A 72,089-nucleotide genomic window follows, 5' to 3' on the forward strand; every position below is an offset into this window, starting at 1 on the left:
TCTCCAATTTTCTTCTCTCACTCATGGCCTTCACTAAAACTTACGGTTGTTAGTCCTGGTCTAGTGCATGACACATGAAGTAGAGAACCATATCTGTCACTCCCTCTTAATCAAAGAGGATCTAATCATTCTTGTACAAGGAATATTCTCAACCATCCTCTTATCCTAAGGAGATTTCTTTCATCTGTGCTCCTTCTCAATCTAGGGAGATTTCTTTCATTCAAGCTCCCTCTTAACCTAGGGAGATTTCATCCAGGTTCCCTCTTAACTTAGGGAGTTCTACTTCTTCTTTATGACATCAGAGAATCTTTCATGGCTTCCATCCTTCTCATTAGAGTTATCATTACCATCACCATTCACATCAAGTTTTCTTTACGAACATCTTCACTATCTTGAAGATCACGTACCTGCACAACTTAGATAGCAAGTACAACCAAATCTATAGAAGCATGAAGTTAACCATATCAAAATCATGGAAGCATTCAATTTTATATATATCAGATGCCCAAACTTACAAACAAGAGACACATATTCTTCAACATCTTGCTAGGGACTTTATTACAAACCCTAGACTATTTCATCATAACCATTTGCATTACATATAGGGATTCAATGTTTCTTCCAAAGGTATGACATACCCTACTACAACATATAGCAAACCCTAGAAACGATTCAAACAAATATAGATCTACAAAGTATCTAACAACTTTTAGAATTCATATGTTAGACTTCCCACTAGATTTCATACATAAAATTTAACAAATCAGAACCAATCACAGCTCAATCAACAACAAGACTAGCTTCCACTAGGGGTTTTTGCAAACCTTAGATTTTATCAAACAATCAAACATCCATCATAACTAAAACTCAGATTTCAACAATTTTAAACAAATCTCAAATTATCACATTGTCATCATTCATCAGAGATTTTCACTTCTACTAAGGTTTAACTCTAAAACCCTAGAATTCACAAATACTACCATCCTAGAGAAACAAACTTGAACTAGGGCTTAGTTCCAAACCTTAGGACTCATAACCACCGACAAACAGGTCAACTCATACATTTAGGACTTCATCATCATGCATAGGCATTTCATATCATTTGTTAGTCAAACCCAACTTCACAAACATCAATGAGAGTTAGACATATAACAAACTTGATTAGACTAGGGTTTGATCGGACAAACTCACACATCCCAAGGAAATCATTTCTAAGACATTATAAGGGTCTTTCTTACATATTCCACCAAACCCTAATGAGCTAGGGTTTCAATATAAGAACATAGCAAACCCTAAATTACCAAAACTTCAAAGGTTCGAGATTTTAGACATTAACATTCAACCATGACAAGTTAGGTTTTCCATAATCCCAAACAAGACATCATCAAAGCATCAGCCAGTTATTTATCAAACATTTTCTTTCAATAACCCTAAGCAGATTAGGGTTTCACACATTATCATTAGCATGCCCTTAAGTTAGGTTTTCCTAGAGAACCTTTCTAGGGTTCTATGAGAACAATTAAGGATGTGAGGACGATAGATTTATCTAATGATGAATCACCCAATCAAGAATCTTTAAGATTCAAGGAAGCTAGACAAAATATGTTAGTAATAAAATTTTAAAATAAGATGAGCGTACTTTTTATATTAAGAAAATTTTATAAGGTGTATGGTTTAAGACATACTTGGTAATGTTCCTAACAAACCTTGTAAGGATTCCTTGAAGTATTATATTTGTATTAAGCCATGATCTTTTATACCTGTAATACATACTTTCAAGCAAAACATGTGATACCAAGAACATGATTCGATTTCCATGGAGGATGGAATCCTATAATATTAGAACTCAAGTTATTCCTTCAATTAATATTAGGACGTTTACTTGACATCCTAGATTACTTGTGAATCCTAGAAGATAAGGATTAAGGTTCTAATATGAGACTTTTGTATGTTATCTAGGGATTACAATCTTTACCCGAGACTAGCTATAAACAAGGATTGTATGAACCATTTAAGATTAGATATATTGAAAATCTAAAAGCTTATGAGCATACGTACCTTGTGTTTACATACCTCTGATTTGATAGACAATACTTACTTAATTTCCTTGCACTAGTACCTCGAACTATCAATTCAGATCCTCAAGGCTTGAGTTCCTATAGGACAGAGTTCGATCCATTTTCTAGCTTCAACAATGTTGATCCCAGGCCTCTAACAGCATTGCTTTTGTTGTCACCCAATTCCAATGCATGAGAAGAAGGCTCCTTTGATACTGTATGAAGTTGTTTACTTTCTCCTGTCATGTGCCTTGATGGCTCCATTATCAATGATCCATCCATTATCATCACTAAGAGAACCTGTAAGAGCAACCAATAACCCTTGATTTTGACCTTGTTGAATAAGTAGTGGATGACCTTCTTGATCCAGCTTCCAGCAGTGTTGATACCCATTCCCATATAGTTTATCAAAGAGGGAGAATCCATGTCCATTCCTTTTGAACCAACAAAGTGATCTTCAACCTTTCCTGACCTTAGCTCTGATACCATGTTGATAAATCAATGCAAGTAGAATAGGGTTTGATTCCTCTTTCTTGATAATTACTTGTGAGTTTTGTTGGCTTATTTTAATTCTTTATTATCTTATCTTTCATCATGCAATTACCATATTATCTGTGTATGAAGATCACAAAAACACAAGACAAAAGATGTAGGCACTATGCCAAGGAAAAACCCCTCTCGAGGGGAAAACCCAATGAAAATTTATCTTCCTTCAATAGTTTTCTTTGAGACTCTTCAACCTAGACATATACCAAGCCTTCCCTCCACACTGAGTCAGCGCTTCCAAATCTTCGAACCCTTTGCAGTAGCACTTCCACCCGAGCAACTTCGACTATGCAGCTACTTACGGCATCAGGGAACAACACTTGGAAGACTTCGATATCCCAAACTAGGGCACGACAAAGAGAGAGAGTAGCACCAAAACTTCGATTTCTTCCTTCTCTTTGACCTTGACCCAACTCGCACTCCTTTTTGGCTTCCTTGATCCACTTCGCACTTTTTCTGGCTACTAGAGAGATATTGAACTAGCTTGAGATGAGATACTCCAAATTAATTCGATCTCTTTCCTCTTATAAGCTCCAGGTGAGGTCGAATAGGTGTCCTTTAGGCCAACTTTATCTCCATTAAGCCAACTTGGTGTGGAGGTTACATAAATCATATTTTACTCAATAATAAACCTTTTTGCATGATTCAAAAGCCCAAGAATACTCTCTTTAAAAGTACAATGACTCTATTAACTCAGAATAAATCATAGAAGTCCTCAATGGGGACTTTGACCTAAAAAATGATGAACCAAGCATGAAACCCATGCTTTATTAAGTCCTAATAATAATAATATTAATTATTTTCTTTATTCTTTTGACAAGTACATTACACAATGACTCAAATACATTTATGAAGACCGAACCTAGTTACATTCTTCAACGCATCATGCTGAAATGGAAGACTCTTTGGACAATCTTAAGGAGAAAATTCACTTACTTAACTCTCGAGTGGTTGCACTTGAAGTCTCCTCATCCATTGCTGCAAGAGCGATTCATGGAGGTATTGGTTCTAGGGCTCCTGTTGACCGCAAAAGGACTCCTCGTTCTAGAGGGCCTAAAGAGGGTGGTCACAGCACCAGGTGATTTTTGCTTTTGTCCTGGAGTTAATTTTGGTTATGTAGTCAGTCTCAGTTAACATTATATGTATGTTATGTTTTTTTTGTAAATCCATCTTCGTGCTTGGGTCTTTTCGCATTATTTTCTGTATGAATTGGTTGGCCATCCCAAGGGCTAGTAAACTATCAATTTACTATGATGAAGATTTGTTTCTTGTATCAGACACCAAATGTAAGTGTTATGGGCCCTCTACCAGATTTTATCAATATAGATATCACTACTCATTTCATTAAAAAAACAACCCTAATCACAATATTAAGAGCCATGCAGAAACCCTAACTGAAGCAACTTAGGTAGCAAAAGGTTCACACCATATCTGATACCATGTTGAGATCACAAACAAAATGAGGGGATCAAAGGAACCAAAATTCCAACCTATAAACCTACATTAAAAAGACAAAGCCATCATTAAAGATGTGTGATAGGGCTAGACCAAAAGTGTTGAGAAATCTAAGGCATTAGCATTAGGTGATTTCTCTTCTATTAGGGACTGCTTGTGAATGCTTTTTACTTCTTTAGATTAGGATCTTCTTCTTGTTAGATTATTAGTGTTCTTCTTCATCAAACAGTGACCAATGCATAAACATAAATAGACAAGAGACACAGCATGTAGGCTATGAGCCAGGGCCAAAACCTCTCACTCTTTGAGAGGAAAACCCGCACAAATTCTTCTTATAGAGATTCCAATTGACGAATACCAAGACCATGACCCTTGACCTATTAGCCACTCCAAGACCAAGACACATGTTCTCTAGTCAATCCTCTTCTTGACTCCTCTTCCACTGAGATCTTCATCATTGCCTTGATACCGAGATCTTCATCACTGCCTTGACAATACTGTTTCCTTCACGAGCCCTTATCATAGAGATAATACCTTATCACAATAGTATTACCAACAACGAATTGTTATGTCATCAATGATACCTTATTGCACTTGATGTAACACCGAGACAGAGGTACTGCAAGGTAGCATCTATACTGTGATTATATCCACTTCATAGATCTGAACTTCTTAACTGAGATTATTGCCACTGTGATCCGAGCTTTAGTCTTGCTACCTCTGTGATCCGAGCTTTAGAGGGATCTGATTTCCCTTCAACACTTTGCCATCCCAAACTGTCATCTCATATGTTACTGCCCATCCGAAATATAGAGACATCTGAACCGTCTCATGTGTGGAGATCCGAACTACCTTTCAGTCTCATCCATCGAAAATCTCAGAAGTATATGTGAATTCTGGACTGGATATCTGAACCTTCTTTCTGTTTTTCCCATCCGAAAACTTCAAAGAGAGATGACCGAAATTTCGTGTTTGGGGAATAGGCCAAGGTGCCTATTAATAGTGGTTTGTCTGTCATATTAAGCCGACCTATAATTATGAATAGGTGTCTCCATAGGGTGAGCCGACATGAGTTTGTCACCTTATCTTGAAGCCAACATGAAGAGAGGACTGTGTGCTTATCGTTGGAGGGCTACATAGACTTATATACAATTTACACATGCTCAAGAAGAGCTCTTCATACATGACATTAATTGTATGACTCTAATGATAAATCCTAAGGCTCTCAATGGGAGCCATCTAGATAAAATAAAATCTCTTGCTCATGAAACCCATGATGCAAGCATTACAATATTTTATTTTTCTTCTTTACATCTCTTTACATAAAATCACAATTACATGTCATTATGAAGACCGAACCTAGTTACACTTTTCAACACTCCCTCTTAACTAGGGAGGTATTCATAATGGTACTTGGTCATTCTCGGTCTGAAGAAGTTCTCATAAAAAGAATTGGATTGATAACCCATTTGTTTAGAATCATATCAACCAGCATTGTTACATAGCAATGCCTTGACTAACAACTCTATATCTCCACAAGATCTAAGCTCAATGCTGGCGAGACCAATGACTTATAGACACGCTCATCATTATCTCTCTCAGAACATACACTACTCGAGTACTCGGGGTGTGTTCCATGAAGACTATTCTTATCTTGGACTCCCCAACCCTCAAAGAATATCGGTCCTCCACGACTACTCTTCTCTCGGATGCCCTATCTCATCCTCAAAGAGTATCAGATGCCAAATGATTACCCAATCCCCTCATTTTGTCTTCCCAAGTGAAGACCAAAATGATGTGTCTATACCTAAGCTCCCTCTTGGCTTAGGAATTTCCAAGTTTCTTCCAAATAAAAAACTTTCCAAGCTCCCTCTCAAAATAGGGACCTTCAACAGCTCCTCGGGTGGAGATGATGGGACAACGATTTGCTTGAAGAACTCCTTTTTTCGATGTCATTAATTTCTTCTTTGTTGTGGAGTCTTCATCTTTTGGGACTTCTTCATAAGGCATAGACCATCCATCACTTTCATCCATCAGTCATGTCATCATTCCTTTCATCGGAAAGTGATCCATCAGTCTTCATCTGGCATTGCTTCATGTTATGCTACCTTCATCAAGCTTTCTTTTCCAGAAGGTTCTTGTATCCTTCTACATGGTTCTTCATGGAAGACATTCATAGGTCTTCCCTTCGGTAGCCCTGCATAAGCCCATCTAGTTTATAAATAAGAAATGAACACTTAAATCAAAATTACCTTTGTGATTGTCTTTCATCATGACATCTTCCTATAGGTATTAGCATCCTGCAAACATGTTGACATATCTCCCAAAGATATTCATTGTCAAGGGTCTCCATCTTTTTCAGACTTCCATTAGAGTTTTCATATCTTTCCGAGAAATTTCTTAGTCAAATCTTCATGGTCTTTTGAATGTTGATTGCCTTTACCATGGTTGCATATTTCACTTCCTTTCTTCACACTTTCATTTCATTCCCAGGAGGTTCCAATCGGAGTTCCTCAATTGTAGGCAACCACCTCATACTTCATATGAGGACCTATTATGTTGATTTCATCTAGTGTGACTCATGACTTCCGGCATTCTTTCATAGGAGGGGATTCCTTTCCTTTGAACATACTTCTTAAAATAGAGCAATGATCCAAGTTACCTACAACCATACAAAATGACTTTATAAAATTAAATACAATCATATATACCTCATTTACCTTTGGGTCATCTAGGCTTCTTTCAGCAGCTTCCTTGATTGAAAAGATCTCAAATCCCTTGATCTACTTCATCTCTTATGTCATCATACCATCATCCCATGAATTCCACAAGTTGGAGTTCCTAATGAAACACTTGCTTCCTCTCTAGATCAGTGAATCCTCCGATGAGGATTCCATTAGAGAATCTTGAGGATCTCGCATATCCTTATCCAGCAGATGTTTCCCTTTTGACTGATGTATGATGAGACTTGTCCTAGATGACTTCTTCCTTTAATCTTTCAATGAGGTCACCAAGAGCTATATCCTTCAAAGTTGATTATCAGACATCCTTCATGTTTCTTACGAGCTCTTGCTTCTAATGCTTTTCCTCTTCCTTGGACTTCCTTCTTTCAGCTTTCTCTGCTTCTTTGGTGAAATGGCCTTCTTTATTCTCCTTGTTATTGCCCTTGAACTTAGGACAATCTTTCCTATAGTGCTCATAGCATTGAATCTTAGCTATGTTATTATTTCCTTCCGACAAATGTTTGAATACTTTTGCCCTCAACATGTCTTCTTCTATCTTGCATAGAAGCCACAAGTTGTTGAATGGGATAGCCTTCTTATCCTCATAGACTTTGTTACCTTGTTCATCAGTTAGTGCATTTAGAACAATGAGGATTATCTCTCCCAGATCTTGCAATTGAGATCTTATGAAGATAACCATTTATCCTTTGATACCTTCACTTTGTGTAGAGCAAATCTAAGTAATGAGACCACCTTTATTGCATCTTTAGAGAATAGCTCTACCAACTTATCATATATATATCTTTGATGTCTCCAATACTGCTATATGAGGGGACCTTTCATAAGAATCCCTTTCCATGTATTCAGAGGAGACCTTTTCATTGATATGTTCAATGACTTCACTTTCTTTGAGGACTATGTCTATCCTCCTTTTCCATGCAAGGAATTTCGATGACCCAACCAGCTTATAGATCTCCTTGCAAAACAAAGTCATTTTACCAAATTTGTTTATAGAATGAAAGATACTTGACAAGTGAAGATGAAATCTTCAACTTGATCATTTTGATGGTGGTTGAAGAAGATGTACTAGTGTTATTTTTGGATGATCTTCTTCCAAAAGAAAATTCCTTCTTCAATAAAGAAGATTTCTCCTTTTATGACATCAACGCCTTTAGATCTAGCTCTCTTTGTTGATGAGGAAGTTTTGATGCTTCCTCGGATGATCTTCTTCAAGGATAAGGATGGGATTCTTGCTACAATGATGGGGAACTTGCCATATTGCTTTTGAAGATGATAATGCCTTCTCACCTTCAAGATACTTCGACTTCCTTGGTAGTGAATGAATGCAGATCAAAAATACTTCTAGGATCTCCAAGATGATGTACTCTTAGTCCTAGAAATGCTTCTCCATACTTTGGGCTGCCTTGCATTGTAGATTTCTTCAACTTGATCAAGGTTTTTGTGGTCTTGTAATGATGACTTAGAGGATCCAAAACTTTTGCTGGTGTTGACTGCTTCTTCGATCTAGGGTTTGATTCTTCAATGTAGATCTTAAACTTTCGCTTTGATACCCTTCGACTTTCTTTGATGCCTTTCTTAAAAATTTGATCCTTGAGTGTCTCTATGATTGCATGCCCTTTTCTTAGACACCTTCGCTCCGATACCATGTTGAGAAACCTAGGGCATTAGCATTAGGTGATTTCTCTTTTATTAGTGACTTCTTTTGATGATTTTTACTTCTTTAGATTAGGATCTTCTTCTTGTTAGATTATTAGTGTTCTTCTTCATCAAACAATAACCAATGCATAAACATAAATAGACAAGAGAAACGACGCGTAGGCTATGAGTCGGGGCCAAAACCTATCACTCTTTGAGAGGAAAAGCCCCACAAATTCTTCTTATAGAGATTGCAATTGACGAATACCAAGACCATGACCCTTGACCTATTAGCGACTCCAAGACCAAGACACGATCTCTAGCCAATCCTCTTCTTGACTCCTCTTCCTCTGAGATCTTCATCATTGCCTTTGAGATCTTCATCACTGCCTTGACAATATTGTTTCCTTCACGAGCCCTTATCACAAAGATAATACCTTATCACAATAATATTACCAAAACGAACTATTATGTCATCAATGATACCTTACTGCACTTGATGTAACACCAAGACAGAGGTATTGCAATGTAGCATCTATATTGTGATTATATCCACTTCATAGATCCGAACTTCTTAACTGAGATAACTGCCACTGTGATCTGAGATTTAGTCTTGATTCCTCTGTGATCCGAGCTTTAGAGGGATCTGATTTCCCTTCAACACATTGTCATCCCAAACTGTCATCTCATATGTTACTACCCATCTGAAATACAGAGAGACATCTGAACTATCTTCTATGTGGAGATCTGAACTTCCTTTCAAACTCATCCATCGAAAATCTCATAAGTATATGCAAATTCTGAATTGGAGATTCGAACCTTCTTTCTGTTTTTCCCATCTGAAAACTACAGAGAGAGATGACCGAAATCATGTGTTTGGGGAATAGACCGAGGTGCCTATTTATAGTGGTTTGTCCATCATATTAAGTCGGCCTATACTTATGAATAGCTTTGTCTCCATCGGGTGAGCTGACATGAGTTTGTCACCTTATCTTGAAGCCGACATGAAGAGAAGACTATGTGCTTGTCGTTGGAGGGCTACATAGACTTATATACAATTTACACATGCTCAAGAAGAGCTCTTCATACATGACATTAATTGTATGACTCTAAAGATAAATCCTAAGGATCTCAATGGGAGCCATCTAGATAAGATAAAATCTCTTGCTCATGAAATCCATGATGCAAGCATTACAATATTTTATTTTTCTTCTTTACATCTCCTTACATAAAATCACAATTACATGTCATTATGAAGACCGAACCTAGTTACACTTTTCAACAAAAAGTGCTCTAGAAAGACAAATATGTCCAATCATGAATGCACTACACATGAGATGCACAAATGCACATTAAAGAGAAAATATGACAACCATAACAGAACATCAAAGCCATAGTGTGAGCTTAGAACACTTGTATTGGAGAACCTTAGCTTAATGATTAAAAAAGGATTGACAAATGATGTTTGAGTTGTGTACTTATATATAATTCAAATAGAGCATCCTTCTCATAGGATTTATGGGCCCACGTAATTAGGAACAATGTTGCAAATATTGGCATTAGGATAAAATCGTGAAGGGTCTGGAAAAACAAAAAATCATAAAAATATCAATAAAAATCAGCAAAGAACGACAAAATTAAGATACCACCAAAATATCTGTAAAAATCAGAAAACATCAGCTGGGCAAAATAAATCACAAATTTTGCAATTTTTTCGCAATAAAATCAAGATCTTTGCAACACTGATTAGGACACACTCGCCAAACGGATTTATTGAGCCTACATATCAAAGTTCACTAGATTAGCCTTCACCATCACGTAGTAATACAATAAATAATCACACGAATGACCTAATATGAGTTGGTCATAGCTAAATGTGAGGATTATTACACCATTCTCAACAAAACATGATCATTACAAACACTATACACTACCACAATATCTAGCTTCAAGGCAAATGACTATAACTCATTCAGCCCAATATAATCACTGATCAGTTTTCTTGCATTGAATTTATTTCCAATACAATACTCTCCATGCCTGTTTGAGCTTTGGATAAAAACAATAAGTAGCACTGATGTAATGAAGTTAAAGGCTCCTTCAACATCATAAAAATGTAGATTCCAGTAACCAATTTACAGATATGACAACAAGACCCGCTCTTACCATTACCTTTGTATATACTGATTCAGCATGCAATAAATACACTTATCATACCATTACCTGTGTATATACTGGTTCAGCATGCAATAAATACACTTATCAAGGTAAAACCAAATATACCAACTAGATGTTACCAAAACATGACATGCATATATAATATTCTTCTTGACAAGGAGATGCGAGTTGACAAAGTCAGGCAGATTATGTGTGCATAATATCGTGAATAGTTTCTAATGCTAAGCCTGTAATTCTACTAATAACAAAATAAACACAACAAATACATGAAAATTTGACTACTCTTCAGACTGGAATTCATGCTGCATGGAAAATGAAACAAATAAAGATATGCAACAAAGTCAGATAATGAGAAATGAAGCCTAACAATTAGCATTCTCGAAATTACTCCGTTTTAACTCTCCTATCACTATATAACATATCCTAAACGAGCTTGTAAACAAGTTCACTTCGAGTGATCTGATAACACTATTTAATGTGCCTGACAAACCCATATGCAGCATGGTACATAGACTTATGTTACAGGAAATACAATAATTGTTTGAATTTAAAAACATTTATGAACGAATTACTGGTATTTAAAGGCACTTATGAACGAATTGCTGGAATTTAAAGAAATTGAAACACTGTCCATTCAATTCTTTCCATACATTATATACATCCCATTACCCAAATATCATGATTGGAACTGACCCTTGAAAAGGAACACCCAAAAAACAATTAGAAGCCCATTAACTCATTACAATCACAATACACACTTCCACCATTAGTCTTAGGCAAAAAGCTAGAACCTGTTCACAAAACTTTAATCAGTTTTCTTGCCATCCTCTGGTATTGATTTTCTTTCCAATACAGTTCTCTCTATGCTTGCTTTAGCTTTAGCTAAAAACATTGGGTCAGGCTGGTGTGACAAAGATGAAGTCTCCTTCAACGCCATAAAAACATAGAGTCCCATCACCAGAACTACAGATATAACAGCTAGAAAACCACTCAAAAGTGTATGCCAAGAGGATGACAAACTGCTAGTACCTGTGAATGGCCAGTTTGAAACACTGATTCAGCATGTAATAAATAATCTATCAAGGCAAACCAAAAATAGAAACTACAAGCTTCTAAAGATAACATGTGTATATACTATTCTCCTCACCATGGTAAAAGTGTTAATATGATTTTCTGATTATATTATATATATTGTGAATAACTCTAATGCTTGAACCTTAACAAGAACAATCTTCCACCAAGACCAAAATAAACAGTGGATGAAAAGCTGACTACTCTTCCAACTGCAACTCATGGTGTATGCAATTGAAGGAAAATGAATAGAGATACACAACAGAAGATAACGAGAAATGAAAAATGACAACTTTGCCAAAAACAACTCACTACGTTAGCTCCAATACCCACACCACTTTAAATACGCATACACATGCTTGTAAACAAGTTCACTAAGTGCCTTAAAACCACTATTTACTGTCTGACAAACCCATACGCTGCAGGCTGCTAAAACTTTTGTCACAGTAAATACAAAAAACTTTGTCGCAATAAATACAAAAAACCTTTGAACTAAAACAATCTAGAATTCAAAAGATTGGAAATAATATCCATTCAATGCTATTCCATAAATTATATACATCACATTACCCGGATATCATGATAGAAAGAGACCCTTAAAAGAAAAACACCCAAAACACAATTAGAAGTCCATTAATTCTTGAACAAAGTCGGTAACAAGTTGAAAGCAAGGATGGTATCTCATATGATCAGCATTAAGTTTTATTAGTGGGAATGTCTTTATTATAGTGCAACTCCATCACTATAGCATAATAGCTGACATTTGACAGGAAACAGAATGCTGTTGGGAATTTCTTCGCTAAATTTATTGCAAGGATAACTTTTGCAGATCATTCATATCAGTCATTTTTTATTTACACAACTTCATATGTTGTTACTTCCTTGTGAGAATATATAAACAGGCTTTTGACGAGGCCCAACACATCACTCATCACATTGTCCAGACTCCAAAAACAAGCAATGGTAATATATTATTTTTACACCCAGGAATCTGACACAAGTCTCCAAGTCGAGAATTCAACATGAAAGTCGAGCCCTTAACAAACCCATTGGACCTCACACAGACAATATCTAGTGAGAAGACAAGATGAATGCTTTAGGATCAAAAAGAACGAAGGAAGTTCCCAAGCACAGTTTGACTTAAACAAACACATCTATCAAAGGGCGTTATAATCAGCATTCAACTTCTTATGCCTACAGCATTTGATAGCCAGCCATACTTTTACATATGCTTTCTAGACCATACCTTTTTCACTCCTATTCTAGCAATGTTGACCCCACAATGAGATTAGTTTGCAAAAAACAGTATTTATAGGTATTTAACTAACAGTGTTTGAACCCAGTTACAATGAGGTTTTTAACATAGATATTCTTAAATTACAAAACCCATAACCACATTATTCTTCAGGCCAAGAACAGGGAGGAAAAGGTATGATCTTTAATGCTATTCTTTCAAAATGGAGTGTAATACAAAGAACCGTTACCCTGTCAAATTGTTCTTTTAGATCTACATTTTCATAAATGCAAAGGTTTGGTATGAATTGACTATGAATAAGTGATGGCCCTAATTGGTCAATAGTGTTGAGAAATCAAGAGGGCTACAATTGAAGTGATTTCTCTTAAACTTGATAACTGCTTGTGATGTTCTTTTACTTTTCTTTCTTATTAGCTTTTTTTTCTCTTATTATTATGTTTTTTTTATCATCAAACAGCTACCAAAACATGAACATCAACAGTACACAAAGACACAAGATGTAGGCTGCTAGCCAGGGCCAAAACCTCTCCTAGAGAGTAAAACCCACAAAAATCTCCTCTTCTTATAGATTCTTTATATGAAAAAATCCAAGACCTCTAGAGCAAGACCAAGACCCTTCCAAGACCAAGTCAAACCTTCTGGATGATGTGCTGCTTCTTACCAAGTCAAATCTCTTCCAATTGCAGAAATTCGACCCCCCAGCTTCAGATTTCGGCCCTCGCTGCAGGTCTGCATTTTTCAGCCCCCTGCAATAGCTGCAATTTTGGCATGTGTGGGAGAATTAGGACTTCTAAGGCTTCCTCCTTCCTTCACTTGGGCTTCTTCCTCTTCTAAGGCTTGTAGGTTACCAAATTGACTTTTCTTCTACCAATTTCGACCTTTCTCTTGCAACTTGAAATCTTCAGCCTTGATTCTGCATAAACCCTAGCCTTTCTTCACACGTGTGAGAGAGAGAGTGTGTAAAATCAGAAAAATCGACTTCCTTCTTCCTTCTAGTCCTTCGCTTGACTTCTTCCTTCTTGTTCTTGCTTCCTTGATGAGTGAGTGAGTGATCTTCCAAATGAGGTCAAATGGTCTTCTATATATAGCCTATAGCCTTTCCAGGAGGACGAATAGCCCTAATTAGGCCGACTTCTCCACTACCAGGTTGACTTTGTCTTGGAGGGGTAATTTGACACTTAAGAATATTTCTTTTGACATGTTACAAGATGCCTAATGGGGTCTTTTGCATATGACAATGACTCTGACATCTTGACTCAATGACAAAACCTAGAAGCACTCAACGGGTGCTTTAACCTAAAATAAATTGACCTTGAGCATGAAACCCATGCTATAAAAAATAACAATAATAATTTTTTTTTCTTTTTACAATATACAAAAATCAAGAGTACATTACATATTATGAAGACCGAACCTAGTTACATATTTCAACACTCCCTCTTAACTAGGGAGGTATTCATAATGGTACAAGGACATTCTCATACTAAAGAGATCTCATAAGAAGAGTCGGATTGGTAAGCCATCTCATAAGCTATCTTTTCAGCTTATATCAGTGCATCTCATCATATCTACCAGCATTGTCATATAGCAAGGCCTTGACTAACAGCTCTATCTCTCCACAAGATTAGAGCACAATGCTGGGGAGACAATGACTTATAGACACCATCATCATTGTCTCTCAAGGCACATACCCCATCTGGATGTTCACAAGGTATGTCCTTTTAGGACCATTCCTATCTTGGATTAACACATCCTCAAGGAATTTCCTCTTCGACTACTCTTACCTATTGGATGCCCTACCTCATCCTCAAAGAGTATCGGAATTCAGATGCTTACCCAATCCTCCATTCTTTCTTCATAATGTGAAGACAAGAATGATGTGTCTATCTCTCCCTCTCAACTAGGGAGGAGATATCAACCAGTCCAAGCTTGTTTCTCAAATACACAAGCTTCTTATTAGGAAGAGATTTTGTCAAAATATCAGCTACTTGCTCATCGATGGAGATATACTATAGCTACACCACCCCATCTTGCACCAATTTTCATATGTAATGATACTTGTTGTTTATGTGCTTCATCTTTGCATGGAATATGGGATCTTCAGACAACCTTATGCAACTTGTGTTGTCACAATGTATAACTGTAGGGTCTATCGTTTCTTCAAACAAATCGGATAACAGCTTCCTCAACCAGACAACTTCTCTACTAACTTCACATTTTGCAATGTATTCAGCTTCAACACTACTTAATGCAATCAATTCTTGCTTTCTACTCATCCATGAGATCATAGAGGATCCCAAGCTAAAACATCCTTTGATAGTGCTTCTTCCATCTAACTCACTGCCTCCCCAATCTGAATCAGTATATCCCATTAGTTGGATATTGTTCTTTCCATCATACTTCAGGCAGTAACGTATTGTCCCTCGCAGATATCTCAATATATGCTTGGCTGCTATCCAGTGGTCATGTCTAGGCTCCATCTGAAATTGACTGAGAATATTCACTGCAAAACAAATATTTGGACGTGTGTTCACAAGATACATCAGAGAGCCAACCAATTGTCTATAACTTGTAGGATCCACAGGGCTTGATTCTGAACTTCTCAACCTCTTCAAATTTGTGACCATGGGAGTTGTCATTAGTTTGCTATCCATCATGCCAAACTTTTGTAGCATCTTAATTACATACTTTCCTTGACCTAGATATACTTCACCAGGTTTTTGCCAAACTTCCAACCACAAGTAACAGTGCATAAGCCCTAGATTCTTCATATCAAATTATGCTGCCAATTGTTTCTTGCATTCTTGTATACGACTTTCCACACCTGTTATGAGAAGGTCATCCACATATAGAAGAATGATCATTAGTTCCCCCTTCACGACTTCGATATAAAGATTTGGATTTGTATAACTCTTTGAAAAACCCATCCTTTGTAGATATGTATTCATCAATTTCATCCTAGCACACCAAGCCCTTTGGGGCTTGCTTGAGGCCATAAAGTGCCTTCTTTAGCCTACAGACATGAGTTTCTCTATTATGTACTTCAAATCCCAAGGGTTGTTCAATATATACTTCTTCATCAATGGTGCCATTCAGGAAAGTTGTCTTCACATCCATTTGATGGATGTTCCATCCCATAGTTGCTGCCAAGGAGACCAACGATCTTATAGTTGTGTATCTTGTTGTAGGTGCAAATGTTTCTTCATAATCAATGCCTTCTTGTTGAGAGAAACCCCTAGCCACAAACCTTGCTTTGTACTTGTCAATGCTTCCATCTATTGCATGCTTAATCTTGTAGAGCCATTTGGAAGTTACAACAGATTTATCATTCGGCCTAGGAATGATTTCCCAAACTCCATTTTTCATTATAGACTGATATTCTTCTTTCATGGCATCTTTCCATTCAAGTTTGAAAGCTTCTTTAAAAGAGGATGGTTCTGCTTCAATCAATTTTGTTATATAGGTTGCATACCTTGAATATCTTTTAGGCTTTTTACTTTCCATGAATGTTCCTTTAGCTACAGCATGTCCTTTTGCTTCTTGAAGAGTTGATGTTAACCAAGTGGGTCTCTTACCAGTTTCAGGAATTATGACTTGTTGCACAGGTACACTGGGACCTTCTTCTTCATTATTAGATATAGCATTTTCTTCTTCCTTTGGACATGAACTTCTTCATCATTGAAATCAATAGGAAGATATTTAGACTTCTTGTAGGCAATGTTTTCATCAAAAAACACATCTCTACTTACTTCAATTTGGTGACCTTCCTTGGTGTAGATCATGTTGAAATAGGTAACTAGGTTTAGTCTTCATAAATATGAAATGTACTCTTGATTCTTGTATATTGTAAAAAGAAAGAAAAATTATTATTATTATTTTGTAGCATGAGTTTTATGCTCAAGGTCAATTTATTTGTAGGTCAAGCACCCATTAAGGGATTCTAGGGTTTGTCATGGAGTCAAGAAGTCAATTGAGTCATTGTCATGTATGAAAGACCCCATTGGGCATCTTGTATTATGTCAAGAAAATTTATTTGAGTCATAAAATGTGTTAATTCCTCCAAGACCAAGTCGACCTCATGAAAGGGTTGTTCAACCTCAAGTAGCCTATATGTAAGAGATACTCGACCTTATTTGAAGAGACATCCATCAAGTTCATCGAAGCATAAGGAAGACAAGAAGACCTAGCGAGGAAGGAGAGAAGATCTAAAGAAAGAGAAAACCGAATTTTGAAGTCAGTTTTGGGTCTCCATCTACTCACGTGTGAAATTAGGGTATCAATTATGTCGCATTGAGAACCAAATTGCAGTGATCTAAAGAAGCTGAGTTTTGTCTTCAAAAGGATCAAGTCTGCAAGTCGAAATCCTAAGGAGAAGAAAGCACTTTGAGCGAAGGAGAGAGATCAAAATTGCCCTAAAATCTGTCACACATGTGAAGTTGCAATAATTACAGGAGGCCAAAAAATTACAGGTTAGGGAGGTCGAAATTGCAGGTCTGAAATTTTGGTCGAAGAAGTTGCAGCTGCTATCAGGCAAGTTTGACTTGGGTTGACTTTGTGAGAAACAAGTTCATCAAGGAGAAGTTTGACTTGGTCTTGGAGAGGTCTTTGACAAGGGTCTCAGGTCTTGGAATTTGTCATTGAAGATTCTATAAGAAGAGAAGAATTTTCGTGGGTTTTCCTCTCAAGAGGAGAGGTTTTGGCCTTGGCTAGCAGCCTACATCTTGTCTCCATGTGTACTATTGATCTTTATGTTTTGGTAGTTGTTTGATGATAAGAACAACATAATAATAAGTAAAGAAGAAGCTAATAAGAAAGAAAAGTAAAAGAAAATCACAAGCAGTTATCAAAGTAACAGAAATCACCCTAATATAGCTACCCTTGATTTCTCAACATGGTATTAGAGCTAAGGTGACAACAACAAGAAACGGCAGCTTAAAAGGTCACCCAATTGAAGGAGGACACATAAAGGCCAAGCATAAGAAGAGTATCAAGGAAAACAAAAAGGCATCAAGGAGGACTATTCATCTCACCATATCATCTAGAAGGAACAACACTTTGAAGAAGAAGACCTCAAAGACCCTACCTCCATTCAAAGAAGGACTCTACACTTGAAACATTCTTGGGAAGCTTACACATTCTACAATCATCAACCAAAGGAAGCAAGAAAGAGCACTTCATCATCACCAAAGAAATCAAAGTGATCTCCCTCACACTGAAGAAAGAATCACATCTCAAACATCCTTGAAGAAGATCATCAAGCCATCATCATCAAGAAGGCATCTTGAATTGTCAACAACAAAGGAGTACTAGAAGTCAACATCGTCAAGAAAGCATCAAGTTTAAGATATTCTCATCAAAGGAGCATCTTCACTTGACAAGTAAGTATTCTATATTTTATGTCTCAATCTACAATGACTTCTTTATGCAAGAAGAACAACAAACTTGTTAATGTTGAGAAATTTAGGGCATCAATAGATAGGTGATTTGTTAATTTTAGGTATGTTCTATGCTTAGAGCAATTTATTTCAATTTTCACAGTTAGCTCAATATCTTTTCCAGATTAGCAATCACATCAGCATTAAAGTAAACTGCAAATAGAACATAAACATAAATCGCAGAAGACAAGCCAAGACAAGAGGACACAAGATGTGGCACTAGCCAGGGGCAAACCCCAATGTGGGGAAACCCTTAATCAATTCTTCTTATATGTTCTTCAATAGTTCAACAGAGAGAGAGAGAGATATTACGTTTACAACAGAAGTCAACACTTTAACTTATCTAGATAAGAGCATAGATCATCTCTAAGAAGATGATACATGAGATCAGTTGAAGACATGTTGCTTCAACTGATTCTCCAAGGTGACTCCTTCACCTATCGTTGTGCTGCATTTCGTCATCACGCTGCACCTCACCGCGCTACACCATGCTGCACCCATCATCACTATGCTACATCTCATCACGCTTCATTAATCATGACTGTACCCATCACTGTACTGCATTATGTGCCATTGCTGCACCATGTTGCCATATTGACCTATGTGTAGGTTGCACCTTGCTTGCTTGTTGTCCCTAGCATGCTTGTTGTCCTTAGCATGCTTGCTGTTGCATGCTAGCTGTCCCTTGCATGCTAGCTGTAACATTGCATGCTTGGTGTATTTGCTGCTAAGTACCATACAACTGTCCCAATGTTAGTTAGTTGTCCCTTGCATGCTGCTCTCCTTCGGAGACAGATGCTCCGGTTGTTCCGGCAGTTCCGGCAATTTCGACAGTTCCCAACAGTTCCGACAGTTTCGACAGTTCCCAGCAGTTCCCGGCAGCTCCAGCTTCTGCCCTCTGCATCAACTTTCCCAGCTGTTCCGGCGGTTCTGGCTTCTGCCCTCTGGATTAGAGCAGCATTATCCCTTAGGATCTCTCCTCCTACTAAAACCCAAAGGCAAGTAGAGAGGAAGAGATCCCAAGTGTGTTAAAATGACTTGAAGGCCACCTCTATTTATACTAAAACGTTGAGCACAAGTGGGGTTTATTTGGTTGCTGGCCGACCTTGACGAATTGTCACATAACACAAATAAATTCATATCTCCATGAATAATTATCGGAATCAGATGATCTTTAGAACAATCCTACACCTCTCGGTGAGAGGGATCCAAGAAAAATATCAGCTTCCATTAATAAGATGACCCACATGGAGTTTGGCCCTAGTTGCCAATTTTAACATGATTTCTCTACTTATGATAATTGCTTGTGATAGTCATTTTACTTCTTGATTACAATCTCCTCTTCTTTAGTTATTATTGTATTCTTTTCATCAAGACAATTACCAAACCATGAACAACAAAGAGACAAGAGACACAGTATATAGGCTTGTCAGCCAAGGCAAAAACCTCTCACTCTATGAGAGGAAAACCCAAACGAAATTCTTCTTATAGATCTTCAATTGACGAATACCAAGACCATGAAAAAAACCCTTGACATTAGAGTCCTCTCAAGACCAAGTCACTGGCCTTCTCTTGAACCCTGCTCTTCCTTTTCTCCTTCTCAACTTTCTCTAGAATTTTGGCCTCTCCTTGTCGTTCTGCAACCCTAGATCAGATTTGCCACTTGAATAGACTCCTCCTTGAAGTAGATCCTTTCCTCTCTTACTTGGCTTCCTAAAGCTAATATTTCCACCCAAACAAGAGCACTTAAATGTGACTGCAATTCTTCGACCTCCTCTTGACACCTTCGAATCTGCTACCTTCGCACGTGGGAGGGTGAACTAGCCCAAAACAGTCAACAACGATCTTCACTCTCCTTCTTGCTTGGTTGATGTAGAGGCTTCTTCTATTATGTTTCTCACACTTCTTTGTAGACTTGCTTCATCGAATTGCTTGTCTCCAAATGAGGCTGAGTATGGGTATATATAGTCTTTGGTCCATGTCCATTAGGCCGACATGATCCCTAGAGCAGGCCGACTTCATCTTCTAGACTTATTCCTTTGTTGTAGGCCGACTTGTGTGAAGGCTAGTGACAAGGTCTTGGAGGGTGACTTTACATAGACAAATATGACTCTTTTACAAAGTGTAACATGCCTTTAATACATGATAATGACTCTTGCTCATGAAACCCACAACTAAAAATAAATCTCTTGCTCATGAAACCCATGATGCAAGCATTATAGTAATTTTATTTTTCTTCTTTACATCTCTTACATAAAATCACAATTACATGTCATTATGATGACCGAACCTAGTTACACTTTTCAACACTCCCTCTTAACTAGGGAGGTATTCATAATGGTACTTGGTCATTCTCAATCTAAAGAATTTCTCGTAAGAAGAATCAGATTGGTAACCAATTTGTATAGCATCATATTAACCAGCATTGTTACATAGCAAGGCCTTGACTAATAGCTCTATCTCTCACAAGATCTGAGCTCAGTGCTGGCGAGAGCAATGATTTATAGACACTCCCATCATTGTTTCTCTCGGAATATACCCCACCCGAGTTCTCAGGGTGTGTTCCATCAGGACTATTCTTATCTTGGACTCCCCAGACCTCAAAGAATAGTGGTCTTCTACGACTACTCTTATCTTAGATGCCCTATCTCATCCTTGGGGAGCATCAAATGCCAAATGATTACCCAATCCTCCATTATGCCTTCCCAGGTGAAGACCAGAATGATGTGTCTATCTCTCCCTCTCAATAAGGGAGGACATATCTATTCCAATAACGTAATGTACTCATTCCTACAAAAATAATGTACCTAAGCCCCCTCTTGGCTTAGGAATTTCCAAGTTTCTTCCAAGTAAGAAACTAGTTTGCAGGCTCCCTCTTAATTAGGGACCTACAGCAGCTCCTCAGCTGCTTGAAGAACTCCTTCCTTCGATGTCATGAATTCCTTCATCACGGAGTCTTCATCTTTTGGGACTTCTACATAGGGCATATAGACCATCCATCACTTTCATCCATGAGTCAGTCATGTCATCACTCCTTTCATCAGAAAGTGATCCATTAGTCTACATCTGGCCTTGCTTCATGTTATGTTGCCTTCATCGTGCTTTCTTCTTTGGAAGGATCTTACATCCTTCTACATGGTTCTCTTGGAAGACATCCACAGTTCTTCCCTTTGGCAGCCTTGCATAAGCCCATCCAGATACTAGTTCACAAATAAGAAATGAACACTTAAATCATAATTACCTTTGTGATGGTCTTTCATCATGACATCTACCTGTAGGCATCAGCATCCAGCATATATGTTGACACATCTCCTAAAGATATGTGTTGTCAAGGGTCTCCATCTTTTCCAGACTTCCATCAAAGTCTTCATATCTTTCTAGGAGATAACATAGTCACATCTTCTTGGACTTTCGGATGTTGCCTGCCTTTTCCATTGTTGCATATTCCATGATCTCTTCCTTTCTTTCTTCACATATTTTATTCACAGGAACTTTCAATTAGAGTTCCTCAATTGTAATCAATCACCTCATACTCCATATGAGGACATATTATGTTAATTTCATCTGATAAATACGTGAACCATGCATTCCTACATACTTTGAGGGAGAATATCCTTTCTTTGATCATGCTTCTCAAGATAGAACATTGATCCATATTGCCTGCAACCATATGACATGACTCTCATAATATCAAATGTAAGCATACATACCTCATCTTTCCTTTGGGTCATCCGGACTTCCTATAGCAGCTTCCCTTGAATGAAGTAATTCCTTTGATCTGCTTCTTTGTTATATCATCATACCATCATCCCATGAATTCCACAATTTTGGAATTCTTGATGAAACGCTTGCTTCTCCTCATGATCGGTGAATCTTACAATGAAGATTCCATCAGAGAATCTAGAGGATCTTGCATATCCTATCCTGCAAATGTTATCTTATTGACTAATGTATGATGAGCCTTGTCCTAGATGACTTCTTCCTTTTTCATGAGTATCACTTGAGTTTTCAATGAGGTTTCCAAGAGCTATATCCTACATAGTTGACTGCCATAGGTTTTGTTCCAGACATCCTTCATGTTGCCTATGACACGAGCTCTTCTAATGCTTCTACCATGATGCCATACTCTAATATGATGCATCCTATCTATAATTTACACAACAAAAGAATACCTTTTAGTGAAGGAGATTATCTTAGTCATAGTAGAGATCTCGCACTTCCTCCTTCTTAGGCTTCTTTGTGTCAGGTTCTTCCATCTCTTCAGTAATATGGGCTTCTTCCTTATTTCTCTTGTTATTGTCCCTTTTATGTTTAGGACAATCTCTTCTATAGTGCCCATATTCTTGACATCCATAGCACTGCACCTTAGCCATGTTTTTCATTTTCTTTTGAGGACTAAATTTACCAAATTTTCCCATTGCTTTTGTCACAGCAGCATATGCTTGATTTTGCTCATTTGATCCCACATCAATTTTTGCCTTTAGTCTGGTTTCTTCAATCTTGCATAATGACTGTAGATCCTGGAAAGGAGTGGCTTCTTTCTTCCCATAGATGCTTGAAGTGAAGCTGCCCCATTCCTCTGGTACAACATTTAATACTACAGTGGTCATTTCTTTCTCAAACATTATTTCACCCAGATCTTTAAGTTGATCTCTTATATATGAAATCCTCATAAAATATGAGGCCATTCCCTCTTCCTTTGAGATCCTTAATTTGTAGAGTTCTTGCCTTAGAGAGATAACTTCTCCTGCAGTACTTATGGAAAACAACTCTACCAATTTGTCATATATTTCTTTTGAAGTGTTTAATTTTGATACATATGGGATGAGAGAGTCTTTGATGGATTCTATGAGAATCCTCTAGGCCCTCACTACCCCTTTCATGAATTTAGCAAGTGCTTGAGTATCTTCTTTGGGAGGTTGGGTTATTGACCCCTTGATGTGATCCACGACTTCATTCTCAATGAGGTTTAGGTCTGTTCTTTTCTTCCATGGAAGAAAATTTGAAGCCCCGCCTAATTTGTTGCTCTCCTTGCAAAAAGAAATTTTGATAGATTCAGATGAAGTCGTATACTTACTTGAGTAGATGTTGCTTTCTCCACTTGCTTTTTCCTTAATCTTGATAGTGATATAGATAGTAGAAGATTACTCCTTGATAGAATCTTTGATAAGGGAGAGCTCACTTTACAAACCCTTTTGAAGATGATTACAATGTTCTAGCCTTCCTTAGTCTTTGAAAAGCTTCCACTCCTTAGATGAGTGATGTACTCAAAAATGTTTCTAGGGTTTTGGTCTTTCTTTTTGCTTCCTCCTTGATGATAATTCCAAGACTCTTGCTAAAGTAGATTTCTTCGATCTAGGGTTTTAGTATGATGATGATCTTGATCTCTCGCTTGGTATTCTTTGTCTCCTTGATTAGATAACCCTCTTTGACTTTAGCACCTTAGCTCTAATTCCATGTTGAGAAATCTAGGGCATCAATGGATAGGTGATTTCTCTACTTATGATAATTGCTTGTGATAGTCATTTTACTTCTTGATTACGATCTTCTCTTCTTTAGTTATTATTGTATTCTTTTCATCAAGACAATTACCAAATCATGAACAACAAAGAGACAAGAGACGCAATATATAGGCTTGACAACCACGGCAAAAACCTCTCACTCTGAGAGGAAAACCCAAACAAAATTCTTCTTATAGATCTTCAATTGACGAATACCAAGACCATGACAAAAACCCTTGACATTAGAGTCCTCTCAAGACCAAGTCACTAGCCTTCTCTTGAACCCTACTCTTCCTCTTCTCCTTCTCGGCTTCCTCTAGAATTTCGGCCTCTCCTTGTCGTTCTGCAACTCCTTTTCTTGAATAGACTCCTCCTTGAAGGAGATTCTTTCCTCTCTTACTCGGCTTCCTATAGCAAAGATTTCCACCCAAACAAGAGCACTTCAATGTGACTATAATTCTTCGACCTCCTCTTGACACCTTCGGATCTGCTACCTTCACACGTGGGAGGGTGAACTAGCCCAAAACAGTCCACAACAATCTTCACTCTCCTTCCTTCTTGCTTCACTGATGTAGAGGCTTCTTCTATTATGTTTCTCACACTTCTTTGTAAACTTGCTTCACCAAATTGCTTGTCTCCAAATGAGGTCGAGTATGGGTATATATAGTCTATGGGCCATGTCCATTAGGCCGACATGATCCCTAGAGCAAGCTGACTTCATCTTCTAGACTTATTCCTTTGTTGTAGACCAACTTGTGTGAAGGCTAGTGAGAAGGTCTTGGAGGGTGACTTTACATAGACAAATATAACTCTTTTACAAAGTGTAACATGCCTTTAATACATGGCAATGACTCCTTAGAATTATATGACTAGATGACAAAATTCTTAAGGGCTCTCAATGGGAGCCAAAACTAAAAATAAGTCTCTTACTCATGAAACCCATGATGCAAGCATTATAGTAATTTTAGTTTTCTTCTTTACATCTCTTACATAAAATCACAATTACATGTCATTATCAAGACCGAACATAGTTACACTTTTCAACAATTGGGACATTGAATTACCTTGCATGGAAGTAGAGAATAGATTTGATCCTCTTAGAAAATGAAGTTAGTGAATATGTCACGGATTCAATCACCAAACCTTCTCAAGAGCAATCTCAAACACTAACAAAGTATATGAAGGGAGAAATAAGGGCTCAAATAATCCTCATAGAGTCAATCAAGGATTCTCTCATCCCTTATGTAGAAAAGTTGAAGACATCTAAAGAGATCTATGACAAATTGGTGGAGTTGTTTTCTGTAAGCACTGCAGGAGAAATTCTATCATTAAGAACTGAACTTTATAAGATGAAGGTATCAAAGGAAGAAAGGGTAGCCTCATACCTTATGAGGGTATCTCAAATAAGAAACTACAAGAACTTTGAGAAATAATTTCCGATCCAGAGATGACCACCCTAGTACTCAATGCATTACCAGATGAATGTGGGAACTTTGTATCAAGCATCTACGAGAAGAAGGAAACCACTCCATTCAACGATCTGTGGTCATTATGCAAAATTGAAGAATCCAAACTGAAGGCAAAGAACGACGTTGGATCAAGTGAACAAACTCAAGCATATGCAACTATGGCAAGGACGAAAGGGAAGTCTCGAAAAAGGTTCCAAAGACAATTGACATGTCAAAAATTCAATGCTATGAATGTAATTAATATGGGCACTTCAAAAGGAATTGTCCTAAACTCAAGAAGGACAACAAGAAGAGAAAGGAAAGAAATGAAGCCCATGTCACTGAAGAAATAGAAGAACCTAAAAAGAAAAAGACAAAGAAGGAAGAAGTGATAGACCTCCACTATTAAAAGGTCTCTCACACATTTAATCTACTTTCAAGTACATAGAAGATAGCAGTCATGATGGAAAGCATCTCAAGTATGATAGGATGCATTATAGATGACATCATCATAAAGGCATGGAAGAACAGCCGTAGTAGAAGATTATATGGTTAAAGCAGTCATCTCGCATGGTAGAAAAGAAAGCAACTCATGACATCATCACAAAAGCATGGAAGGATAACCGATGATAGATCATCATACATCATCAACATTAGGCAAAAATATTTGCTGCATGAGGATCATTAAGATCCTCCATTGGAATCTTTGTTAAAAGATTCACCTCTACTTAAGAAGAAGCGTCTTGCAGATAGTCTACATTCTACCAAGTGTGGGATCCATAAGGATGATGGCATGATGACAAAGATGTGCAACATGTCAAGTTAGTTGAAGTATTTTCATCTTCAAGCAAGGAAAGGAAACTGCTAGAAGAAAGTCTAGATGACCACATGAAGGACGAGGTATGTATATATTTTATGATAGATAGATAAAGTAATGGCATCATATGGTTACAAATAGAATGGTTAGAATGCTTTATCTCATGAGCATGATGAAAGAAGAAGAAACGCTTCCATAATAATAATGCATGAGGGCATGTAGACAAATGTGCCTTGAACTCTTCTACATATTGACATGATATAACCTCATGAATACATGAGGGGGTTGGCAACTATGGTTCCTAAGATGAAGGAACTATGGATGAAAGATCTTGGGGAAGCAATATGTGAAGGTGGTGAAAGAAGAGTTCGTGAAAGATGTATCTATAGTCACGTAAGATAAGATAAGAAATCAACATATGATAACACGAAGGATTAGTTATGACATCTCCATGGAGAAAGTATGAAGAACCTGATGTGTGTGCTAGAAAAGGAGAACCTTTGTAATGAATGTCTTGGAGATGGATTCATACATGTGTGGGATGTTGATGTTGCAAGAAGTTGATGTCATGAAAAAAGGCAACCAAAAAGAGGTAACTTTGATTTAATGTTCATTTTTATTTTTTTGAGAAAGCGTTTTGCTGGGTTGAAACAGGGCTACTGAAAGAGGGTTTTATAAAGTCACCTACAACTAGTATTCATGAGACTAGGATGGAAGATCCTAAAAGAAATATGACTTGGAATAGGTAGTTGTATGAAGGATAGCCATATGTGGACTTAAAGAACACTTCCCGATGAATAAAAGGATGACATGACTATTGGTTCAACAGTATGTTTCGTTGAAAGGAAGTGATTGAGAAGATGGTCGATGACTTACGAAGAAGTTATGAAGAAGACAGTTCCATGATGAAGAAGTTGAATTTCATCCATGACAGGAAGATGCGGAAAGAAGGAGCCCTACATGCAGCTAATAGTACCATGACCTCCACCAAAGAGCAAATAATTGTTGTTGGTAACAAGTCCCTAGTTAAGAGGGAGCTTGGGCAAGTCCCTAGTTAAGAGGGAACTTGGGTATATTCCTTTTATAGGAATGAGTAGATCCTCCCTAGTTGAGAGGGAGAGATAGACACATCATTCTTGTCTTCTTTATGAAGAAAGAATGGAGGATTGGGTAAGCATCTAAGATTGATATCGATACTCTTTGAGGATGAGGTAGGGCATCCAATAGGTAAGAGTAGTCGAAGAGGAAATTCCATGAGGATGTGTAAATCCAAGATGGGAATGGTCCTAGAAGGACATACCTTGTGAACATCCGAATGGGGTATGTGCCTTGAGAGACAATGATGAAGGGGTCTATTAGTCATTGTCTCCCCAGCATTGTGCTCTTATCTAGTGGAGAGATAGTGTTGTTAGTCAAGGCCTTACTCTATATGACAATGCTGGTTGATATGATGAGATGCACTGATATAAGCTGATAAGATAGCTTATGAGATGGCTTACCAATCCGACTCTTCTTATGAGAATTCTTCAGTATGAGAATGTCCATGTACCTTGTATGTATTATGAATACCTCCCTAGTTAAGAGGGAGTGTTGAAATAGGTAACTAGGTTTGGTCTTCATAAATATGAAATGTACTCTTGATTCTTGTATATTGTAAAAAGAAAGAAAAATTATTATTATTATTTTGTAGCATGGGTTTCATGCTCAAGGTCAATTTATTTGTAGGTCAAGCACCCATTCAGTGCTTCTAGGGTTTGTCATAGAGTCAAGAAGTCAATTGAGTCATTGTCATGTATGAAAGACCCCATTGGGAATCTTGTATTATGTCAAGAAAATTTATTTGAGTCATAAAATGTGTCTAAGTATCTCCAAGACCAAGTCGGCCTACAAAGTGACAAGTCGGCCTCATGAAAGCGTTGTTCAACCTCTACAAGTAGCCTATATATAAGAGATACTCACCTTATTTGAAGAGACATCCATCAAGTTCATCGCAGCATAAGGAAGACAAGAAGACCTAACGAGGAAAGAGAGAAGATCTAAAGAAAGGGAAAACTGAATTTTGAAGTCAGTTTTGGGCCTCCATCTACTCACATGTGCAAAATTATGGCATCAATTCTGCTGCATCAGGAACTGAATTGCAATCACCTAAAGACACTGAGTTTTGTCTTTAGAAGGATCAAGTTTGCATGTTGAAATCCTAAGGAGAAGAAAGCACTTTGAGCGAAGGAGAGAGAAGATCAAAATTGCCCTAAAATCTGTCACACGTGTGAAGTTGTAGTAATTACAGGAGGTTAGGGAGGCCGAAATTGTAGTCAAATTGCAAGTCCGAAATTTTGGTCAAAGGAGAAGTTGCAACTACTATGAGGCAAGTTTGACTTGGGTTGACTTTATGAGAAACAAGTTCATCAAGGAGGAGTTTGACTTGGCCTTGGAGGGTCTATTGACAAGGATCTTAGGTCTTGGAATTCGTCATTTGAAGATTCTATCTGAAGAGAAGAATTCTTGTGGTTTTCCTCTCAAGAGGAGTGGTTTTGGCCCTGGCTAGCAACCCACATCTTGTGTCCCTGTGTACTATTGATGTTTATGTTTTGGTAGTTGTTCAATGATAAGAACAACATAATAATAAGTAAAGAAAAGCTAATAAGAAAGAAAAGTAAAAGAACATCATAAGCAATTATCAAAGTAAGAGAAATCACCGTAATATAGTTGCTCTTGATTTCTCAATAGATCCTATATGCCTTTGACGAGGTACTGTAGCCAACAAATATGCCCTTCATGCTTGTAGGATCCAATTTCTTCCTTTTATCTTTTGGAATGTGAATGTAGACAGGGCAACCAAATATTCGAAGATGATCTACACTAGGTTTTCTTCCAGTAAACGCTTCTTCAAGAGTTATGTTGTCAAGTATCTTATGAGGACTTCGATTTTGAATATAGACCATTGTTTTGGATGCTTCACCCCACAGGAATTGAGGTAAGTCTTGATCATGTAGCATTGCCCTAATGCATTCTTCAATTGTACAATTCTTCCTTTCTGCTACTCCATTTTGTTTTGGATTATATGGAACTATCAGCTCCCTCTTAATTCCAGCCTCCTTACAGAAAGCTATGAGTTCTTTTGATGTGTATTCCCCTCCATTGTCAGATCTTAGCACTTTTATCTTCCTTTCTATAAGATTCTCCACTTTTGCTTTGAATTCTTGAAATTTATCAAATACTTCATCCTTGGACTTAAGTAAATAAATCCAAGTCTTTCTTGAGTGGTCATCAATGAAAGTCACATAGTATAGATGACCTCCAAGATATTTTGTAGCCATAGGACCACAAACATCAGAGTGAATGAGATCCAAGATTTCCTTAGATCTTGAAGCACTGCTTCCAAAGGGTTTCTTTACATTTTTACCTAGTGCACATCCCTTACAAATTCCTTCATGCTCTTCCTTTAGTTCAGGGATGCCATTTACCATAGAGTTTAAGGATGGTAAGATTTTGTAATGAAGGTGTCCAAACCTTTTATGCCAAAGTTCACATGGATTGATTTCAAGGTGAACCAGGGCTTGAGAGAGAGGTGTAGTAATCTGTAGAGGCTTCCCTCATGAATCCCAATGATTAATGATAGAACCCTTACCCCATACCATAATTTTTCCATCTACAAAAGAAATTTTATCCCCTTTGTCTTCTAAACGAGAAATAGAAAGTAATTTTTTCTTCAAACCTAGGACATATAGTATGTTGTTAAGATGTATGTTTCCTCCATCTTCCAACTGCAACGTGGTTGATCCAATTCCTTTGACTGCATAGTTCTTCTTGTCTCCAAGCTCGACTGAATGAGAAGATATTCCTTTTGATAGAGTCTTTAGTTGTCCATGTTCACCTGTCATATGTCTAGAAGCTCCACTGTCAATTACCCATATGTTGTCATCTTCAAAAGTACCTGTAAGTGCTGAGAATAATCCTTTTTTCTTTGTAGAGGAGGTCTTGGTCATGTAGTTCTTGATAGATAATAAGAGATCCCCAAATGCTTTGATGCCTTGCTTGAGCTGTGTTGTCATCATGGAGAACTGCTTCAATGAGAACTTCGTCAAGGATGTAGTGATCTTTATTATGCCCTTTGTCAACCTTAGCTCTGATACCATGTTGAGAAATCAAGAGGGCTACAATTGAAGTGATTTCTCTTAAACTTGATAACTTATTGTGATGTTCTTTTACTTTTCTTTCTTATTAGCTTCTTGTTCTCTTATTATTATGTTGTTCTTATCATCAAACGGCTACCAAAACATAAAGATCAATAGTACACAAGACACAAGATGTACACTACTAGCTAAGGCCAAAACCTCTCCTAGAGAGGAAAATCCACAAAAATCTCCTCTTCTTATAGATTCTTTATATGACGAATTCCAAGACCTCTAGACCAAGACCAAGACCCTTCCAAGACCAAGTCAAACCTTTCAAAGGATGTGCTACTTCTTACCAAGTCAAACCAAGTCAAATCCATTCCAATTGCAGAACTTCGATCAAAAGGCGGTATCATCTCACTCTCTGTGGGATCAAGGATCATTATTGAAGAAAACTACCTTGATGAAGGAGAAGTTTTTTATCCACTATATCATCATCAACATCAAGGAAGCAGCAAGAAGGAGCATCATATCAAGTAAGTATATTTATGTCCACATTTGAATCTGTCAAAATGTATTTTTGCAAGGAAAACAACAAATTGGTTAGGGCTTCAAACTATCTTGCATGGAAGAAAAGGACAGATCTACATCTCATTGAAAATGAGGTTATGGAACATGTCAAAGGATCTATCACTAAACCAAGAGAGGAACACGCTCAAGCTCTTGCCAAATATATGAAAGCGTAAGTTAGGGCTCAAAGGATTCTCATAGAATCCATCAAGGATCCCATCACCCCATATGTATCTAAACTCGAAAATTCAAAAGAAATCTATGACAAACTGGCAGAGTTGTATTATGTAAGCAATGTTGGAGAAGTCATCTCATTAAGGCAAGAACTCTACAACCTGAAGATGTCTAGGGAAGATGGAATAGCCTCATACTTTATGAGGATATCTGAGATCCAAGATCAACTATAAGATCTGGGAGAAGTCATGTTTGATAGTGAAATGACTATAGTTGTATTATATTAAATGCACTACCGAAGGAGTGGGGTAACTTTACTTCAAGTATTTATGGAAAGAAATAAGTTACTCCATTCCAAGATCTATGGTCACTATGCAACATTGAAGAATCTAGACTAAAGGCCAAATCTGATGTGGGAGCAAGTGAGCAAAATCAAGCTTATGCTACAATGACAAAAAGAAAGGGAAATTTTGGAAAGTTTGGTTCTTGGAAAAAGAAAAGGGACATGTCTAAAATTCAATGCTATGGGTGTCAGGAATATGGACACTACAAAAGAGATTGTCCTAAGGTCAAGAAGGACAACAAAAGAGGAAGAGAAGAAGCCCATATCGCCAAAGAAGTAGAGGAAGCTGAAAAGAAGAAGTCCAAGAAAGAGGAAGTAAGAGATCTCTATTACTGAGATAGTCTTCCTCACCTAAGTTCTTCTCAAATTCCTAAGTCTTCTGTTGTAAGATATGGCTATCATGATTCACTAAATGGGATGCATCAAGGCATCATAGAATCATTGAAAGCAAGAGATCGGGACATCATCATAGAGAAGCATGAAAGATGGTTAGAATCTATAGAAGTCAAGGATATAGCTTATGGGAATCTCATTGGGAACGTAAGTGGCAAGGTCATCTAGTACAAGGTTTATCATACATCTGTCAAAAGGAAACATCTGTTGATGGGGATAATCTAGATCCTCAAGATTGTCTAATGGAATCTTCATCAAAATGTTCACCAATCATGAGGAAAAGCAAGTGTTTCATCAAGAATTCCAAACTTGTGGAATTCATGGGATGATGGCATGATGACATAAAAGTGAAGCAGATCAAGGAATTGAAGCCCTTTCAATCAAGAAATTTGCTGTAGGAAGTCTAGATGACCCAAAGGAAAATGAGGTATGTATGCTTACATTTGATATTGTGGAAGTCATGTCATATGGTTGCAGGTAACATGGATCAATGCTCTATCTTGAGAGCATAATCAAAAGAAAGGATCTCCTCCCTCAAAGGAATGCAGGAATGCATGGGTCACACATTCACTAGATGAAATCAACATAATATGTCCTCATATAAAGTATGAGGTGGTTGACAACAATTGAGGAACTCTGATTGGAAGCTCCTAGGAATGTTACGTGTGCAGAATGGAAGGAAGAAATCATGGAATATGCAACCATGGTAAAGGCAATCAACATCTGAAAGACCAAGAAGATTTGACTAGGATATCTCCATGAAAGATATGAAGACTCTGATGGAGTCTAAAAAAGAAAGAGACCCTTGATAATATATATCTTTGGGAGATGTGTCAATATGTATGCAGGATGTTGATGCAAACTAAAAGATGTCATGATGAAAGACCATCACAAAGGTAATGTTGATTTTAATGTTCATTCCTTTATTTTTGATTATCTGGATGGGTTTATGCAGGGTTGCCAAGGGAAGATCTATGGATGTCTTCCACCACCGATGCACATGTAGTAGGATGAAAGATCCTTAAGTAAACATGGCATGAAGAAAGCAGCATGGCATGAAGAAAGCAACTTGGCATGAAGGAAGGCCAAATATGGACTGATGGATCACTTTCCGATGATGACATGGCTGACTCATGGATGAAAGCAATGAATGGTCGGTGCCCCTATGTAGAAGTCCCAAACATGAAGACTCCTAGATAACGAAATGAAGTTCATGACATCGTGAAGAGGATAGCGAAATGAAGTTCATGACATTGTGAAGAGGAGTTCTTCAAGCACTTGGTTGTCCCATTATCTCCACCTGAGGAGCTGTTGTAGGTCCCTAATTAAGAGGGACCCTGGAAACAAGTTTCTTACTTGGAAGAAACTTGGAAATTCTTAAGCCAAGAGGGAGCTTAGGTACATTCCTTCCATAGGAATGAGTACATTCCTTCCGTAGGAATGAGTACATTCCTTTATTGGAATAGATATGACCTCCATAATTAAGAGGGAGAGATAGACACATCATTCTTGTCTTCACTTGGGAAGACAGAATGGAGGATTGGGTAAACATTTGGCATCCGATGCTCTTTGAGGATGTATTAGGGCATCCAAGATAAGAGTATTCGTTGAGGACCGATATTCTTTGAGGACTGGGAATCCAAGATAAGAATAGTCCTGGTGGAACACAACCTGAGAACCGGGTGGGGTATGTTCCGAGAGAGACAATGATGAGGGTGTATATACATCATTGGTCTTGCCAACATTGTGCTCTGATCTTGTGGAGAGATAGAGTTGTTAGTCAAGGCCTTGCTATGTGACAATGCTGGTTGATATGATGTTATACAGATGGGTTACCAATCCAACTCTTCTTATGAGAAATTCTTCAGATTGAGAATGACCAAGTACCATTATGAATACCTCCCTAGTTAAGAGGGAGTGCTAAGAAGTAACTAGGTTCGGTCTTCATAATGACGTGTAATTGTGATTTTATGTAATTGATGAAAAGAAGAAAAATAAAATTATTATTGTAATACTTGTCTCATGGGTTTCATGAGCAAGAAATTTTATTTTTAGTATGACTCCCATTGTGAGTCCTTAGGATTGGTCATAAAGTCAAATTGAGTCAATGTCATGTATGAAGGACCCTTCTTGGGCATGTTACATCTTGTATGAGTCATTTAATAAGTATGTAAGCCCTCCAAGACCAAGCACAAAACCTCTCCTTGAAGTCGGCTACAAAATGGAGTATATAACCTACTTAATGGACATGTCGGCTCACCTGCACTCATGTCGACTCATTATGCTGGGAAACAACTATTTATTGGCAACTCGGATTCCATTCTAGACACAGATTTTCAGTCTTGGGTCTGAAGTACAATAGAAAGTGCGAGAAAGAGAATTAGTAGCCTCTCATCCAGCGTGGGAAGAAGGAAGGAAATACGAACTAGTTTGGCACTGTTTTTGGTTATTTGTACTCACATGTGTGACTGATATTAAGGGATCTGCAGTAGGGTTTACACTGTCAACAAAGAAGTCAAGGTGGTCTTCATACCAGCATACATGCTAGCCGAAGTCACAAAATTAAGTCTCCTAGTCAAGCGAAGAAGAGAGTTATCTCCAAACAGCCCACACGTGTAAATTGCAGGGGTACTGATAGGACGAGAGTTGCAGATCTGTGGAAGAGACCGAAAATTCCAGAAGTACAGACAGTTTGACTTGCGTTGACTATAGAAGGAGGAAAGTGCTACAAGGTTGTTTCAAGAAGGATCTCATCAAGGAAGGTTTGTGGCTTGGTCTTGGAGTGGCAAATAGGTCAAGGGTCTTGGTCTTGGTATTCGTCAATTGGAATCTCTATAAGAAGAATTTGTTTGGGTTTTCCTCTCAAAGAGTGAGAGGTTTTGGCCCTGGCTGATAGCCTATATTCTGTGTCTCTTGTCTCTTTATGGTTTATGCATTGGTAGTTGTTTGATGAAGGAGAACACCGACAACCTAAGTAAAAGAAGATCCTAATCTAAAAGAAGTAAAAAGCACTCACAAGCAATTATTAATAGGAGAGAAAGCACTTAATCTCTATGCGCTAGATTTCTCAACACCTTTTGCATGACTCATCTCCATATCGTGCAAGAATCCTTTTCCATGCATTCATTATTTTTAATCAAGATGCCCATGAATCGAGCTTGATTACCAAGCTACAATATCTTCCTTGGAGTTGTCATTGTTCACTCCCTTTCCTTCTTCCGGAGACTATACTTGATGTTGATCAATATTGTTACATTTATGCCATGCAATCTTGTGAGAGAATCTTAATCTCCATCCATTCCAAAGCATGTCAAATTTCTACTTTCAAGCATCGTGTAGCCATATGGAGGACTTATCGAACATACTTCTATATCCAACTCTTTCTGCAAGATTCTTGTAAATGTGAACCTTATCCTAGAAAAGAGTTACTTAAAATATGCATACCTTTGGCTTCCATACAACCAGCTAGCCATATTTTCTTGAACGGGCCTGCTTCTTATATTTGTCGAAGATAGGCTTCTTTTTCCCAAGAGTAGAAAGACTTTCATTATGCCCTTCACACCGTAACTTGACCATCTACATTCCTTCATCCTTCAGTAGTATTGTTTTCATGCTAGATGGAATATATACTAGTCATGTCAAAATGCTCTTTGCAAGAACCTTCCAAAAAGATGGTTCTTATAGGATCTTATGATCCCTCTTTGCAAAGTGACTACCTCTAATATGATGTTAGAAAATGCTTGGATGAACAATAATATGCAATATGGTTCCAACCTTTTCATTCCTTTTAAACTAGATGATATTTCCCAAAGCAATTAATCAAGTAGATTCTAATTTTTCTACTATCATATATTTCTATCTATGATGCCATGCTTTTATAAAAATCAAGACTTCTTCTTGAGAATGCAACAATGTTTCACTTCTTTCAGCTCCACAAGTGTCGTCTTAACATCTTTCCTTGGTGACCTCCTTGAATATTATTTACCATGTTAGGATTAAAGTACCTACAAACGGAGCTCACTCATGGCAAAATAATATCAGTCCCAAAATAACCTATTCTACCATATGCTCATGCAAGATATTGACCATGATGGGATAGTGCACAAGGTCTGAGAGAAAGAGGCTTTCTAGTGTGCAATGCACAGGATCATAAGGCAAGAAGTGATGGAAAGGGAGGAGGAGGCATGCTTGGCTGCAATACATAGTTTTATGAGGCGGGGATGACAGGCTTGCTCACTCGAAATGGGCAATACATAGTGCATGAGGAGGAGGATCCAGGTACTATGTAGTTGAGCACTACAAGGGCTAAAGGATGGCCTCACCATCCACTGAAAGTGCATAGTGTGCAGTGAAGGCAAGGTTGGTCAAGGCATTGCACAGAGGGCAAGCGCAAGTAACAAGAGTGATAAGCTTAGGAACTATAACTACGCAATGCGCAGTGGTTGAGGAGGATCTAGGGATTGCACAGGTTTCCACTGCAATGGCCCAGAGATGACCCTACTATCCACTAAGAATGCACAGTGCACAATACAAGACAAAGTTGATCAAGGGTTGCGCAATGGGTAGGTGTAGGTAGCAAGGTTTGAGGGATTGCCCCCTAACGCTGCTCAATGCGTAAGGAGGATGTCCTCAAGATGGCATAGTATGCAGGTCTAGGACGTAAGGATCTCATCACTAAAGCTTAGGAGTGTGCAATGCGCTCATCACTTGGTGAGAACTCAATGTGCTTACAACTTGCACAAGATGAAAGGATAGGGAAAAGCTCTAATGATTTAACTAAATGTGAGATCAGTGAGACAAGAGAGTAAGAGTAAGAGCATACAACAAGTCCTGAACATGATCACACACACATACACCATCAAACACATGACAAGAAGATGCATAGTACCCAAAATCAACATGTATTCATTGAAATGCTATGTGAGCTTCACTTCTTTCCTTTCTTTTGATGTTCTGTTTGTTTGGACAATCCCTCTTAAGGTGTCCATACTCATTGCATCCATAACATTGAATCTTGGACATATCTGGCTTCTTCTTGGACTTTCCAAACTTCCCTTTCTTCAACTTCTTGGTTCTTGCAATAAAAGCTTGAGATCTTTCATTTGATTTGACATCATCCTTTGCCTTAATGCTTGATTCTTCTAAGATACATTGAGCCCACAACTCATCAAAAGGTGTGGTGTCCTTCTTTGAGTAGATACTTGTTGCAAAACTGTTCCAATCAATTGGCGAAGCATTTCATACACAAATGGTCATTTCAGAGTCGAAAACAGTTTCTCCAAGCCCTTGCAATTGATCCCTTATTTGTGAGATCTTCATGAGATAAGTGGCCATGTCTTCATCCTTTGATTTCCTTATTCTATATAGTTGATTCCTCAAGGATATCTTTTGGCCTGATGTACTTATAGAGTACAACTTTACCAACTTATCATACATAGCCTTGCATGTCTTTAAATCAGCAACAAAGGCAATATGATGATCTTTTATAGATTCAACAATGATTCTTTATGCCCTCACTTCTCCCTTGTACTTTGCTAACTCTTGAGTCTTCTCCTTGTTTAGTACAACCACTTCACCAAGGACATATTCCATTACTTCAATTCCTATGAATGCCAAGTCAATCCTCTTCTTCCATGCAAGGAAGTTTGTTGATCCAACAAGCTTGTTGCTTTCCTTGCATAATGTAGCCATATGATCTGCAGATTGAGACATAGAAAACAATATCAACCAAGAGCTCTCCTTCTTGATGATGTCACCAACTATCTTGATGTTTTCAAGACCTTCAAAGAGACTTCAATGATGCCCTAGAATGATGACTTCTAGGATGCCTTCAACAATGGTGTCTTCAAACAATTTCAGTGAATGGATAATGATCCCAAGATTCCTTGATGCTTCCTCTTCTTCAAGGGCTTATCCTTTCTTCCTTCAATGGGAGCTTGATGATGAAATCCTTGATGTAGTAACTTTCCTTCTAGGTCAATAGGTCTTCTTCTCCTTTCTTAGTGTCCTTTTGTAAATGATTTCCCTTGACAAGCAAAGGCTTCAAGATAATCTTCCAATTTCCTTCTCTTGTTCACCTTAGCTCTGATACCATGTTGGAGAATGTGGTAGGGAAACTATTAATTCATATTCTCCTTAATCTTAATAATTGTCTGTGAACTTTAGTTATCTTCTTGTGTTTCTTTATTAGATCTTATCATCAAACAATTATCAAGAGCAAAAACAATAGAGACAATGGACACAAAAATTAGGGTCCAAGCCAAGGCAAACTCCTCTAAGGGGAAAACCCAAAAAATCTTTTCTCTACTTATAAAATTTGTTTCGAATGAGAAAACCAAGACCCAAAACCCTAGACCAAGTCCTCCTCCAAGCACCAAGTCATCCCTCCCAAATTAGAGAGTGCTTCTTTGTAACTAGTAAAATGTTTGGAAGCACCACTATCAACTAACCAGCTATCAAATGAATCTGCAGACGAAGAACTAGAAAGAGCAGAAACAAAAAAATACTATTGAGCTTCTGCTACATTATTTCTATATCTTGGATTTCATGTTTTCTTAGGATGCCCTTTACTTTGATTTTCAGGAGTCTTTTCTATAATTAGATTTGTTTTTGAATCTAGATGTTCTTCTTCTTTCTTTACAATCACAAGCAAAGCGACCATGTTTTTTACAATTGAAGCTTTTAACTTTTGACATGTCTAGATTCCCTTTATTTGATTTGAAAGCAAATTTCTTTTTATTACCTTCCTTTCTCTTGTCATAGGTTGTAAAAAGAAATAGGTTCTCCTCTTGGATACACTTTCCCAGGAGCTCATCAAATGTGGGAATAGTGTTGATGTTGTTGATGGTGGTGATAAAAGTCTCCCAAATAGGAGAAAGGCCTCCAAGTGCAATCAACACCATTTCTTTGTCGGGTACAACTTCACCAACTGTTGACAGTTGATTCCTGATTTTAGTCATTCTCAGGAAGTATGCTTGAACCATCTCTCCTTTATTCATCTTGATGTCCTTCAGCTGATTCTTCAAGGCAATAATCTGGTTCAAGTTACTAATTGCAAACATGTCAATTAGTTTGTCATACATTTCTTTAGCTTTCTTCAAACCAGAAACATAAGTAATGAGATGATCACTAAGAGAATCAAGGATAATTTTCCTAGCTTTGATTTCACCCTTTTTATGTTTGGATTTGACAGCAGCACTTGAATTCTCTGGTGGATCAGCTATTGTGCCTTCAACATACTCCAAAACTTTGTGTTCTTCAAGAGTGATATCTAGCCTTGCTTTCCATGGACCAAAATTTGAAGCATCATTCAGTTTCTCCTCTACCTTGAAGTAGGACGAAGTCATCTTGATAAAAAAAACTTTGGCAGCAAGTGAGGTCTCTTTAGGTGATCTCTAGTCTCCTTAGACTTGTCTTGACCAAGGCTATGATACCATGTTAAAATCTAAAAGTTTTATGCAATTTGCAGAAACTTGAAACTTCTATGCAAAAAACTGAATGTACTTGCAGAAAATTGAATGTACTTTGCAGAAAACTGAATGGAATTGAATGTACTTAGCAGAAAGTTGAATGTACTTTACAGAAAACTAAATGTATTTTGCAAAAAGTTGAATGTTCTATGTTGTTACAATTACTTAGAATGCAAATTTCTTCTTTACAACTTTTCAGATCAACAATTGTAGATAGAACATAAACTTAAGGATCATATGAAGACAGTCAAGCACAAATATGAGACACTAAGAGTTAGGTCTAATGACCAGGGGAAAACCAAATGATTCTTCTTCTATTATATTCCTTCAATTGTTCGGCAGAGTACAGAAAGAGAGAGAGAGAGAGAGAATGAGAACGAATAAAGTCATCAATGTCCAATCAACTTGCAGTTGAAATGTTCTTGCTATTTGCTTGAAGATCTCATCTTTCTCTTGATCAGATCTTGTCCTTCACACTTGCTCCAACTCTTCCCTTGCTCTTACTCTTCACTTGCTCTCACACTTCTCTTGCACACACTCAACACTAGCTCTCCTTCTTCACAATGAACATGCTACATCAACTCTCACTTGCTCTTGCTTAAATAGATGAGAAAAGAGAGGAGTTACAAAATGAATTCACACCTTGAGTCAATAATAAGATAATCAAATTCCATGAGGGAGGAGTTACTTAAGAAGAAGTGTAACTCATCCCAAGAATAAAGAGAGAGGTAAATATGTCTTGAGGAGTTACAATTCGAATTTAGGGGAGAGAGAGTTACACTTAGACATGAGAGAATATTTGGTGAGAGTTACAAATTAAATTGGATGAGGGAGTTACAAGTGCATTAATGAGGAGTTACACTTTTGCCATACATTGAATTAGTGAGGAAGAGTTAATGTGGAGTTATTATTTTATTTAAAGAGAGAGATTCAATTTGCCAAGTAAGAGATTCTCAATTTAATTACTTATTTCATGAGAGAATTCGATTTTATTAATCCATTAAAGGTGAATGACTTTAGATTATTTTATAAATAATAGTATCATAATAATAATAATAATAGTAAGGATAAAAATATTAATTCTTGACTTGTATAATCATGATTGATTTGATTTTAAAATGGATTCCATATGTTGAGATCATCCTTGATCATTTAGACATGACTTTCTATTTTTGGAAAGTCACTTCCAAATTGAGATGTGACTTACTATTTTTGGAAAGTCATATTAAAATTGTTAGAAATGAAATTTTATTATAGGTGGTTCAAACAAAATTGAAAGATATGATTTCTTCTAGGAGAAATTCATCCCTGAGCTGTCAAATTTTAGCACTCGATTTGTCCATCAAATTCAGGATCATAAGACGAGCTATGAGCTAATTGAGTACCAAGGCAAGAAAATAATTTTGTCCAAAAATTTCCAATGAAAATGGGATCTCTGTCACTTACAATAATCTTTGGGTTTCCATGTAGCTTTTGAATTGTTTCCATAAATGTTCATAAATGCAATAACAACTGTACTAGCTCTGAAAGGATGAGATAGTGCACAAAAATGTGCATACTTAGTAGGTCTATCAACTACCACCATGATGACACTCTTTCCTTCAGACTTGGGTAAACCTATGATAAAATCCATAGAGACCTCCTCCCAACGCTGACTTGGAATGGCTAAAAGTTGTAACAAACTTGGGGCCTTAATTGTCTCGACTTTATTTTGTTGGCAAACTAAACATTCTGCCACAAACTTCTGAATATCAGATTTAATGCAATCCCAAAAAAAATATTTCTTAACCATGTGGTAAGTTTTTAAAAATCCTAAGTGCCCTCCTAAATGAGAGGTGTGCAATTCCAAAAGAATATTTTGTTTGAGTTGGGAGTTTTTACATAGATATAAATGATCTTTGTACCATAATGAATCATTTTTCCAGACCCGGATGCGGGTGATATTATGTGCAGTTAATGCCCATACGAGCGACGCCGGCATTGGGCACCATCGTAAAGCAAGTTAGCGATTTTTGGCAGCGCATTAAGTCCCATTAATGAGGAATTGGGTGTACAGCATGCGGAGTAAATACTTCAGGATGATGAGCATACGATCTATTTCAATTGCCCAGAGCTCGACACTCTCTCTGGCTCATTCTAGCGGAGACATTCCAGGTCGTTTTGGTTCACAGGAGTTAGGTGCAGTACTAAGCATTTGGAAGCCATCAGAGCTCCATCGAAGACCGCAACAGGCCAGCCTCAAGCATCTAATCACGGTTCTTCTGGCTCGCATCTGTTTATCAATCATTGCTGGTATGGCTCGATCTCGAGGAAGTTCCCGGAGGGGCAGAAATTCAGGCACAAGGGGGGGTGTTAGAGGAAGGAGAGGTCCTGTTCCTCGACGCATCTCCCCGCTTGTTTCTGTCTCGCCAGCCTCTCCATCATCCGACCACTCTGGTCCGTCCCTCTCTAGTTCTTTCCACTCCTCCCGTTTCACTTTTAAAAGCAAGCTAAACAAGCCTACTATCTCTGCTATTATCACGGTCATCTTCTCAGAGGAAGAAGATGACCTCCCTGGCTCTGATGAACATTCCATGGACAGGACTCTCTCACAAAATTCTAAGGACTCTCAAGGAGGCAGGGTAGAGGATATCCCCATTCTTCCAGAAGGGCAGCAGGATGAAGGTCATGAAGAGAATGTGCGTCTTCAGCAAAATTCTTCACACGAGGAGGTCATTATTTGTGCACCGGCGCAGTTCTATGGCACTGTTCTGTATCCGGTGATGCCTCCTGGTCACAATATTACGGATGTTGAAGACAATGTGATGATTGAATGGGTCAGCTCTCCGTGCAAAGCCAACAGTGAAGATGCAGAGTTACCACCTCAGGCAGAATCAATCAACGGCGGAGATTGATGGAGCAGATCGGACGGCGGTGGAGGATTTCGGAAGGCTCTTTTTGGCGGAACTTTACGTCCCGAAAAGTCAGAAATGATGACGTCAGTCGGGAGCCACGCGTCAACAGGAAATTTCATTGGGCTTGTTCATACGGAAACCGCTCGCTGGCCGACGGCGGTCCGATAAACCGGTGGTTTTTGTTAACTGGTTTAATGCTGCCGCTGATGTCCACGTCAGGTTTTTTTTTTAGTGTAATTCTCCATCGTCTTCTTGTTTTTGCTTTTTGGTGGTGGTGTCTAGTTCTACAGAGTCCTGGGCTCTCGTTTTTATCTATGTAAACAAACAGTTAAGAGCTGTTGGCAGAAGTTTTCTTGACAGAGGGCTGGCTTTAACCCCCTCAGAGGTTCCAACCTCTTTGTAAATATTTTTCCTCTTTTATTTATACATAATAGAATAGTCTTTACTCAGAAAGAAAAAAAAAAAAAAAATGAATCATTTTTCCAGAAAAATGTATCAAATGTACTGGGATCTTGCTGCAACTTTTGAATGAGTATCCACACCTCTTTGTTAGATAAATGAACAATTTTTGGATGATACAAATGACAAGACCTCCTTGGTATATATAAAAAGTCTAAAGGGTCATAATAAAATTAGGGCCTACACAACATTAATAATGTAAGGGCTCAACAATAACAATAGTGGACTTCTATGGGGCACAACAATAACAATATGGGGGCTACACTAGTATTATAGGGACCTAACATTGATCTAGATGGTTAACTTCAATTTTGGTTTACATATCTGCTTATTCACTAGTTAGATCTCAAATCAATTCACAAACTTTATTTGCTCTTGAGATAAGAAAGTAACACATTTATGTAAGACAATTTTGGACAATTTTGAATGGTGTACTTCACAGGGTTTGGCATTTCGATTCCATAACGAAACAAATTGATGCTATAAATAAGCACATAACCTGGTAATTTTGTTCATTATGAAGCATTTCTTTGCTAGTTTAACTAATATATATTGAAACTAAGAATAGATCCAAGCATATAATTCAGGACTACACAAGATCTGTGGATAAAATGCTCTCGATTTGGTGAGACCTATGGATTGAAAAACATTTCTGAATAGTGATGATTATCTATTAATGATTGAGTTTGGTTTTGGCATACATTTACGCATTCATTATGCAACAGTTCATTGTGTTTGCTTCTAGGTGATAGACTCAAAATTAAACAATGTTGAAATGTTGTCCCATAACCATTCATCACCAGATTTCAACAAATTACCACTCTTCGGAATTGCATGAGTTAAAATTGCTTTAATATCACAAATTTACCCAAAATTCCAACAGACTCAATCAAATTTAAATGTTGTTTAGAGGTTTTAATGCTACGTGTGGTGCTCAGATATCGAATTTGATTGATGAATGATGGAATCATACTCTCCAATCATATCATTCATGTAGTAGGGCTCTATTTCAACCCCATGCTCTCTCACACCTGTGCCTATGGTTTTGGCATACATTTACTCATTCATTATGCAACGTTTTGCTCAGGCGAGTAATTCTACACACGCCTAAATGTTTAGGCGTGTAGAAGCAATGTTGCAAACATTGGCATCAGGATAGAATCGGCAAGGGTACAAAAACCAAAAAACTGTAAAAATCGAGAAAATATTGATAAAAATCGACGAACATCGACAAAATTAAGATACCACCAAACTATCAAAAAAAATTGGCAAACATCAGCTATGCCAAAAAAATCGTGATTTCACGATTTTTTTGCAATAAAATTGAGATGTTTGCAGCACTGTGTAGAAGTCACGAAATGGACCTTTGAACCTTAGTAATTAAAGAAATTTCTTTTATAAGAAAAAAGTGAGTTCTAATCTAATCTAATGCAAAGGTTATTTGCATTAGTAAAGTAAATGAATCTCAGCGATCAATCTCAAGCGAGCCGAGAGCTAATTTCAGCCATCAATCACTTTGGAGATTAGGGTTGTGGATTTGATCATAATTCAAGCTTATAAAATAAGGGATGGGCCAAGGGAGAAGACACAACACACAGGGGCACAAGGCATTGAGAGCAACATCCCAGTGGTTAGGTGGAGAAGGACTTCCACTCAAGTGTGTGTTTGGTCTGAGGAAGGTGATAGGGTGCAACAACGAGATCCAAATCAATGGAGACTAGAGCTTGATCAATTGTATCAGATCCAAATTATCGTATGTATTTTCCTCAGTTTGGGCCATTTTCCCAATAAGGGATCCCAAGTGGGTTCGGATTAATAAATGAAGAGTTGTTGATTGGACATAAATTTGTGTGTATGCATATGTGAGATTGGTTAATTTAATGTGTTTCCACTTAATATTAATTTTTTGTTTATGTTAAGAACCCAATTGTGCTTTGTCAAAGCTGCCTATCAGCATATTTGTAACAACGAATATCCCATTCCCCCTTGGGCGCATTGGAAAATTGCTTGGAAATCAGAGACCCTTCCAAAAATAAAATTCTTCATTTGGGTCCTCCTACAAGGGAAAGTCCTCACTTCAGATAATCTGCAAAAACGTGGTATAATTGGCCCATCCCGCTACCCAAACTGACAAGTAGTTGAAGAAACCATCCAGCACCTTTTCATCGTTTGCCCCTTTGCTACTGCCTGTTGGAAAGAACCTTTTCTAAACACCCAACTCCCCTGGAGCTCCCACAACTCCATTGTTGAAATTTTGCATCTTTCGAAGAGGAACTATCCGTGGCAACAAAAGAAGAAGAACAATATTGCTAGAAGAGTTTGGAATGCTCTTCCCTGCTCTCTTTTGTGGAATATATGGCTGGCACGAAACTGTGTGTTCTTCAAAGACAAAGAAACCAACATCTGGAAATTATGCAGCAAGGCAAGGAGCCTTACATTAGAAGCAATATCTGTCAAAATTCAAAAGAAAATCGACATCGTCGATCTCTGTGTCGAAGAAAGGAATTTCATAGAGTACTTGGTGGATAAACGTAACAGGGGCCAAAGCGGGAGTGACATTAGCAGTTAACGCACAACTCTAATCACAGTTGGAAAATAAGAATGAAAGATAAGGAGTTTTCTATCTGGCTCAGAAACTGTAGCACTCACTATCTTTTCTTTGATGGGGCCTCCAAGTCTAATCCAGGAATGGCAGGGGCTAGCGGAATCATTTGCAATGCCAATGGAGATATCAATTTTGCTTATGAATGGGGATTAGCCCCCCTCTCTAATAACAAGGCTAAAGCTCTCGCACTATACCAAGAGCTCATTCAGCTTCAAAAACTCGGCATAAGCACTGCAACGATCATTGGAGACTCGGCCATCATCATTAGTCTGATGGTATATAATCGGAACGCCACCAATGTGCTCCTACAACAAACAATAAGTCGTTGTCAAGCACTTACCCAGAAAATGAAAGAAGTCCGTTTTTTCCATGTACTTCGCTCCCTCAACAAGGAGGCTGACACTCATGCAAACAGAGCTTGCTCCAAACCCATAGGCAATCTCCGATGTGACGCCATCAAATCTCAAAGTTACCTGCCATGACCAGATGCGAATCAATCTTTAGATCGGCCGCAGAGGTATCTAGTAACATCGGGTACCTCCCCATTGTCACTTGCAATATCTTTTGGCTGAATTTGATTCTTGCTGCAGCAGAAATCTTCTTTAAATCTCATAATGATGATAAGAATGCCACAATATCACTGAATTCAATCCGAAAATCTCACTTCAGTTCCTTCCCCAAGGAACTCTGACTCCTCCATACCTTACCCATGACTTATCACTCAAATTCCCCGTGACTCCCTCTTCGCTCCACCTTATTCCCCTGTCTGAGCTCTCCTTCTTATTTGCATTCCCCTTCGTCCAAAATCACACCTCTCTCTCCCCCTTGTTGCGCTCAATCTACCCTCTGTTTGCCTCTGGCCGATCTCACGCTGCCTTGAGCGTTTGATCTACCCCCTGCTCTTTGGAACATCGCTTTAACAACCACCTGCATTTGTTGCGCACTGGTAATTCAGTTCGGCCAAACTCAATGGCGAGAAGCGAAGAATGTTTGCACTGTGTTGATCTCCAGGCAGAACTGGAGCAAATTCGAGCTCACTAGAAGATCTTGGACACCAAAATCGAAACCCATGCTCAGATCACCAAGGAGAAACATGAGGCCGACCTCAACCTCTTTCTTCATAGAGTTTCTTCTCTTCAGGAGTAGTTCAATGACCTCTCAAATGCCCAAGAGTCCATTGACATCCTGAAGTACATCATGGAAAAAAGTAACGCTCCTAGCACCAGCTCAACAAATTTAAGGAATGCAGGCACTAATGGCAATCCTGAAGAATTTGCGACCCGCCAAATCAATCATATAAACATCGATTAAGCATGACTTGCAAATTTTGCCTTCTTTTGTTTCAGTTTGTTAGAATCTATATTAGTTCGAGCTTTCAAAAAGTTAAGAGTGACGGAAGCAAAGGGGAATTTTCCTGTTATATTTCCTTACTTTGCTTCTCAGGCACACCGCCTTGTAAAAGTGGAGCTTAGCCTCTCCAATCTTTTTTGAATACAAATAGCAACCGATTATGTAAAAAAAAAAAAGAACCCAATTGTGCTTTTAGTCAATAGATTTGTGATAAATCTTTTAGGAATTAATTTCCATATTGTTGGGTTTAGAGATTAACACTGACCATAGGGTTTGCCCCATAGATTAAAAAAACTCCTTTTCCTTTAGTTTGAAGAGTGCGGCAAGGCCACTGAGGTGATAGTGGGTGGCTTGCTTTGTAATTTCCCCTAGGCTCTCCAGCTAGGGTTAGGATTTTTCCTCTTAGGAGAAAGTTTGAGTGGTAACACTAACTACTACAAAATCTTTAGGAGAAATCCCAATGAATAAAAAAATACATAGTGAGTGCCAAAAAAACAAACACTCGAAAGGCCAAAAGAATAAAATGGGTAAGACGGACCGAAGAGAATCAAGGATGGATCCCTAAACCTATAGTGTTATCACGGTCCACTTTCCTAAAATCCAAGGTCGAGAAGCAATAAGTGATGAGATTTTTGTCATCCATTTGTTTTGTCTCAAAGTCCACACTACCTGACCTTGTATTTTGTATTTGTTCATGATGCCTTCTGTGACTAGAGATATCTACAAGTGGGAAATAGGAGTTGATGAACCTAGAATTACCAGTGCTAGAAGATCCTTCTTTTAGGGTTTTCCCTAGAGGTGAAGAACTTCACAAAGGAGCATGGTGATACATCTTTGATCCTGATATTGTCAGAAATCCTTAATGTGATGTTGCACCTCTGAACCAAGGTTACATATATCACCAATCAATATCACAATATATCATGCAATTTTCACCAAGCCAATGTTATCAGCACAATTACTTATCCTTGGAAAGTTGGCTTAATAGTCAACATTAATTGATGTACTTTTCCTAAGTTAAACTTAGAAAAAATAATATTAAATCACTTACTCCTCTCAAGCAAGCACCTAAAGAGGCAATCTAACATCTTATGTATGCCAGACGTCGAGCCTATGCAGAAGCACCTATGCGAACTAATAACATCAACATTTTTGGAGTCCCAAGGCAATCTATCCCACATGCTCTTGAACAACTCTCTTTATGACTTTGGTGTGTAGCCATTAAGATAATAAAATAGGCAGAAAATCAAACATATACATGTGTATTTGGATGCATCCAACACTAAATTGGGCCTTTACACTTGAGCTCTCATTTTATAAAATTGGGATGTTATCAGCCAAATACATAGTAATATTATATACATAATGACATTGTGGCATGTCCCCATAGTATATTTTGTTTACAAGAATAAAACTAGAAAAGATTCACCTGAAAATTATTTGCCACTAGACTACTGATTTGATATAAAAATCACACCTAGGGGTGCCAGGGTGTGGAAGGGGATCATCCTTGATCTCAAAGTGAAACAAGAATTGGATTATAAATGGGGTCTTAGGACAGCCAAAAACAACCAAGAAAAGGCTTATGCTCTCCTTTAAGGACTAACATCTATAGACGCATCCAATATGATGACTTTACTGACTATATATAAAAATCACACCTACGGGTGCTAGGATGTGGAAGGGGATCGTCCTTGATCTCAAAGGCAAACAAGAATTGAATTATGAATGGGGTCTCAAGACATCCACAAACAACCAAGAAAAGGCTTATGCTCTCCTTTAGGGACTAACATCTATAAACACATCCAACTTGATGACTTTAATATCTAGCGGGGACTCATCCATAATTGTCAATCTAATGAACAATTTGGAAACCCCGTCAAATAGCAAGCTGGCTAGTCTCATAGCTAGAATCAGAAAGGAGGTTCTACAATTTGAGGATATCAAGTTTTTCATGTTCTGAGGCCTAAATTGACAAACGGATAACCTCGCCAACAAGACCTCAAGACTGAATGAATGACTTCTAAGAAATAGAGGGGAAATTTTCTTCAAAGCTATCCCCTAGAATCACGATCTATATCAATATTTGGATGTTTTCATGTTCCAAGCAATTTAGCACACAGATGTCATTCCACCAAAGCAGACATATACTATATAAACAGAGGCAGGATGTAATGTGCATCATCCTCACGAGTCACAACATCCCCACACATACCACTCTGAATTCAACGCTGGCATTTTGAAACATCAAGAGTCTTAATGCAGGTGAAATGTGGAATGGAATTATGGATTACAAGAAAGGCATTGAAGCAAAAGGCCATCCAGGAACTTTGGTGGCCATCGTCTCTAGTTCAACAAGATTTTTGGGCAAGCCTTTTCAATAGAGCTCTGTTGGTTTATTCAGCTGACGGTCAAATTATTTCAGGGCAGAACCTAGTGGTTCCAGACTCAGCTTGGTACTTTGTGTTGGATCTAGTCTAGAGCTCTGTGTCCCCTAGTTCTGGGGTCTTTTTCATGTTTAATAGCACTGGTAGCAGGGGGGTTTGAGTATCTCACCCTTTTGATTTTGAATTAGTCTTTTTTTGTGTACTGTTTTGAATTTTCAATTTCAGGCTATGAATGAGTATGTTGGGCAATACTGGCTATCTTCAGTGTGGACCTCGGATTGGTAGTTAGAGAATACTCTGAGTTTCTCTCTTCCTCGAACCTGGAAAGGATTGGTTGGATTCCATATGTTGACAACTCTAGGGTATATTTTGGGGTGCTCTATTATTGCTCCCTCCTGAATTTTGCTGTGTATACTCTAATTGGGCATTTTCAGAAGTCTTGGGTTATAGAATACCCCGAGAGCCAAGGCAACCATCACAAGGAAATTCAGGAAATGCATAAAATTTTGCACAGGCATGAAGACTTCATCAATAGTATCAAGATGTCCATATTCTCGATAACAACTACAGTCCATGAAAATGAACACCAATGCATTTCTCAAAATGCAGTAGTCATGGACACCCTCCTGCAACAAAAAAAGTAAATTCTGGTCTTGTAAGCAGAATGTTCAATGTTGAGGAATATGGTCTGTAATCTTAATAAGGGCTCTCAATCTACTACTTCTAATTTTAGAATGTCAGTGAAATTTGTCCCTGACCAACCCAAGAAAGAGGAAACAGTCCATCAAATGCTTGAGGACATGGACTTGGACAATCAGGATTCACAGCCTACTAATATTGGTCAAGATGAGGTATGCAGCAAGCGAGTCTTTTATTAGTATCACGTTTTTTTTATGTTCTTAAAAACAGTTCTGATTTCTAGGTGTTTTTTTTAAGAGTTTATACTAGTAACTCTTGAAATCCTCTTCAAAGGATGATATAGGCTTTTCCGTACCAGGAGCATACTGCTTGTTGATTATGCTTGTTTTTGTTTTAAGGGACTATCTTTTTTGAATTAATATGGTGACCAGCTCAGCTGCAGCCTAGTTCTAATACAAAATATTAACCATTTCTGTTAAAAGAAAAAGATTTGAAAATAGCAAAAATTTCCATTTTATAATGAAAATAAAAGCCAGTACTATTAAAAAAAAAATCAATAATAGCATGCACATAAAACTAATAGTCTAGAATCCAACTTATCGATAGGCAATCCTAACAAATACTATACGGATACATTGTCGTAATTGTCATATAAAGTTATAAACACTTCTATAGTCTATTCCTATAATTCAAGTATGTTAAAAAGCTTACTATTTTTGCTTGCAAACATGGGCATAAAAAATTAAGACACAAGGTCAATTCACATCATATATTTTCAATGAAATATGTCTAACCTGGGAAAATTTGATGATTGAACCCATATAAAATTGCAAGAGGTGATAACCACATCAGAAACGATGTAAAAAAGAACTTGCTCAAGACATTGGATGGCGTGGCTTGTACCTGCAAGATTGAAAAAGGATCCTGGAGTTTCGGATATTAATCACACAAGTGAAATATAGAAAAATTCTGTCCTTGACAACATTGTGAAGAAAATAAGCTGAAAATGTGTCATTAAATCCTAGGCAGGCCACAGGTGGCATTAAATAGAAATTTTGAAAAAAGGAAAAGCAGGCTATCCTATACTCTCTGCAATTCAGCATACATCACATCATACATGTATCTATCTGTATGGTTCCGGATTCCAGATGATGCACTACAGGTCCAATGTCCATGCAAAGACAAATCACAGCCATGCATAATGCATCTATTCTTGCTAAAAAAGCTACAAAACCTCTTGTACTTCCACTATTATAGACAAATTGCCATTCCTCCAGCTCATTCATAATGTGTTCAGATTTTTGCATTATTTTTCCAAAGTTCTGGAAAAGTACTGTTTTCCAAGATTATTTTAATTTTTACAGCAATTACTGTATAAGTTTCCGACAAGTGTCAGAGAACTTTTGTCCAGCATTTATCCGATTCCAGCATTTGGTCCTTTTCCAACCAATGCCAGAAAAGTGAATGTCAGTTGCAAAACAAATCATCCAGGCAAAAAACAGAACCACCACTGCATATGAAAAGCCTGCAATATTATTTTTCACAGAAAATAAAGAAGACCCACTGCGTATAACAACCTGCAATGTTGTCTTTTGGAGAAAAAATAGAAGAACCACTGCATTTATCCTTCAGAGAAAATGTAGAAAACCAGTGGATTTATTTTTTAAAGAAAATACAGAAGAAGCACTTCATACAACAGCCTGCGATAGCTTTTCAGAGCAAATATAGAAGAACCACTGCATATAACAGCCTTCGATATTGTTTTTTGGAGCAAATATTGCATTATAGCATATACATGGGCAATAGCATTATTTTTTTTCTTTTTCTTCTCACCTGAGTATTCTCACTTTGATTTGGAACACTATCACTTTGATTTGTTTCATCTTGAACCGTTCTTGAATCCATTATTGCCTATAAATGATACCTGCAGGCTGCAACAAAAATCCCATAAGAAAACAGATTCTTTATGTAAATTAATTAAAAAATGCAACAGCTGGAAGCTCCAGACAATGCATGGCCTTTTTGCTTGCTTTTTGTTTTTGCAGATAAGAAGACAAAAAAAAGTCCAAATCAGAAAAAACGTGTTTTTGTTTTATTGCAATTTCTAGAATCCACCTGAAAAATACTATTTCCAAACAATCACCGGATTTAGAATAAAATCAAACGCCACTTGCCAACCATTACTATAAAGAAAAATCTGACAATGGCCAGAAAGCGATTTACCATGTGAACAAAGCATCATAGAGAAAGAAAGAAAACATCTCACACTTAAAAAATGGGCAATTTGTAAATTCTAGCCCATGGCAGTGTGGCCTGGTGGCAAGCATATAGGTAACCGGGCTTGTATAAATGTGAAGATCCAGGTTCAAACCATAATATTCAAAACCATAGTATTAAAAACGGCCGGTCTGAACCAAAAATCAGTCAAACCGGCTGGTTTATTGGCTAAACCCACAGGACCGCTCAAAAAACCCGGTCAGACACCCTCCTTACCCAATTTTTTAGACAAACCGGGCCTAAACCGGCTGGTTTATGACGGAACTGGCCGGTTTATGACAGAACCGGCCGCCGATTCATGACAGAACCGGCCGCCGGTTCAGAACCGGCCGCCGGTTCATTGCCAAGCCAGCCGCAAACCCACCGGACACACTCTTGGAGGCTTGTGAGGTGGTTTTGGAGGGAAACTAAAGCTTTTTTTCGCTTCAAAAACAGCCCCAAAAAGCCAATAAAAGGAGGTCTCCCCTCTCATTTGCCTCACACATCTCATTTGGAGTTTTTGTGAGTTTCATTGGGAGCTAGTGGTCATCTTGGAGTTGGACTTGAGCTATTTTGGAGATAGTTTGGAGCTGTTAGTGGAATTGGCATCTTCAAGAGGAGGCTAAAGAAGCTAGTTTGCATTTCCAAGTAAGGATTTTCACTTGAAAAAAAACAATATTTCACTGTTGTCCATGTATTTAATTTTTTTATGTGTTCTATGCTACATTGCTATCAAATTTCTAGTTCTATGCTATCAAATTTTGTAGGCTAAATATGCCCCATTTTTTTCCCAAATTTATCTTAGGTTTTCCATTCTTCTTAGCTGCAAATTTTTTTAGTTGCCAGATTTATTTGCAAATTTCATATATATTTCTAGCCACCATGCCTCCAAAAGCCAAGGACACTGCGTGGGCTCATTGTGATGTGATTGTTGGAAAAATGATATGCAAATTTTGCAATAAATCTATTGGAGGTGGGGGTATTCTTAGGTTGAAACAACACTTTGCTGGGATAAGAGGTCGAGTAAAGTTATGTGATGCACCAAGGAAGTGATAGGCCCTACTAGGGCAGAATACCTCACCAAGTTTGAGAAGTTTGAGGAGAATAAGGCTAGGGAGAAGGCTATCCGAGAAGAAATTGCAAGGAAGAAGGAAATTCTACAAGCCATGAAAGAGGGTGGGTATGATGATTTTGAGATTCAAGACTCCTATTCTATCTCTTCCACCAATGACCCCTTTCACTATGTTCCTCTTGCTCTTGGGCCTTATCATCAAGGCCAACAATCTAAAGGAACAAAGAGGATGACCATCCAGAGTTATTTCTCAACCTTTGCCACCACTACCTCTGCTAATCCCACTTCCTCTCAACCAAATCTAAGTCAACGTCAACCCACTTTGGATGACCACTGGAAAAAGCAATGCAAAGAATCTTCTTTTCAATACATTGCTAGATGGTGGTATGATGCAGATATCCCATCTAATGTTGCCCGCTTACCTTATTACCAAGCTATGTAGGACTCTGTTATAGTTGCAAGAAAGGGCTTCAAAGGCCCTACTGTGCATGAATTGAGGGGAGCTCTTTTGCAAAAATATATTTCTTCTATTGATGAGTATTTGGTTGAGTATATAGAGTCATGGCTCAAAACAGGTTGTTCCATCCTGTCAAATGGATGGACTGATGGAAAGAACTGCACTATCATTAATTTCCTTGTTTCTTGCCGTCAAGGAACCATGTTTTTGAAATTATTTGATGCATCTGATAAGGTGAAGGATGCAAACCTTCTATGTAAGTTTTTGGATGACATTATTCAACAAGTGGGGGAGCAGAATGTTGTGCAGGTCATCACAGATAATTCCTCAAACTATGTTCTTGCTGGAAAGATGCTAGAGTCAAAATATAAGACCATATTTTGGACTCCATGTGCACATTGCATAGACCTCATGCTTGAGGACATAGGCAAAGTGGAGTGGTAAAAAACAATGTAGAGCATGCCAAGTGCATTACAAAATACATCTACAACCACTTATGGGTATTGAGCCTAATACATCTACATTCCAAGATGACTACTCCAGCAAAAACTCAAAACTCTCCAAGCTCTCAATGAAACTCACAAAAACTCCAAATGAGATGTGTGAGGCAAATGAGAGGGGAGAACTCCTTTTATTGGCTTGGAGGGGTTGTTTTTGGAGAGAAACAACCCTTAGTTTCCCTCCAAACCACTTCACAAGCCTCCAAGGATGCGTCAGGTGGGTCCGCGACTGGCGTGGCAATGAACCGGTCGGTTTATGACGGAACCAGCCGGTTTATGGGAAACCAGCCGGTTCTGTCATAAACCGGTCGGTTTAGGCCTGGTTTGTCTAAAAACAGTGCAGGAGGGCATTTGGCTGGGTTTTTTTAGCAGTCCGGTGGGTTTAGCCAATGAACCGGCCAGCTTGACCGTTTTCCGCTTTAGACCGGCCAGTTTTTAATACTATAGTTCAAACTCCTTGGATGGGTGTAGATGAGGCCAGCTGCAATTCCTAGATGGTTTTGTTGGCATAGAAAATGCCCCTCATAGCATGGCAGCTTAGCTTAGGAAGAGTTAGTATTAACTATAAACAGTAGGAAGGAAGCACTGTAAGTTAGTATTTACTATTAACTATAAACAGCAGTTCCTCAAAATTTAAAAATTATTTTAAAAATAGTAAATTATTTTGTCCATTACTAATGGAAGAGATCATTATACTGAGAACAATATTTCCTCAAAAATTAAAAATTGTTTAGAAAAACAGTAAATTATTTCGTGCAATAAAGATATCAATATGTCTTACGGGTTGTTCCTTTACATCAAAGATCTCAAATCTTCTTTGAGGCGGTACACCTGTATACTTGGTAGATAAGTCAAGATACCAGGCAAAAGGAATTATCTATCATCACAGGATCCAATTCATGGGTTTCAAATTTACCTATTACCATTCAGGGTTTAGTTTTTCAAAACCCACTAAGGTATTTTAGTGCACGCATAGAAAATAGATTCAACGAATTATAACCTAAATTGAATGGAATGGCCATCTTCCAACGCTAACAGTTCAGCAAACAACTTTGAGCATTAAGATAATATAACCAAAGAATTATTAACAAAATAAATACAGAAAGCTTCTTTAAGAAATAGGGCGGAGACTTCCAGCATGCAGATTATGATGGATGGTACATTTCCTTTTGAAACAGGGTTAACCCCTGGATTATGTTTTTATCATGCTCTGTGACATGGTCTAGTCTGTTCAAACAAGTATGCATACATCGGACCTTCGAACGGAAATAAAGGGCCCATAGATCATTTCAGTTTTGTATGTATATCCCTGTAAAGGGAATATAAATATATTTTTTTTTATCTATCCAAAAAATGTCCAGACTTGAACGCACTGGGGTTTTGTTCAACTTGGAAACGCTACCAAAACACTGCCAGAGACCTATTTATGCACCTGGGGATGATTCTTTTCCGCTTATAAAACCACCCGATTTTGGGCGGCAGGGCATCGAAACTCCAGGTGTGTGTCAAAACTCTTCGATCAAAACTTCTGAATCGAAACTCCAGGTGTGTGTCAAAACTCTTCGATCAAAACTTCTGAGACGCTGAAGGAAAACCGTGTTAAAATTGCTTATCATCAAACCTCAAACCTGAACAGTAGTAAACCTCCGTCGACGTCCACTTCACCACGGCCCAATTAACGAGATGAATCTGCCCAAGGCTCAACTACAAATAGATGGAGTCGTATATAATCATGTGGGAATCTTTTGGAAAAAAAAAAAAAAAAAATTGAGGCAAGGTTAAAAATAACGGTTAGGAATTTATAAAAATATAACAAATAATAATTATGGGTTAGAAATTTAGATTTCGGTTAAAAATGGTGTAGATTATTAAGTTCGACTATGTGGTTATGTTTCAGAATAGTGGTTTGCTGGTTGATTGTGGTTAAGCTTGTTCTCTAGATTTCAAGAGTAGTGGATCAGTGGTTCTTTCGCACTCTCGATTCTTAGTCGGCAAACGTTCGGTGCAAGTATGTTTTTTTGTTAGTTCTTATCTTACCTTCTCCGACTTGTTTATCTATCTCTGTTCGAACATTGACATGGTTGTTTCTAAATTGAGGAATTGGGAAAGTTATGAGGATCCCTGGGTCATTTTTGGAGCAAGCTTTGTCAATTGTGAACCTAGCCTCGTGTTTCTTGACAGCCTCTTTGTGCTCTATGGAATTCTTCTCTCCCTGATGGGTCTGCATTTTGTCATTATTGTCGAGATTTTATCTAATGTTCTAGGATTATGGGCTTCTAAACAAATCGTCTCCTTAAGGATTCATTAGTTACTTCGAGCGGCTTGTGTTAATTGGGTAAAGAATATCCTTGTTCGTTGGATAACCCTATTTGCAAAGGGTATTTGGGTTCTAAAGGCAAACAATTACAACTCATCAGGCTGGGGTCGGGTCAAAATCATGATGGATTATGTGTTTTCTGACTCTATTGCTTATTATTATATTGTATCTTGTTTTCTTATATTTTCAAGTTCATACCACCTCCACCCTGGTAATGCTCATGTGCTTCCATGTCTCGCTGCAAGTTGGGTGTTAGCTTAGTCGGGTTTTCAGTTGGTGGTTATCGGAATTTTCTAGTTCTGGTTTAGTGTACCCTTGCGTGATCTGTAAGTCAGCCTTATGGCCCGACCCACCACGCATAAAAAGAATACAGGTCAAGGAGGACAAGGTCGGGGATGTCGCAGATGTAGAGGGCGTGGCGAAGGGCGGGCTCAGCCTCCGCTGGCCAGGGGTAGAGGGCATCGTGGCATAGTAGGGAAGGCACAAGAAGTCGCTTATGCTTACCACTATAACATGCATGCTCCTGTCCATCAGATGATATCGAGTTGGGACTCGAAGCTAAAGCAGCGAGCTGAAAACAATGATCTGGACTTGGAAGAATAGTAGTCCTTAGTTTGGGATCCTAGTCAATCTCGTGGTAGAGATACCCCATTCCAACGGACAGTTTATTTCTACTAGCTAATGAAGAACATTATGGCCAAAGCAATTGGGTCCAATTCAGTTGGGCCATCTAAACCAAATTCTCATCTCCGGGAAATTCACTGGAAATTTCAATTGATCCAACGTCAAATCCAACTCCAAAATGTTCGCCTCAGTCGGATCGAGAAGCACATCCCTTGCCTCCTGTAGACAAAGATGTTGGGTTCCAGCGCCAAAGATTCGGCGCCTATTGACTCTTCTGATAAGTAACTGGCAGTTCAGCATTGTCATGTTTTGTGAAAATTTTGAGTAGATGGCTTTACAGATATTCAATTTTTGTCTTAGATATGTAGCTATTATGAGTATTAAGGATATTCAGACGTACATTGCATAGTTAGACAATCTTAAAACATTTAAATTTTGGTCGACTTATTATGCAATTAGATCGCCAACAGATTTGGTTTCCCAGTGGTCAAGTTGAGGCCATCTAACACTTGTTGGATGTGTATTTATACCTTGTCCACTTTTGAAATGAAATAGAAAGGATCTGCCAAGCTTACAAAAAAAAAGGTTAAAAACTAAATTTACTTTGAATGAGTATTTGACATAACACTATGTGAATGAGTTTTTACTAAATATGTGAATGAGTATTTATATTCTTTTAAACAAATTCTTTCGATAGAAATCACATGAGAGAATTTTTTGGCCGACGCGTTTCGAACCAACAAGTGTGGTTCATCATTATGACCAAATGATGAACCACACTTATTGGTTCGGAACGCATCGGCCAAAAAATTCTCTTATGTGATTTCTACCGAAAGACTTTGTTTAATTCATTATGGATCACATAAGCTTGAATATAGAAATTTATATTCTTACTTATTAAATAGGTATAGTTTCAATGGGTTTAATGATTAAGAATGTATATTTTTGTATTCAGGCTTCTATGATCCATAATGAATTAAGAAAAGTATTTCGGTAGAAATCACATCGGAGAAATTTTTGGCTGACGCGTTTCAAACCAACAAGTGTGGTTCATCATCAGAACCAGATGAAGAGGCAGACCATGGCAAAGGCTTAAATAGAGAGCAATGTAGAGACATAATTTCAAGTAACAACTATATTTGAACAATAATATTTAAATTATGATATCAATTTATTAATATATTTAAAACAAATATTATTAAGTAACAGCTATATTTAACGACTAATTTTTGAAAAATAATATTTAATAAATAAACTAAATATTATATTTCAAAAATTAGTCGTTAAATATAGTCGTTACTTAATAATATTTGTTTTTAATATATTAATAAATTGATATCATAATTTAAATATTATTGTTCAAATATAGCGGTTACTTGAAATTATGTCTCTACATTTCTCTCTATTTAACCCTTTGCCATGGTCCGCCTCTTCCTCTAGTCCTGATGATGAACCACACTTGTTGGTTCGAAACGCGTCGGTTAAAAATTTCTCCTATGTGTATTTTTTTCAAGAAGTTGGGTGTATGTGTGTGAAATTTATATTAATAGAAATAGTATTATTAAAATGTTGCATAAATCTATCTTAATTTCATATCTACTACACACCAAGAAAAAACAAATTTCTCAGGGTGCAAACCTTTCTCTAAGTTGTGTACTCATAAAATCTTATGAATTCCTTCTTTTTTAAAATCTTAATATATCTTCAGGTGCAAGTTTTTGTAATTTGTAAAACAAAACAAAACAAAAATAAAAATGGATAAATTATATTGACCTCAAAATCATCAATATAATTTATCCAAAAATTTAATAATAAATAAATCAAACTACATCTTAATATGAAAATTTTAATTATATTATTTTTCTAATTTATTTGAAAGGTTTATAGACACTCATTTTCTTTGTTTCTGACTTAGTTTTTGATGGATGTTTTTTTTCCTTCCATTAAGCCATATGGTATTGAGATCACTCATATAAGATTTGTCATAATGATTTCTAAGGATATATCATTGATTTCAAGAAATAGGTTGAGATTCTTTGAAAAAATTATTAAGATTAAAAGTTTTAAAAATTTACATTGAATGGGCTCACCCATAAGGTATTTTTAATTTTATAGATCTTTCTACTAAGTAGGTTTGATATTCTTCCACTTACAAGCATGAGAAGATGCTTTCAAGAAGAAACCACCCCATGCAAATACATAAAACAATGCTTATTCATATTCAAATAGATATATCTAGTTGTGACTCTCACACTCAATGACAATTTGATTAAGGGATTATATAAATTCAAAAACATGTTCAGGATATTATTATTTTATTATCATTGGTCGAAGTAATAAACTCCTCTAGTAATAAACGAAAGCATTCCAACCCAACCAAAGCATTCCAACCCCTATATATAGTAATAAAAACCATGGTTTCCTAAAATATTATTTTAACCCAACAAAGGTATTTCAACCCTTGTTACAAAAAAAACGATGACTTCATAAAATATTATATCTTATTCGTAAATCAAGAGTCTTCGCTAAAAACTTTACATAAATATACTCTTCACACAAATATACTCTTCTACAAGTTACATAAATATACTCTTCGATAAATTACAAGGAGAAAGAAAAAAAAACAAAAAACAAACCAACTTTAACAATATGATAAATCATGATGAATGTCATTAAGAAAGAATCCTAAGAATCCATGAATACCTTATAAATTATAAATAATGTGGAACAACATTATTTTTTTGGAATTAAAAATCTTAAAAACCTTTATCCAATTATTTGAATAAGGTTATTAAGAAAGAGTTCACAGGGTTTTGGATAGACGGCGATCGACTATGTTGTGAATATACTCTTAGATGTTAAGTCATTAGTTCAATTCTCCATCCTATTCGAGTGTTATTCTTGGGCATGACCGTGATGATATAGCCTCACCAATGTTGAACTTACAAAAAAAGATTATTAAGAAAGAGTTTTAATAATTCTTTTTACTTGTAAATATTCATGCAATATTATTTATACATAGTTATAAAGTATTGAACATGTGACTTGTATTAACAAGTGTAATATGCAACATTGCTACTTAGTACTTGTCTCTTATACAAAAAGTAATTGATAGGAGAAGTTATTATATCTAAGATAAAAAGAACTATGAATTTTTATTTTTATTTTTCGATAAAAGATGTGTTGAAATTATAAATTTAAATCATAAAATTTATACAAATAAATATATTTAAATTTAGAAGAAAAAAAATCAAACATATAAATTATAATTTAAATTAAATATTTAAAATAAAAAAAATTAACTCAAACAAAATTTCATTAAAATCATCCTCGATTGGGGTGCGAGCAGGCAAATTCTGGTCATTTCATTGCATGATGGATGCTCTCTAGATCCCAAGGCGATCCCTCACCACCCTCCACATGCCCACATCACATGGAGCGGTGGCAGAACATATGGATGCAATTAATGTAATTAACAAAGGTGGCAACAACTCTTACATGCTCCAGGGCTTTTAGTTGTTCAATCTGGTAAGTCCTTTGTTTGTGGCTGGGTTTGGCATAAGCTTGGAGTCGAGCAGCCCGATAATCTATGGCAGAATTACGTGGAGGTATCTCGCGGGGCTCTGATTCAGTGGGTTTAGGTCGTTCGTCTCGGGTATGTTCTCAGTGTTATCACATATTTCTCTGTCATGGCTCGTTCTTCCTATCTGTGGGTTTCATGGGAGAATATGCATTGCATAAACTGATATGGGTGGTGTATCCTCTGGAAATGGCTATTTTTGTCTCTACATTGCTTGAAGGTTGTCTCGTTTTCTATATTCTTGTGTCTGTGCTATATGGAGTTTTATTGGCTCGTATGGATATTCTGTTGATCAGGCCTATGGGTTGCTCATGGTCTCTCTGGCTCTGTCATTAGCACCCCAACTCTGGTTTTCCTTTGAAATTTTGTGGGTACGGCCTTGAAGTACCAAGGTTGCTGCATGGCAATGGTTTGGTTTTTAATTTTGCCCTCAATTGTTCTGATTACTGCTAGACTTATGTTTATGAGCAATGGGAATCCTTCTTTTTAAGGTTTTGGGACCACAAATGGAACCATTGTTTGGTTTTGCAGGGGTCGTGGCTCTCACAATTAATTACCTTGACAGGTCCTCTTAGGTGCAACCCCTGGAAGCACTCTACTCCTGGGTTTCAGCTCGCTCTGGGTTAACATTTTGGGCTTCAATTTGTGGATTTCAGTTTGTTTTGTTTGTTTCACAATCCCAACATCATGGATCGTGTTGCTTCCGGGAAAGGCCGAACCACCCATGGTTCTCGTGGGCTTTGAAAGAAGGCCAAAACGGCCACAACATCCAACACCCCCAGTACCTCCACTGGTAAATCTCATGGGCACAAGTCCACCTCCAGGCTCATTGATGAAGCGACTACAGCTTATCACATGGGCTCGGCGCCGATTCGTTAGCTCATCACTAAATGGGAAGCAGAGTTAAATGACAAAGCAGAACTTTTGGACCTTGACTTAGATGAATGGCAAACCCTAGTCCCTAACCTGAGGCATTCTCGAGGGCGTACTTCTCAGTATACACAAATTGTTCACTTGTATTGCATGTTGAAGAGCCTCCTAGTTAAAGCCCTGGAACACATTCCTTCAGGCTTGGGCACGATTGCTCAAGCTTTCCCATACTATAGTCAAGATTTTCAGCAAATCAAATTTCAGTTACAGCAGCAAAACGACCACCTCAGTCGCATCGAAAGGCATATTCCATGCATTCCACAATTTGAACTCCTTGGGTCAAGTGCAAAGGATCCGACTCTGATTGACTTGGCAGATGATGAGTAGTCTAGCATATCGCATCTATTTTACTTATTAGTGTATGCAACAATTTTTATCTTTTCAGTATGTTTATAGATATCTAGATGTTAGGCAGTTTAAGGACAATCAGACATTTTTAGCATGGATGGATAGACTTTTTTTCTTTTGGATGGCCTATCATGCCATTAGGTGGCCAATGAACCTGGTTTCCCTCAGGGTAGGTGGAGGGCACCTAACCATTCAACACGTGGATGTAACCTACCTGTTTTTTGAATGATAATGAAAAGAAAGGTCCTACCAAACTTACCAAAAAAAATCATTAAGATCACGATTTTGAAAGGGTTAATGCAATTTGATATTACGATCATTTTTGTTAGCTTCTTCTCTATACTGCAAGGTACCTCATTACTCTTGGCGCAATTAAACTCTACAAATTTAAAAGAATATATATATGTGTGTGTGTATAACTTATTTATTTATTGAATATTATAGTAAATTATAAAATAAAATAAAATTATTCATATAAAAAAAATCATCGTCCATGGTGTCTTGGATAGATGGTGATTGGGTGCTCTGTTAAGGCACTCCTTGATGTGAAGTCACCAGTTCATTTCCCTGCCCGATCGGGGTGATATATTGAACATATTGAAGTTGTAGTCTTGCCAAGCTTAAAAAAAACACATAATAATAAAATCATCAAAAATATACATATATTACTCAAAAATTAAAAAAAATTAAAAATAATTACTTGTAAACATGAATATAAATTCCAACCTCACCCAGATTCAATTTTTAACCAATGTATATCAAAAACCCAAGGAAAATAAAGATCATTTATATGAAGTAGACCTGTGTTAAATATATGTGTATTAAAATTATGACCTATATTCAATTTTAAGCTATGTATGTCAAAAAACTTGAGGAAAGCATAGACAATTTGAATAGCCAATTGAATGTCATATCCGATTTTTCAATGAAGTTGGAGACTTTACATGACACACACAAGAACTAGGTGTTTTATGAGACTATTAATTTTTTTTTAATGAATTCAGTGCAACAGATTGTAGAAATCAGATATCATATCCACAGAATTTGCGAATGAAGGTGTATAAATTATGACAACTCAGAGAATCGTAAAGTAGCATATGTTTAAACAAAATGAATTTGTTCTTCAAATGGATGACATAATTGCCATTGTTGAGAACAAAAGCCATATCCTCCATTCAACTCCCAAAAAAGTATGACGCTTATATTATTGTATTGGATTTATTTTTCTTTAGGATACTTGTTATTGTAAAAAAAAATGGTGGATTTTAATTTATTTATATATATATATATTATTTCTGACTTGAAACTAAATAAAAAATTTCAATTCATGTATATCTACCAATTAAAAATAGAAATTTAAATTTTAAATATTTAATTTTTTTTTAATTTTCAAATTATTAAATTGAATTTTTAAATTTTACATCAGTAAACTTTGTAAATTATTTTCAACATTTACAATTAACGAAAATTCAAACATTAGTTTGACAGGCTAATTGCGATATAACCTACTTTCTACATGTATAATAATATAAATATATTCGTTCATGTTGAAAATAAACATAGTTTTTGTAAAAAAAATAAAAAATAAAATATATATATATATATATGACATTTAATTGACCAATATTATTTTTTAATATATCATGGCTAGGTTACAAAATTTAAATATACGCCATTTAGTAAACCAATATTAATTTTTAATATATGATGGCTAAGGGGCTAAGTGTTCCAGTAAGGCATCCCCGAATGTGGGTGACAACTGTCAAGAGTTGTCCAAATCGTATTAAACACCTCATGCAGACTTACCACAAGTGGTGGTTTGAAGCCTCCAATTCTTCCTACTGGTGTGCACCTCCATTGATCTCAATGAAGCACAATTTAATGAGTTGATCCACAATATGATCTCCTGGTACCTCGCAAGCATGCCTCATTTGTTCTGCTCTCCCCTCCCTCGTTGGTGGCGCTCCTTCTGGCTATCTGACTTCCTCTTGATTGGCTTTTTCATAATGACTCTTTGTCTCTCCCTCATCTATACTCTCCATGCCCACCTGGAGAATACCGGTCACACCCCCTGTAATTCTGCTCTCCCCTTCTACCTTCTCCACCCTACCATCATGGTTCAAGAGCGAGGTCATGTTAGGCGAGGAGGAGGACGTTGTGGCCATGGGAAACCTCCTCGGGCTGTAGATTATGATGAGAATTCTACTCTCTATGACCTTGACATTCCTCTGAGCATTTGCCATAAGGTTGTCTCTCTTGAAGCGGATGAACGGAAGTGTCTCAAATATACGCAATGGGCCCTTCAGAATCTTCTTGCTAAGAACCTATGGAAATAGAAGCAAGCTAAAGATGACATTGAGCTAAAGGTTACAGAAGCCAACATCCAGGTCAATTGCTTCCACAGGACTCTACATCATCTATCCCACCTCTTTGGTATTTATTTCCCTCTCGTCCTGCTCACTGCCTCCTCCTCTAACTCCCAAGATGGAAGTGAATCCTTCTCCATCTCGCATGCCTCCCCCTCCCCCTCAACCCGTATTGAAGATGCTTTGCAACAAGGTTCAACAAGCATAGAAGTTGTGAAGGTGTTGGGTTATCAAGATTCACATTCCTCCTATCGTTGACGAGTGACCGAATGAGGCAACGGTTCATGAGTCAACCAACAATGTGCAAGATACCTCTGCGACTTCTAGAGGTAAGCAACCAATTTCATTTGTCTTTCACAATGACACATAATCTCAGTTTTCAAGCATATTGTTGCAGAGACTTATGTGTTTTGGTCCATAGTTTTGTTGGCCATTCTCTTTGGCTTTGTTTAAACTTGCTACTTTGTTTCAGAACTTGTTCGTTATGAGTTTTTTTCGGTCTTTTAGTCTCACTCTCAAAGTGTTGGTTTCCGCATTAGGGGTAGTTGGTCCCATGAAGGTTATCACTGACATTACTACAACTTTGTAAATAGTGTACATCATTTTTTATAATATGAAGATCGTGACTTTGTTACAAACAAAATAAAGTGTTCTAGTAAGATATATATCGATATTTGTTTGTCTTTGTTATTTGATTCATCATTATTTTATGTATGTATATTTAAAAATATAATAAATATGGTTGTGCATAATCTATTGTAGTAATTTTCTAACCCAAACCTTATGATATATTTTCAACTGACTTTAATAATGGTTGACCATTTATAGGCCAACATAGGTAAAATGTTTCCAATTTTAATAATATCTCACCCTTTAGAGACTGAGATAACCAAAATATTTAATGGATTAAAATTTGAATTACCTCATGTCACTTTCAACTTTAGAGATTGACATAAACAAAAATATTTAATGGATTAAATTTTAAATTACCTCATGTCACTTTCAACTTTGTAAGATGTGACTTGAATGTATGTTCTTTATTTCAATTCATATTAAATGTGTTTTGCGATTAGAAACACAGTTATGTGGAAGTATAATGTAGGGAGGGGCACCCAAATCTTGAAAATGAGCCACTTCTTTTAAACGAATAATAATAATAAGTATAATATATGCAGTGGTTTTAGTAGATAGTATAATAATGGCTCTAGATTTGTCTGGAGATTTGTAGTACTAGATGATTAGGTTTACTGGACCATAATTTCTTAAATTTGCATTTTAGACATGAATAGAGTGCGGTCACATGAAGTGAAGCAAATAGTGGTACATACGGTCATTGCAGATGTCATTTCTTTTGTGCGATATGGTGATCTTTTCCCAGAGGAGAAAAATAAATTACTATGATTTTCGGATTTAAAGGATATCGGTGGGCACCCACCTATTCCACCTGGACCCCAACATTGTCTCTTTCAGTTTTTCAGTTTCCTTAATTGTAGCACAGTTTACTATTTTTGGTAGTTTTTCGAGTCCTGAACTTAGAAGTCGTTTTGAGGCCCTAAACGACGTTTTTAAGGAAAACGAAGCGACCGAAAAGGTCCTAGATTGATTTGCTAATTTGTTGATGGACTCCCCCCTTGACATTTTCGAAATGAGGTATTATGATAGCCAAACGAAGATCATATGCCAAAGTTACAACCCTGGGAATTTGATGTACCAATTTACCCAAACAGGGCCCATAGTTTTGGTGCTTCATCTCCTAGGGTTAGGTTTTTGGATGTTTAGGTTTTTCCATTATTTTTCAATAATAAATAGGCCTTTAAGCCTCATTGTAACATAGTTTAGAGGCATGTAGATGCTACATCTCTTCTCAGAGAGAAGCTACCATCGCTCGAGCTAGTTTATTTCCATTTTGTTAGTAAGCATATTTCAGTATTCCGATATCGATGAAATGAAGTGTTATTTTTGTTGGATTTCTGTATTTGTGGTTATATTTGTAATTTATTGCATTCATGTTTCAGTTCAGATCAGTGGTATCAGAGCGGTCTACTATTTCTTTGTTTTTCTTTGCATGTCCCCAACGAGGTCAGGTTATCAGACATTAGGGCTCGATCTGGGTGAACCTTTGCAAGACCAGCCTCGCAAACCTCGATGGCCTCCCATGGCGAAAGAAAAGAAAGACGAAGGGGTAGGATATCCTTTCAAAATATTGCTCGAGGAAGCCCTCGAGTGACAGAAGAACGCGATGACAGCTAACTTTGCCCAGATCCTTCGACGACTACCCACAAGCGACGCATCTTCATCCAGAAGTCACTCTGGAGGCACCAACCCTTTTAAGGTACAAGTTAACTTCGATATTCCCATATTTGATGGCTAGCTAGATATAGACATCGTAGATAAATGGTTGAATATGTTGGAAGGATATTTTTCAATTCATGACTTTTCTAATCGAGAAAAGATTACTTTTGCACTTCTCAAAGCTGCCCCACATGTCAAGGACTGTTGTGAAACCTACTGTGAACAAAAGGACGAGAGGGAATACTCATTGTTTTCAGCCACACCCACTTGGGATTCTTGCTGAGACACCATCAAGGAACAATATTACCTTGTCGGGAGTTATGAAGATAAATACATAAAGTGGACCACGATACGACAGGGAAGGGACCAAGATGTGTCAAAATTCACAAATGTTTTCCATACCCTCCGCACGAAGTTGGGTATCAATGATTCTGAATGACATTTGGTACTCAAGTACCACGGTTATATACACAAGTACATCCAGGACGAGATGGAGTTCTTGGACATCTCCTCACTCGAAATGGCATACCAATACACTGTCAAGATTGAGCAGAAGTTTAAACAGAAGAAGCGAGACTTTGGATCTGTGAATCCAAAGCAAGGAAAAGGCACCCCCAAACCACAGAGCAAAGGCCAAGGCCAAGGCGGGGTGAGCCAGGACAACCCGCTGAAGCTGCAAGCAAAAAACAACACCATGAAGATAAAGAAGGACACAGGAAAATGGTGTGAGTTCCATAAGATCTCCACTCACACCACAAGTGAGTGTCGAGTCAAGTAGTCACTGGTGGTCAAGCTGAAGGCTTTCGAATTAGACGCATGTTCCGACTCTAAGTCAGAACCCGACAAGGGGAATGACAAAGGGAAGCAAATCATTGACCCGAAGCCTAGTGCCACCGTGGCCACCACCAAGATCCAGAAGAATGAGCCCGAAGATGCATAGGAGGGGGAATGCCTCTTCCAATCACAGATGTGGGTGAAAGGTTCTCCACTGCAGTTCATTATCGACGGCGGGAGCCAAAATAACCTCATTTCAGCAGAGGTCGTGAAGCGGTTGGGCCTACCGAAGACAACACATTTGTAACCATACACCATGGGGTGGCTTCACCAAGGATGATATCTTTGCGTCAACCAGCAGCGTCACCTTCCCTACAGCATCAAGCCCTTCACGGATGAGGTACTGTGTGATGTTGCTCCTCTTGAAGTTTGTGATGTATTATTAGGAAAACCATACTTGTGGAAGTGACATGTTGTATATGAGTCTAGACCTCACTCTGTGATTATTACTTTGGGCAATAAGTTGTACAGGATACTGGAGGTAGCCCCGCCTATCACCATCTCTTTGATCACTGCAAAGCAATGCAGTAAGATCATTTCCTAGACCAGGAAATTTGTTTTCCTTATGATTCACCCTTAGGGAAAGAAGAAGGTTGTGGCCACAACTTCCAGACAGGGCTCCTCTGCACAACAGCAACAGATGGATAAGGTCATGGAGGAGTACAGGGATATTTTCACCTCACCTACAGGGATACCTTTGCACTGTTAGGTCAAGCACTCCATCGATCTGACCCTGGGCATGCTGCTACCCAATGGACCAATCTATCGATGCTCTGTTTTGGAGAACGATGAGATTAAGAGGAAAATTGAGGAGCTGTTACAGAAAGGGCACATCAGGTCAATCTCATCACCCTATGGGAGCCCGATTATATTGGTACAGAAGAAGGACGTGACCTGGAGACTCTCTATTGACTATTGGGTGCTGAACAAGAGCACTGTCCATAATAGTTACCCAATCATACAGATTGATGACCTTCTGGACCAGCTCAAGGGGGCCAAATATTTCAACAAGATTGTCTTGAAGTCTGGCTATCACCAGGTGCCTATCGAACCCTCTGATGTGTGGAAGACTACCTTCAAATCCAAGAAGGGCCTTTTCGAATGGTTGGTCATGCCTTTCAGGTTGACGAATGCCCCTGCAACCTTCATGAGATTGATGAATGACATCTTGCGACCCTTCACCAATGCATTCGTTCTGGTGTATTTAGATGACATCTTGATCTTCATCTAGAGTTGGCAAGAGCACCTCCACCATATTCGACAGGTCCTTAATACCCTGTGACAACACAAGTTGTGTGCCAATTTCCAGAAATGCACTTTTGGCATGACCAAGGTTCACTATTTGGGGTACATCATTGATGAAAAGGGTATGCATGTGGGCACAACCAAGATACAAGTCATTTGGGATTGGTTTGGGTCTTGCCAATTTCTATCGTAGGTTCGTGTGGGGGTTCTCTCATATCACTTGGCCTTTAAGCCAAGACACCAAGGGCAGAGCGAAAGTAAAGTTTTTTTGGTCTGAAACCCAACATAAGGTGTTTGTCGAGTTGAAGCATCGCCTCTGATCTGCACCAGTGCTCACATTACCAGACCTGCAACAACCATTTGAGATTGAGACAGACACCTCTTACTATGCTATTGGTGCAATCCTTACTCAATAGGGGCATTTAGTGGCTTACAACAATGAGACACTTTCAAACACAATCCGAAAGTATCCCACTTACGACAAAGAAATGTATTCCATTGTGTAGGCATGTCATCAATGGAAGCACTACATTGTGGGGAAGGAAATAATCATCCACACAGACCACCAAACCCTGCAGTTTATACAGACACAAGGGAAGTTGCAGAACGATTGCCATAAAAAATGGTCCACATACCTGCAACAATTCCATTTGAACATTAAGTACAAGAAGGGAAACACCAATAATGTTACAGATTGCCTTAGTTGACCACCAATCATGGCGTTGATCACTGTGCTCAACTCCTGTGGGCACGAGACTTCAGGGTGGCCACATCTTTATGAGAGCGATCCAGAATTCGACAACACATATTAGACACTCCTGGAAGGTAAGAAAGTTCCAAATTTTCACCTTTAGGATGCACTGCTATGCCAGCTGGGATACATTTGTGTCCCTTAAAGCGAGCGTGCCAAGATGATTTGGGAGGCGCACTACAGTCGGGTCGCTGTACATTTCGGAGTAGAGAAAATAGTGGCAGTACTGCAGAAGTATTTTTATTGGCCGAACCTTCATTAAGATGATGGGAGGTAGATTAAATCCTGCACTACATGCACCATTTCCAAACCAACCATCAAGAAGCAAGGCCTATATACTCCTTTGCCTATTCAGTCGACCTTGGGAATCCATCTCCATGGATTACATGTCGAGCCTTCCTTCTACTAAGCAAGATAACAGTTGTGTTTTTGTGGCTGTCGACAGATTCTTTGAGATGGCCATTATGGCAGCCTGCAAGAAGATTATCACAGTAGAGGCCACTGCTAAGCTCTTATTTGAGTGAGTGTGGGTACACTTTGGGATCCCACAGTCCATTGTCTCTGATTGGGATAACAGATTCCTAAGTGAATTTTGGTCAAGTCTCTAGTCAATGCTGGATACCAAACTCACTAAGTCCACGAATTTCCATCCCCGAATTGATGGCCAAATAGAAGTCGTCAATAAGATGCTCATACACATTCTGCACATATACAACTCGAAGCATCCACACACATGGGATGAAAGCCTCCCCTATGTCTAGCACAACTACAACAGAGCTCTCCACAGCTCAACGAGCCACAACCCCTTTTAGGTAGGGCTGGGATTTCAACCATTATGTCCCATTGATGTGGCCATACCATTTGCAACTACTCAGGTAGATTTGGCTCATGTCCAGTCCGAAGTCGACATGGCTAACAACTTCATTGAGCGCATTCAACACATCCGCTAACAGGTCCAGGATATATTGGACAGAGCCAATTCTAAGTACAAACAACGCCATGAGCAACATTGGGTGTCGCACAAGTTCTAGGTGGGTGACAAAATTTGGCTACATTTGGAGAAGGAGCACCTCACTGGACCCCACCGCAAGCTTCGCTCGCTTCGATATGGGCCATACACCATCACCAAAGTTGTAGGGGATAATGCCTTCGAGCTCAGTATTTCACCATTCCTTGATCTGCACCTAGTGTTCAATGTAGACCGCCTTCGACCATACTTTCCACCATTGCTAGACACATCCGACATTGTAGAACAACTCACACCCACAGATCTAAACCTAGACTGCATGGAACATGCCACAACTGAGAATATCATGGACACATAGATCAAGAACACTCGCCAATAGAGGATCTAGCTATATTGAGATGTCAAAGCAGACCAACTCCTTCACCAAGGCAAGTGGTTCACCAGGGACTAGGTTTAGTAGAAGTTTCCCCATCTCATGGAGGCACTCAACGCAATGGGGACCATAGCTTCCTAAGGGGGGAGGACTGATCCAAGTGGATATTGGTGGCCACCCGCCTATTCCACTTGGACCCCCAACACTATCTCTTTCAGTTTCCTTAATTGTAGCACAATTTCCTATTTTGGGTATTTTTTCGGGTCCTAAACTTCCAGAGCCATTTTGAGGCCCTAAACGATGTTTTTAGGGGAAACGGAGAGACCGAAAAGGTCCCAACTAGCTCCCTCATTTGTTTGCGGCCTCTTTTTTGAGATCTTCAAAACGAGGTACCAATTTACCAAACGGGGCCCACAATTTTGGCACTTCATCTCCTAGGGTTAGGTTTTGGATGTTTAGGGTTTTCCATTATTTCTTAATAATAAATAGGCCTTTGAGCCTCATTGTAACATAGTTTAGAGGCATGTAGACACCACATCTCTTCTCAGAGATAAGCTACCATCGACCGAGCTAATTTATTTCCATTTGTTTATAAGCATATTTTAGTATTCTGATATTAATGAAATGACGTGTTATTTCTGTTGCATTTCTGTATTTATGGTTATATTTGTAATTTGTTGCGTTCTTATTTATGTTCAGATCATTACACTTGGAGAATAGATTTTTTATTTTATTTATTTTTTAATATAATCTTTATATCTAACAATTCAATTTAAAACCACATAAAAAATAGTCAATCAATGTACATCAACTAATTAGAGAAAAGTAGTTTACATTTTAAAAATTTAAAAATTATTCTTTAATTTTCAAAATATTCAATGTAATATTTTTTTTTCAAAACTTTAATAAATTTGATAGGATTTGTTTAAAGATTTCAAAAGTAATTGAAATTCAAAGTTTTTTTACCATAAAACAAAAACAATATAACCTGCATTCAATAGGTATGATAATATAGTTTTTCTTAAAAGTTTATGAGGTAGATTGCTTTTTCATGAAATATAAATAATCTTTTTATGAGCAAGGGAAAGGATTGGAAATTTTAAATTGTGTTTTAATTTAATTATAAAGAGAGATGGATCATCTAATTTACAAATCTAACATCCCCACAATGGGTGTGAAATATGGATACTTCCCACAATTGTAATAGTTGATTGTTTCCATAGGAAGTGGTGGATTAATGATCTATAAACTTGGCCACGAGCTCAAGACATGGTTTATGCAAAGAAATACATGATATTTCCCACCTCGAAGTTGGTTTGTAGTTACGATTCAACAACCTCCTCTTGAATGAATCACAATTGCACTCATAACAGTTATGGTGGCTCTATAGTCATGGTAATGGATACATACAACATCTGGAATGGTTACAATTTGGAGAAACTGTTGGTAAGCTATCCCATACATGTTTGGCATTTTCACTCATTTTTCATTTTGTAACAACCTCGATTTAAAATATACAAATAATTACATCAATTATACGATTTATAATCAACACACAATTAATCAACTAATTAACATAAAATTTCGGAAATATGAGCACGACAACTTACCTGTGGCAATGATATTCCTTACCTATG

At 37.7% G+C, this 72,089-nt stretch overlaps 1 protein-coding gene across 8 annotated transcripts; it reads right to left on the reverse strand.

Moving 5' to 3' along the window:
• Positions 1 to 11,203: 11,203 nt before the first annotated feature.
• LOC149144919 (uncharacterized) lies at positions 11,204 to 55,394 on the reverse strand. 8 transcript variants are annotated; one of them, XM_089447361.1, is made up of 4 exons: positions 55,258 to 55,394; positions 51,374 to 51,471; positions 50,335 to 50,443; positions 11,204 to 11,644 (listed from the first exon to the last, which is right to left on the reverse strand). In XM_089447361.1, exons 2-4 carry the CDS (start codon positions 51,443 to 51,445, stop codon positions 11,421 to 11,423), a joined length of 405 nt encoding a protein of 134 aa, XP_089303487.1. In that variant the 5' UTR covers positions 51,446 to 51,471; positions 55,258 to 55,394; the 3' UTR covers positions 11,204 to 11,420. The 8 variants fall into 8 exon arrangements, with proteins under 8 accessions (XP_089303487.1, XP_089303483.1, XP_089303489.1 ...); XM_089447357.1 differs by having other exon boundaries at positions 50,335 to 50,464; XM_089447363.1 differs by having other exon boundaries at positions 51,374 to 51,464; positions 55,258 to 55,392.
• Positions 55,395 to 72,089: the final 16,695 nt, after the last annotated feature.

This window comes from Pinus tabuliformis, chromosome X, assembly GCF_031772625.1.
Source record: "Pinus tabuliformis cultivar Carrire ecotype Pingquan chromosome X, CPIR1, whole genome shotgun sequence".
In the NCBI taxonomy this organism is placed as follows: Eukaryota; Viridiplantae; Streptophyta; class Pinopsida; order Pinales; family Pinaceae; genus Pinus; species Pinus tabuliformis.

Excerpts from the sequence above, each read along its gene's own strand:
- LOC149144919 (XM_089447357.1), bottom strand. The coding sequence starts at position 51,445 with ATGGATTCAAGAACGGTTCAAGATGAAACAAATCAAAGTGATAGTGTT. Across the intron at positions 50,465-51,373 it reads ATCAAAGTGAGAATACTCAG|GATCCTTTTTCAATCTTGCA; the intron begins GTGAGAAGAAAA and ends CCGAAACTCCAG. Across the intron at positions 11,645-50,334 it reads CAATCATCAAATTTTCCCAG|GTACTAGCAGTTTGTCATCC; the intron begins GTTAGACATATT and ends GGCCATTCACAG.